The sequence below is a fragment of the Leuresthes tenuis genome, unplaced genomic scaffold, assembly GCF_036924035.1.
Source record: "Leuresthes tenuis unplaced genomic scaffold, fLeuTen1.0.hap1 SCAF_4, whole genome shotgun sequence".
NCBI lineage: Eukaryota > Metazoa > Chordata > Actinopteri > Atheriniformes > Atherinopsidae > Leuresthes > Leuresthes tenuis.
Genome location: NW_027325358.1, coordinates 32,367,106 through 32,439,194, shown reverse-complemented (window position 1 = coordinate 32,439,194; position 72,089 = coordinate 32,367,106). Strand labels below are relative to the sequence as shown.

The following is a 72,089-nucleotide window of genomic DNA, read 5'->3' as shown; positions in this document are numbered from 1 at the left end:
TTTCCTTTCTTTCTCTTAATACACTTTATTTCTTCCAAAATTCTATACCTTTCTTACTTCTTATTTAAACTTAATTTTCTTTTTTTTTGCTTCATCTCTTTCTCATATTTGCAAAACTTTTCTTCTAATTTTCTTATTTCTAACATACTAAAAGAACCTTCTGGTGGAAAACCTCTGGACCATATGTCTTTTTCATTTCATCATGCTTAGGTCCCCCGGTAGGGTCAAAAGTCTGAGACCTACTGTTTCCAATTCTCAGACTTGGAATGGGGAAATATATTCCTTCACTCAAAGGACGTCTCCAATGAGGACCTTAATCTGTACTCACACTTCTTCGGAGTACTTCACACTTCTTCGGACTGCTTCAAAAGTTTCACTTACCCATGAAATCTCTGTCTCACTAATGACACAACCGGGAAACCCTCTTTTATTCAAATAAAAACTAAAAAGCAGTCCTATCGTCTCAGACTATCATATTTCAAAAATGATCCCAGCGCTGGTATTCAAGAAAAGGACCTGCCAGTCCTCTCTGTCAGAAAAGGCCTTGGAGGTATGAGGCTGGAACAGCTACTTCAGTCCAGGCTGGCCATGCACTGCGATCCGGTCCAGAGACACCAGTCGAGGGATCCTGTTCGTGACGCCAAAATTGTGGTGGAAATTTAGTAACGCACAGAGTCAGTTATTTTCTTCTGAGGAGATAAGAGGCTTTAATAATAATATCTTGAAAGAGAGAACAACACAGTACAGAATACAGAGTTGCTCTGACCACTGAAGCAAAAACACACAGTTATATTGCCCGCTCATCACGTCATCTGTCTTTGGTTGATAGTTGATTGTTCTTCTAACTTTCCTCCCCAACCATCAGTTTAGGTTACCCAAAAGGAGTGTATTGCTCCATCACAAGTATGCTTCTTTCACATACAGGGTAATATGAAGAATTTTATGCCTGAAACCTATTTAGACATGCAAAAATATGAAGGACAAAGCAGTTTTAACTTGGTTTGAGTGAAGGAATTCATTTTATAACAAAATCTGAAATTGTGTAGAACTCGTGAAAATAAGCTTATTCTCGGATTCCTAAAGGTTTAGTGTTGTTCTTTCCTATCCTGCAAAGTACAACGTTCTTTTTTGTTGAAAGCTATTTAGACATGGATAAATATGAAGGACAAAGCAGTTTTAACTTGGTTTGAGTGAAGGAATTAATTTTATATCAAAATCCGGAATTGTGTAGAACTCGTGAAAAGAAGCTTATTCTTGGATTCCTGAAAAAATTTAGTGTTGTTGTTTCCTATCCTGAAAAGTACTACGTTCGTTTTTGTTTAAAGGTATTTAGACATGGATAAATATGAAGGACAAAGCAGTTTTAACTTGGTTTGAGTGAAGGAATTAATTTTATATCAAAATCCGATATTGTGTAGAACTCGTCAAACGACGCTTATTCTCGGATTCCTGAAAAGGTTTAGTGTTGTTGTTTCCTATCCTGCAAAGTACAACGTTCTTTTTTGTTTAAAGCTATTTGGACATGGATAAATATGAAGGAAAAAGCAGTTTTAACTTAGTTTGAGTGAAGGAATTCATTTTATATCAAAATCCGAAATTGTGTAGAACTCGTGAAAATAAGCTTATTCTCGGATTCCTAAAGGTTTAGTGTTGTTGTTTCCTATCCTGCAAAGTACAACGTTCTTTTTTGTTTAAAGCTATTTAGACATGGATAAATATGAAGGAAAAAGCAGTTTTAACTTGGTTTGAGTGAAGGAATTCATTTTATATCAAAATCCGGAATTGTGCATTATGGCAGCAGAATTGTAGTCTGAATACCTTTATGCCAAACAGATTTGCTTTGCCAAGGGAAGTTTTATAATTGTTTATTGTTTATGTTTACAATATATAAACTAGCAGAATAATTAATTCATCCTCCTGGTCCCTCCCACCCCGGAGAGGGCAGCCAGAGACTGGCTGCAATAGGCATCCCCGCTACTTGGGACCCAACACAGGGCAGGAGGGCCTGATGTCCACCAGGCTCGGGGCCTGCAGTCACCATATTCCGGGAGCTACTGTACCCCCAGAAGGAACCCATCCCGCCCCACCCCACTCAACCCAACCCCACCCCGGAGGACCTCTACAAAAACAAACAAACAACAACAAAAATCAAACAAACAAACAAACAAATCACCCGGTTACACCAGTCGCAGCAGCCCGGGCCTGAGACCCACCATCACCCAGGCCCCCCCAGGCCCCCCCCAACAGGGATAAAGCACACCCCCATACAGACCCCCTCCTCCTCACCGCACGCCCCAACACCCTAAAAAAAACAACCACCTGCGGACACCTTGGAGTTCCCAGAGCAACAAGGCCGGCACCAGGACCTGCACCAACCCACGCATGCTGTGGCATGTCCAGGGCAACCCAGACCCCCCAGGCACAGGCAGGGCCCCGCCCCGGGCACAAGGCAGCGGCAAGCCACCAGGTCCAGGCCCAGCTCCACCACCCACGCCAGAGCGGCCCCGTCACCTGGTACAGAGCCAGCAGCCACCACCCCAAGGCCCCTAAGGGACCCCGCCCCACACCGCAAGACAGCCCCACCCGCAAGCCCCCAAAACTGCCCTCCAAGCCCGACACACAGTCCCCCCCAGCAATGACCAACCCAGTCCCCACGACCCGAGAGACCACCAGACGCCCGAAGCCACACAGCCCCCCCCTCAGCACACACCCAACCGCCCAGAGCGACGGGACAGCAACCCACCACCAACACTATGTGATCAAGCTAATCAGAGGGGACCAGAGAGAATTAAATTCAGTTTTGAGGAAGCAGACATTGTTTCCATGCTAATATAATCTAAAAGAAAATTTCTAAACTGGTTAATACACAGATTGTTCTTCGCTTTCCAGTTCATGAGAATAGTTTTCTTTGCTATACATAACACTGTGAGGATCATGTGTGCTAAGCTAAATTCCACGTTGATGTTGTCTAAGTCACCCAGTATGCACAGTGTGGGGCATGCAGGAATGCTACACTTTAGCCATGTTGATAGGTCCGCACAGACTTCAAGCCAGAACTTCTGGACAGGCGCACAAAACCACAAAGCGTGTGCATAATCATCAGGTGTGTTATCTGTGCAATGTGAGCAGATGTTTGAGTGTGTTAGACCCATCCTGAACATCCTTTGTCCTGTATAGTGTGTTCTATGAAGAATTTTGTATTGTATGAGCTGTAAATTAGGATTTCGAGTCATTGTGAAGGTGTTCAAACATATTTGTGGCCAGAAGCTATGACTAGAACTGATGGATAAATCTGCCTCCCATTTTGAGGACGGTAGAGACATTGTGTCATCTATCTTAGACAATAATTTATATATTTTTGATAGTACTTTTGGGGTGCAGATGCTTAGAAATTCTGCTACCCTAATCGGGAGTTGTAAGTCTGGTTGGTGGAGGATATATTTCTTTGTTATTATAGACTTAAGTTGTTGATATTCTAGGAATTTATTGCTGCCTATCTCATGTTGTGATATGAGCTCATCAAATGAAATAAAATGTCCATTTTGGATTATATGTTCCAGATGTTTGATTCCTTTGATCTTCCACAGAGTAAAGTTTAGCATTTTTTTGTTTTGCAGGATGTCAGGATTGTTCCAGATGGGTGTAAGCTTACACGGGACAAGTGAAGACTTTGTTATTTTAAGAAATTCCCACCAGGCTGTCAGAGAGGTGCTGATGTTAATGCTTTTGAAACATTTGTGATTTTTTACGTTTTGACTAATAAGTGGCAGGTCAGAGATTTCCAGATTATCACACAATGCTTGTTCTATACTTATCCATGTTCATCTATTGGGCTAGGTTTAAACCATTTTGATATATACTGTAACCTATTGGCTAAGGAATAGTGCTGAAAATTAGGTAAATCTAATCCACCCTGTCCTTGGTCTTCTGTAGGGTTTTTAAACTAATACGTGGTGGTTTGTTTTTCCACAGAAATTTAGAGATGCATGAATCTAGTGACTTAAACCAAGTAGCAGGTGGTTTTATGGGGATCATTGAGAACAGATAGTTAACTTTTGGTAGTATCATCATTTTAATGGTTGTAACTCTCCCCATAAGTGATATAGGTAAGGACTTCCAACGAGAGAGATCGTCCTTTACTGTCTTTAATAATTGCACATTGAGGCGGCCTGTTGCCACTGCAGGTTCTTTCAGAGAGACTCAGAGACAGAGGACGGTTCAACGTATAGTTTATTTAACCCTTTTTCATGAATGTGGAGTCGTTCGCAGGCCTTCCCTCCCGGTTCGTGCTGCCGACTCCACTTCAATCCTCCTTACAGCTCTGAGTTTTTTAAAGAGGAGAGTGATTAGACAAGTGACTGCCGGTGTACTAATCACTCACCTAGTCCTGCTCCCCAGAGCTCTCTCCACAGCTCTCTCCTGCAGCTGATGCACCACGCCCCCTCCACATACCTCCACCGCCTGACCTTGGCCGGGGAGCGGTCCGGCCTAACCTACCCCCCCCCCCCACCTCGCCATGCGAGCTGTAAAGGAAGTCGGCCACCGCCATCTGTGCCCCCGGCCTATGGACCACTTTGAATTTAAAAGGCTGTAGTGCCAGATACCAGCGGGTGATCCGTGCATTGACATTTTTCATTCGGTGGAGCCACTGGAGGGGAGCAAGGTCCGAGCAAAGGGTGAATGGGCGCCCCAGCACCCACCGGATGGCCAGGCACTCCCTCTCCACCGTGTTGTATCTGGTCTCCCTCTCGGATAGTTTCTGGCTGATGTAAAGCACTGGGCGGTCAACGCCCCGCACCTGCTGGGACAGAACAGCCCCCAACCCCCTTCCTGATGCATCAGTCTGCAGGACAAATGGGAGAGAGGAGTTAGGTGTGTGGAGAAGAGGCTCCCCACAGAGTGTCTGCTTTACCCTCTCAAGTGACACCTGACACCGGATCAGAGGCACCTTTTCGGGTAAGGTTGGTCAAAGGGCTGGTCAGCTCCGCGAAGTTGGGAATAAATCGCCGGTAATATCCGGCCAGCCCCAAAAACCGCCTCACCTCTTTCTTGATCTTAGGTTTTGGGCAGGCTGCAATCGCTGCTGTCTTGTCTACCTGTGGACGCACCTGTCCGCCGCCCAAGTGGTATCCCAGATACCGTACCTCCCTCCATCCAACTGCACACTTCTTTGGGTTGGCCGTGAGCCCCGCCTGCCGCAGTGACTCCAGCACTGCCGCCATCTGCTGAACATGCTCCGCCCAGCTGTTGCTATGGATGATGACGTCACCCAGGTAAGCGGCAGCATACGCAGGAACTTACATCATGAAAAGCGAGATCAGAGGTGTTTGGCTGAGAGAAGGCCACAGTTTGCGATGCAATAATTAAAGGCCTCATGCCAGATGTCGCCACTGAAGTAAAGAACATTTACGTGGGATGGTGTGAGGGTCCTCGTTTGGCTGACGTTCGCCGATATGCTCGCCATGCTCATAACCAAGTTGAGACGCGTAAGACAACCAAAAGGGACAAGTGTGAAAAGGAGCTGCATTTGGCAGCCATGACCATGTATTACGCAGTGTGTGTAAACAGAGGACGAGGCCGAAGTCGAAGACGTGGACGTGTGGGAGAGGAGGTCGAAATGGGCCACGCCAGAGCTATGATCCGAATATTTGTTTTTACTGTGGCCAGACTGGACACTGGAAGAAGGATTGTCCACAGCTGAAAAGTGATGAAATTGGGCAAAAGGCTGACTGAGGGTGGGAGGCAGGTTCTGGACGTCACGCGGCAGCGGAGCCTCCACTAATGGGTGATAGCACAAACACACTCACACATTTTTCCTGCTCTGTGTAGTGAAGAAACGCTTGCCGACTGTGATTCACGTAGTAAAGTTTTGCATGCTATTTCCGTCCTAGAGCAAAGATATTTCTCTCAGAATATAGGAACTTATGTTCATCAGTAGTGACGTCAGGGGAGTTTGATTGTCCTCCAAAGTTAAGTGGAAACCACGTTTACTGTATGTCTGCATCAGGCCAGGTTGTGAAGGAGAAAATGACAATGCCCATTGCGTGTTGTCACTCCCGATGAGCTCTCCTTCAAACACTCATTTTTGTTATCAGAGTTGTGTCCCATTAACCTGATGGGCTGTGATCTCATGTGTAAATTAGGCATTATTTTAACTTCTACATCAGAGGGTGTTAAGGTTATGTTACAGCCTGACAAAGTTTTCACAGCAGTGCAGTTTGATTCATCGGCACTTACATATGCTTATGAGTGGAAACTTCCCAGCTCTCCTTTTTCACAACAACTAGTGGAAGAAGCAAAAGCGTTAGTTTCACCCCTTTCTGATTTCATGCAACCTACTGATTTGCACTGCACATCACACATTTCTTTGGGGCCTGACAATGACTATGAGAAGAAGTGAAAAAATATGTGCGCCTACTTTATTGGCTGTGTCGCTCACTCCAGAGCACTTCGATTTTTTTAATGTTTGTGGTACTCGCCCTCACATTTCCTTGGCCAAACGTACACACAGGCAGTGACAAGGTGTGGGAGAGTTTGTTGCTACATGTCAGAAAGAAATGGAGTGGACCGTTTCACCTGCTGATCCAAATTTGATGTTTTCTGAACGATTGTCAGCATACAAAAAAACATTTTTGAGTACAATGCATTGTCAAAGAACTGTGGACTTAATTCCTACCACAGAATCACATTTTGAAGCATGTTTTTTATCTGAAACAGATTTGTCTTCGATACCCATGTTGGCTGAAGTGCCCAATGATCTTTGGGCTAAGAGCAAATATGATGTGGGGTTGATAAAAGGCTGTGAACCAGTAATTGTCACCCCTAAATCAGACTTTTGTCCATGTAAAAAACAATACCCTTTTAAGCCTGAAGCAATTAAAGGGATTAAACCTGTTTTTCAATCTTTTCAGAAAACAGGCGTTATTGTTCCTTTTGAAAATTCACCTGTGCTTACTCCATTGTTTCCTGTTAAAAAGATTAAAGATGCTGGCCAGCCAGATGAATGGCGTTTTGTACAGGACCTCCAAGCGGTGAATGCTGCAGTTCAGCCACATGCTCCTACTGTGCCCAACCCACACACTATTTTGTCTCAAATTACATCAGATGCACAGTTTTTCTCAGTGGTTGACTTGTCGCCAGTGCACCCTGATAGCCCATTTTGGTTTGCTTTTTAGTTTGAAGGGAGATCTTGGACTTTTACCCGGTTATGCCAGGGGTACTGTGAAAGTCCCACTATTTACAATGCTGCCCTCAAAGCTAGTCTGGATTAACTTCAATCAACCACAGGCTCTGCTCTTTTGCAGTATGTGGATGACATCCTTTTATGTAGTCCATCTAAACAACAGTGTGAAAAAGACAGTGAATCTGTTGAAACATCTTCCTTCTTATGGCCATAAAGCCAGCCTTTCTAAGTTACAGTTTGTACAGGACGAATGTGTACAATGTGCACATGCTGGTTACAAATAAGAAAATACAAACAACAAACAGTTTCTGCCATGGTTCACAGCATGTGTATGATCACCTTCATCGCAGGTCTCAGTAAGGATGTTTCAATCTTCGGTGTCAGAGGTTACTAGCACTTAACACACCGGTGGAGTACAGCTTTTACTGCTGACTCTTATCTTTGTCCTTCCGGGCGTGTTGGTTAGGCTGATGTATGTCAGGGTGGAAGTCATCTACTGGTTCTGGTACCTTCTTACAGTGACTGACATGAATCCAGGTTGCTCTCTCTGCAACTTTAACAGCTGTATGAGTGACCAGTAGCACCTGGAACGGGCCTTGCCAACGTTTGGACTTCCAATGTTTCCTGCGAAGTTCCTTCACCACCTGTCATCTGGTTGGAGTGGTGTGTTTTCTGTGGCTGGAAGGGCTGCTTTTACTGTCTGTGAAACTTGAGATAGAACAGTGGAAAGGTTTCGACAGTAAGACAACATAGCATCATCACAAACAGTTGTGGAAGGGAGGGGTCTGGTTACAGGTCCCAATCCCAGGTTAGGAGGTCTGCCAAATAAAATTTCAAATGGGCTGAGATTCACTTGAGCTCTGATTCTCATTCTCATGTAGGTAAGCACAATAGGTAATGCTTTTGTCCATGGCAGACCTGTTTCTTCACAACATTTGGCTAACTTGGACTTTAATGTACCATTTTCTCTTTCCACAGCACCTCCACTCTGTGGATGATAAGCACAATGTGTGCGCAAGGTTATTCCCAGGAATTTACCAACCTCAGTCAATGCAGTGTTTACAAAATGTGTGCCATTATCACTGCTGATCTTCTCTGGAATGCCCCATCTAGGAATGATTTCTGTTTAGCAGTGCTTTAGTCACTGCATTACTGTTTGCATGTTTTGCAGGGAAAACTTCAACCCATTTACTAAACACGTCCACTATTACTAGTGCATATTTCTTTCCTTCAGCTGGTGTGAGTTCAACAAAATCCATCATCAAATGTTCAAAAGGTTTCTCTGGTGGAGGGTGTGCAACTTGCGATGTGTGTAATGCCTTTCCTACATTATGTGTGGCACAAACCATACATGACTGACAGTATTTTTGCGCATATGAACTGAACCCTTTTGTGAACCACTGAGCAGTGAGTGCATTCAGCATCCCCCCTTTTGACACATGGTCCAACCCATGTGTCAATTTTGAAAAATGAGGAAAAAAATGTTTAGGTAGACAGGGTTTACCATTAGGTCCCATCCAAACACCATCCATATGAGTTGCACCCACAGAGGACCAAATGCGTCCAGAGGACCAAATTTCATCTGCAGAGGCAAAAGTTTGCAAAGCATGGAGATCTGTGAGGGAGTCTTCTGCCTGCAAAGAGAGGGAAGAGAAAACAGGAAAAGATTTAGCTGCTTGCTTAGCTGCAGCATCAGCTCTGGCATTGCCACAAGCAACAGGATTGTCTGAGTTAGTGTGAGCCGCACACTTACAGACCGAGATTGCTGTAGGCAAAAGGATCGCATCAAGAAGATCAGAAACCTGCTTGGAGTTCAGAATAGTTTTACCATCTGATTTAAGGAAATGCCTGTGTTTCCACAGCGCACCAAAGTCATGAACAACACCAAAAGCATATCTGGAATCTGTGTAAATAGTGACAGACTTACCAGCTGCCAACTTACAAGCTTCAGTAAGTGCAATAAGCTCAGTAGTTTGAGCAGAGAAATGTTTAGGAAGAGAACCAGACAACAAAGTGTCATGTGAAGAACATACTGCAAACCAAACACAGTTAGTACCTGTGGCTGGATCACGCAAAGCTGATCCATCTACAAAAAGAATCATGTCAGAGTTTGGAAGAGGAGTCTCTAAAAGATCAGGTCGGGGTGTACAAACTTGTTCCAAAACAGCTTCACAGTCATGAGGCTCCCCATCCTCAGGAGTCGGAAGCAAAGTAGCAGGATTCAGAACAGTACAACGTTTAACAGTGACATTTGGCATATCACAGAGGTGTATCTGAGCCAACGAGTAGTTGAAAGATGTGAAGTTTTCTGCTCGAGAAGAATAATGGCAACAGCATGAGGAACCAAAACAGTCAAATTAGCGTAGCCCACAATATCTTGGGAGGCCAGGACAGCTTTCTCTGCAGCTGCAACAACACGAAGACAACCAGGCAGGCCTGCAGCCACAGAGTCCAGTTTTGCTGAGAAATGAGCCACTGGCCTTTGCCTGCCCCATGTTCCTGCATAAGAACAGATGTCATACAACCATGCTTCTCATCAACTGCCTGTATGAAAGGTTTATGAGGATCTGGAATGCCAAGTGTTGGTGCTGTTTGAAGAGCCAGCTTAAGCTGGCTAAAGGCTGATTCAGCCTCAGGAGTCCATGGAACACGATCAGCTGACTGGAGGCCTTTACCATGGATAAGAGCACCTAAGAGAGCTTCGAGAAAAGAGTAGTTAGGAATAAAGTTCCTGCAGTAAGATGTTATACCTAAGAATGACATAAGCTGTTTTTTAGTAACTGGTTTAGGAATGATCTGAACTGCAGCAACACGTTTAGGAGAAAGTGAGCGCCCATCCTTAGAAATCACATGACCCAAAAAGGTGACTTCGTCCTGTACAAACTGTAAATTAGAAAGGCTGGCTTTATGGCCATAAGAATGAAGATGTTTCAACAGATTCACTGTCTTTTTCACACTGTTGTTTAGATGGACTACATAAAAGGATGTCATCCACATACTGCAAAAGAGCAGAGCCTGTGGTTGATTGAAGTTAATCCAGACTAGCTTTGAGGGCAGCATTGTAAATAGTGGGACTTTCACAGTACCCCTGGCATAACCGGGTAAAAGTCCAAGATCTCCCTTCAAACTAAAAAGCAAACCAAAATGGGCTATCAGGGTGCACTGGCGACAAGTCAACCACTGAGAAAAACTGTGCATCTGATGTAATTTGAGACAAAATAGTGTGTGGGTTGGGCACAGTAGGAGCATGTGGCTGAACTGCAGCATTCACCGCTTGGAGGTCCTGTACAAAACGCCATTCATCTGGCTGGCCAGCATCTTTAATCTTTTTAACAGGAATCAATGGAGTAAGCACAGGTGAATTTTCAAAAGGAACAATAACGCCTGTTTTCTGAAAAGATTGAAAAACAGGTTTAATCCCTTTAATTGCTTCAGGCTTAAAAGGGTATTGTTTTTTACATGGACAAAAGTCTGATTTAGGGGTGACAATTACTGGTTCACAGCCTTTTATCAACCCCACATCATATTTGCTCTTAGCCCAAAGATCATTGGGCACTTCAGCCAACATGGGTATCGAAGACAAATCTGTTTCAGATAAAAAACATGCTTCAAAATGTGATTCTGTGGTAGGAATTAAGTCCACAGTTCTTTGACAATGCATTGTACTCAAAAATGTTTTTTTGTATGCTGACAATCGTTCAGAAAACATCAAATTTGGATCAGCAGGTGAAACGGTCCACTCCATTTATTTCTGACATGTAGCAACAAACTCTCCCACACCTTGTCACTGCCAGTGTGTACGTTTGGCCAAGGAAATGTGAGGGCGAGTGCCACAAACATTAAAAAAATCGAAGTGCTCTGGAGTGAGCGACACAGCCAATAAAGTAGGCGCACATATTTTTTCACTTCTTCTCATAGTCATTGTCAGGCTCCAAAGAAATGTGTTATGTGCAGTGCAAATCAGTAGGTTGCATGAAATCAGAAAGGGGTGAAACTAAGACTTTTGCTTCTTCCACTAGTTGTTGTGAAAAAGGAGAGCTGGGAAGTTTCCACTCATAAGCATATGTAAGTGCCGATGAATCAAACTGCACTGCTGTGAAAACTTTGTCAGGCTGTAACATAACCTTAACACCCTCTGGTGTAGAAGTTAAAATAATGCCTAATTTACACATGAGATCACAGCCCATCAGGTTAATGGGACACAACTCTGATAACAAAAATGAGTGTTTGAAGGAGAGCTCATCGGGAGTGACAACACGCAATGGGCATTGTCATTTTCTCCTTCACAACCTGGCCTGAGGCAGACATACAGTAAACGTGGTTTCCACTTAACTTTGGAGGACAATCAAACTCCCCTGACGTCACTACTGATGAACATAAGTTCCTATATTCTGAGAGAAATATCTTTGCTCTAGGACGGAAATAGCATGCAAAACTTTACTACGTGAATCACAGTCGGCAAGCGTTTCTTCACTACACAGAGCAGGAAAAATGTGTGAGTGTGTTTGTGCTATCACCCATTAGTTTGAGGCTCCGCTGCCGCGTGACGTCCAGAACCTGCCTCCCACCCTCAGTCAGCCTTTTGCCCAATTTCATCACTTTTCAACTGTGGACAGTCCTTCTTCCAGTGTCCAGTCTGGCCACAGTAAAAACAAATATTCGGATCATAGCTCTGGCGTGGCCCATTTCGACCTCCTCTCCCACACGTCCACGTCTTCGACTTCGGCCTCGTCCTCTGTTTACACCAACTGCGTAATACATGGTCATGGCTGCCAAATGCAGCTCCTTTTCACACTTGTCCCTTTTGGTTGTCTTACGCGTCTCAACTTGGTTCTGAGCATGGCGAGCATATCGGCGAACGTCAGCCAAACGAGGACCCTCACACCATCCCACGTAAATGTTCTTTACTTCAGTGGCGACATCTGGCATGAGGCCTTTAATTATTGCATCGCAAACTGTGGCCTTCTCTCAGCCAAACACCTCTGATCTCGCTTTTCATGATGTAAGGTTGGGCATTCAGACCTTGCTTCACCTGCTTTTCACCAAATATAGTCGGACATTCACACCTTCTTGCAGCCGAACATTTCCGCTCCACCTTTTAGTGTTCTATCACACCTTTTTTTTCACCGCATTTTATAGATTATGGTTGGAAATTCTCAACCACTCTCATCCGAAGACCTCTCCTCCCGCTTTTGTTAATATATTTGAACTTTAGTCGGACATTCACACCTTCTTGCAGCCGAACCACCTGTTAAAACCACCTGTTTTGATCATGTATGGTCTGGCAATACTACCTTTTCTTACCCGTTTGTGAGTAATTATGGCTGGACATTCACACCTACTTGCAGCCGAACACCACCTCTCCCGCTTTTGATGATGTATGGTCCGGCATTCTTACCTTTTCTAACACATTTTTCAGCAATTATGGTCGGAGATTCACACCTCCTTACAGCCGAACACCTCCGCTCCTGCATTTGATGGTGTATAGTCGGGCATTCTCACCCTTTCTCATCAGCTTTTTGCAAATTATGATCTAACATTCACACCTGCTTTTGATGATGTATGGTTGGGCATTCTTACCTTTTTTTTTACCCATTTTTCAGGAATTATGGGTGGACATTCAAACCTTCCTGCAGCTGAACACCTCCTCTCCCGCTTATGATCATGTGCGGTTTGATATTCGAAAATTTTCTTTCATGTTTTCTAGCAATTATTGATGGACATTCAGACCTTCTTGCAGCTGAACACCTCCGCTCCCGCTTTTGATGGTGTATAGTCGGGCTTTCGATTATTTTCTTCCCCGTTTTAAAAAAAATTATGGTTGGACATTCAGACCTTCTTGCAGCCGAAAACCTCCGCTCCCTCTTTTGATCATACATTGTCGGGCATTCGCACCTTTTCTTACCCGCTTTTTACAAACCATGGTCGGACTTTCACACCTTCTTGTAGCCGAACACATACGCTCCCACTATTGATTGTGTACAGTCGGGTATTTTAACCTTTTCTTACCCGCTTTTTACCAACTATGGTTGGACATTCCATTGCATGCAATACTCTCCCATGGTCCTGATTCATTACCCAAATCCCTTGGTCTCTGATGACCGCTGTGCTTGCTGACTTTCTCAAGGATGCGGTGTACAAAATCATCAGTCCCTTCACCAGGTTTCTGTTTGCAGGTGTAAATGTGGGACATATTGATTTTGGTTGGAAATTGAGTGGTGATGGCTTGACACAGTCTTTGGATGGCTGCTTCATATTGAGCGTTATCATTATGTCCTCGTTCACTGTTGGTAGGTCGCAAATCCAGTTGTAGCATACTGGCCTCTATTTTGCCGAGGTCGGTCGGTTTGAACTTTTTTGCCAATATGCGACGCAATTCAACCCCAGTCAGGCAGAATTGTGCGCAGAAATCTCGCAACTCGTCAGCAAAATGGGGTCCAGAAATCTCTGGATCTGGTAAGCATTGTTATGCTTCCATGATGTCAGTCTCAGTCCAGGGTCGATAAACCAGTAATGGTCCAGTGGGAACTGCAACTTTAACCATAGGCATGGTTTGAATCTGGTTTTGTTTTTTCTCACGTTTAGATCTCTGAAGTCCAGATTGTGGGTAAAGGATTTTTGTCACTTGCGTTAAAAGTTCTTGGGCAGGTATGCTGGAGAACCAAACGTCTTCCTTTTCCTCATCATCAGACCTATGTAACTGATGTTGTGAGAATGATGGAATTTCTTCCCGAGGGAGGATGGAAGAAGTCCCTTCTTCCCGAGAGCCAGAGGCTTGTGGCAGGGCTGGCTGTTGTTGTTGCAGGCGTCGTGGAGGGCAGGAGTCCAGGTCTGGATCCGGCACAGCTAATACTAAATTATTATCATCATTCCGTCATGGCATTTGTTTAACATTTTCCTTTCTTTCTCTTAATACACTTTATTTTTTCCAAAATTCTATACCTTTCTTACTTCTTATTTAAACTTAATTTTCTTTTTTTTGCTTCATCTCTTTCTCATATTTGCAAAACTTTTCTTCTAATTTTCTTATTTCTAACATACTAAAAGAACCTTCAGGTGGAAAACCTCTGGACCATATGTCTTTTTCATTTCATCATGCTCAGGTCCCCCGGTAGGGTCAAAAGTCTGAGACCTACTGTTTCCCATTCTCAGACTTGGAATGGGGAAATATATTCCTTCACTCAAAGGACGTCTCCAATGAGGACCTTAATCTGTACTCACACTTCTTCGGAGTACTTCACACTTCTTCGGACTGCTTCAAAAGTTTCACTTACCCATGAAATCTCTGTCTCACTAATGACACAACCGGGAAACCCTCTTTTATTCAAATAAAAACTAAAAAGCAGTCCTATCGTCTCAGACTATCATATTTCAAAAATGATCCCAGCGCTGGTATTCAGGAAAAGGACCTGCCAGTCCTCTCTCTCAGAAAAGGCCTTGGAGGTATGAGGCTGGAACAGCTACTTCAGTCCAGGCTGGCCATGCACTGCGATCCGGTCCAGAGACACCAGTCGAGGGATCCTGTTCGTGACGCCAAAATTGTGGTGGAAATTTAGTAACGCACAGAGTCAGTTATTTTCTTCTGAGGAGATAAGAGGCTTTAATAATAATATCTTGAAAGAGAGAACAACACAGTACAGAATACAGAGTTGCTCTGACCACTGAAGTAAAAACACACAGTTATATTGCCCGCTCATCACGTCATCTGTCTTTGGTTGATAGTTGATTGTTCTTCTAACTTTCCTCCCCAACCATCAGTTTAGGTTACCCCAAAGGAGTGTATTGCTCCATCACAAGTATGCTTCTTTCACATACAGGGTAATATGAAGAATTTTATGCCTGAAACCTATTTAGACATGCAAAAATATGAAGGACAAAGCAGTTTTAACTTGGTTTGAGTGAAGGAATTCATTTTATAACAAAATCTGAAATTGTGTAGAACTCGTGAAAATAAGTTTATTCTCGGATTCCTAAAGGTTTAGTGTTGTTCTTTCCTATCCTGCAAAGTACAACGTTCTTTTTTGTTTAAAGCTATTTAGACATGGATAAATATGAAGGACAAAGCAGTTTTAACTTGGTTTGAGTGAAGGAATTAATTTTATATCAAAATCCGGAATTGTGTAGAACTCGTGAAAAGAAGCTTATTCTTGGATTCCTGAAAAAATTTAGTGTTGTTGTTTCCTATCCTGGAAAGTACTACGTTTGTTTTTGTTTAAAGCTATTTAGACATGGATAAATATGAAGTACAAAGCAGTTTTAACTTGGTTTGAGTGAAGGATTTCATTTTATATCAAAATCCGATATTGTGTAGAACTCGTCAAACAACGCTTATTCTCGGATTCCTGAAAAGGTTTAGTGTTGTTCTTTCCTATCCTGCAAAGTACAACGTTCTTTTTTGTTTAAAGCTATTTAGACATGGATAAATATGAAGCACAAAGCAGTTTTAACTTGGTTTGAGTGAAGGAATTAATTTTATATCAAAATCCGAAATTGTGTAGAACTCGTGAAAATAAGCTTATTCTCGGATTCCTAAAGGTTTAGTGTTGTTGGCAGCAGAATTGTAGTCTGAATACCTTTATGCCAAACAGATTTGCTTTGCCAAGGGAAGTTTTGTAAATGTTTATTGTTTATGTTTACAGAGACTGGCTGCAATAGGCATCCCTGCTACCTGGGACCCAACACAGGGCAGGAGGGCCTGATGTCCATCAGGCTCGGGGCCTGCAGTCACCATATTCCGGGAGCTACTGTACCCCCAGAAGGAACCAATCCCGCCCCACACCACTCAACCCAACCCCACCCCGGAGGACCTCTACAAAAACAAACAAACAACAACAAAAATCAAACAAACAAACAAACAAATCACCCGGTCACACCAGTCGCAGCAGCCCGGGCCTGAGACCCACCATCACCCAGGCCCCCCCAGGCCCCTCCCAACAGGGGAAAAGCACACCCCCACACAGACCCCCTCCGCCTCACCGCACGCCCCAACACCCTAAAAAAACAACCACCTGCGGACACCTTGGAGTTCCCAGAGCAACGAGCCCGGCACCAGGACCTGCACCAACCCACGCATTCTGTGGCATGTCCAGGGCAACCCAGACCCCCCAGGCACAGGCAGGGCCCCGCCCCGGGCACAAGGCAGCGGCAAGCCACCAGGTCAAGGCCCAGCTCCACCACCCATGCCAGAGCGGCGCGGTCACCCGGTACAGAGCCAGCAGCCACCACCCCAAGGCCCCTAAGGGACCCCGCCCCACACCGCAAGACAGCCCAACCCGCAAGCCCCCAAAACTGCCCTCCAAGCCCGACACACAGTCCCCCCTAGCAATGACCAACCCGGTCCCCACGACCCGAGAGACCACCAGACGCCCGAAGCCACACAGCCCCCCCCAGCACACACCCAACCGCCCAGAGCGATTTCTAAACTGGTTAATATACAGATTGTTCTTTGCTTTCCAGTTCATGAGAATAGTTTTCTTTGCTATACATAACACTGTGAGGATCATGTGTGCTAAGCTAAATTCCATGTTGATGTTGTCTAAGTCACCCAGTATGCACAGTGTGGGGCATGCAGGAATGCTACACTTTAGCCATGTTGATAGGTCCGCACAGACTTCAAGCCAGAACTTCTGGACAGGCGCACAAAACCACAAAGCGTGTGCATAATCATCAGATGTGTTATCTGTGCAATGTGAGCAGATGTTTGAGTGTGTTAGACCCATCCTGAACATCCTTTGTCCTGTATAGTGTGTTTTATGAAGAATTTTGTATTGTATGAGCTGTAAATTAGGATTTTGAGTCATTCTGAAGGTGTTCAAACATATTTGTGGCCAGAAGCTATGACTAGAACTGATGGATAAATCTGCCTCCCATTTTGAGGACGGTAGAGACATTGTGTCATCTATCTTAGACAATAATTTATACATTTTTGATAGTAGTTTTGGGGTGCAGATGCTTAGAAATTCTGCTACCCTAATCGGGAGTTGTAAGTCTGGTTGGTGGAGGATATATTTCTTTGTTATTATAGACTTAAGTTGTTGATATTCTAGGAATTTATTGCTGCCTATCTCATGTTGTGATATGAGCTCATCAAATGAAATAAATTGTCCATTTTGGATTATATGTTCCAGATGTTTGATTCCTTTGATCTTCCACAGAGTAAAGTTTAGCATTTTTTTGTTTTGCAGGATGTCAGGATTGTTCCAGATGGGTGTAAGCTTACACGGGACAAGTGAAGACTTTGTTATTTTAAGAAATTCCCACCAGGCTGTCAGAGAGGTGCTGATGTTAATGCTTTTGAAACATTTGTGATTTTTTACGTTTTGACTAATAAGTGGCAGGTCAGAGATTTCCAGATTATCACACAATGCTTGTTCTATATTTATCCATGTTCATCTATTGGGCTAGGTTTAAACCATTTTGATATATACCGTAACCTATTGGCTAAGGAATAGTGCTGAAAATTAGGTAAATCTAATCCACCACTGTCCTTGGTCTTCTGTAGGGTTTTTAAACTAATACGTGGTGGTTTGTTTTTCCACAGAAATTTAGAGATGCATGAATCTAGTGACTTAAACCAAGTAGCAGGTTGGTTTTATGGGGATCATTGAGAACAAATAGTTAACTTTTGGTAGTGTCATCATTTTAATGGTTGTAACTCTCCCCATAAGTGATATAGGTAAGGACTTCCAACGAGAGAGATTGTCCTCTACTGTCTTTAATAATTGCACATAAATTAGCTTTGTTAGCTCTGAGAGCCTGGAGGAAATGTTTATGCCTAAATATCTAATATTTCCTGACTGTAAAGTGATCGCAGGTATATTCTGGACCCTACAGTTAATGGGCAGAACTGTGGTCTTAGACCAATTGATAGAGTAGTCAGAAAGTGCTGAGAATTTATTTATGAGTGTGATCGTGTGAGTGAGAGACGTCTGTGAGATCTGAAGGAAAAGTAATACATCATCAGCATAAAGACTTATTTTATGCTCAATATTTTGGGGTTGGATGTCTTTAATATTTCTATCTTGTCTGATAGCAGCTGCTAAAGGTTTGATGAAAATAGCAAAAAGTGAGGGAGAAAGTGAGCAACCCTGTCTTGTACTTCTCTGCAGACTGAAGCTTGGAGAAGTTTGATCATTTGTCCTGACACTTGCATTTGGGGAGTCAGTTATTTTCTTGTGAGGAGATAAGAGGCTTTAATAATAATATCTTGCAAGAGAGAACAACACAGTACAGAATACAGAGTTGCTCTGACCACTGAAGCAAAAACACACAGTTATATTGCCCGCTCATCACGTCATCTGTTTTTGGGTATAATTGATTGTTCTTCTAACTTTCCTCCCCAACCATCAGTTGAGGTTACCCAGACACCCTCGTAAATACCAGCCTAACCCTGTCCCCCCTAAAGTGCAGCTATCTCATTATAACAAGCCCACCATTGTAAAGAGGAATTTAAGAAAACAGGGCAGGTTGGTACCTTGCAGCTCGGTCATTTGCAGGTTATACACAGTAACACTCAATACAATGCATATAAGAATTATTTTCCATTACATTCCTCCCTTTTGATTATAATAATACCATTATATTAATCAACCCAAAAGAAACAAGGAAAATAATAACTTTATCTGTAAAACATCAGCCTGCATTTGCACACAACGTGAGTTTAAAATGCAGGCATCATAGTAATAAAGGGTCCAATGATAAACAATCAAAACATGAACAATTAAACATGATTATCTTCATCCCTCTCTAAGTCAGCGTCACTAGAGGAAAAATTTTGAAAGCAAGAAAGTTATTTGAGTCATTTGGTCTTTTTCACACTGTTGTTTAGATGGACTACATAAAAGGATGTCATCCACATACTGCAAAAGAGCAGAGCCTGTGGTTGATTGAAGTTAATCCAGACTAGCTTTGAGGGCAGCATTGTAAATAGTGGGACTTTCACAGTACCCCTGGCATAACTGGGTAAAAGTCCAAGATCTCCCTTCAAACTAAAAAGCAAACCAAAATGGGCTATCAGGGTGCACTGGCGACAAGTCAACCACTGAGAAAAACTGTGCATCTGATGTAATTTGAGACAAAATAGTGTGTGGGTTGGGCACAGTAGGAGCATGTGGCTGAACTGCAGCATTCACCGCTTGGAGGTCCTGTACAAAACGCCATTCATCTGGCTGGCCAGCATCTTCAATCTTTTTAACAGGAAACAATGGAGTAAGCACAGGTGAATTTTCAAAAGGAACAATAACGCCTGTTTTCTGAAAAGATTGAAAAACAGGTTTAATCCCTTTAATTGCTTCAGGCTTAAAAGGGTATTGTTTTTTACATGGACAAAAGTCTGATTTAGGGGTGACAATTACTGGTTCACAGCCTTTTATCAACCCCACATCATATTTGCTCTTAGCCCAAAGATCATTGGGCACTTCAGCCAACATGGGTATCGAAGACAAATCTGTTTCAGATAAAAAACATGCTTCAAAATGTGATTCTGTGGTAGGAATTAAGTCCACAGTTCTTTGACAATGCATTGTACTCAAAAATGTTTTTTTGTATGCTGACAATCGTTCAGAAAACATCAAATTTGGATCAGCAGGTGAAACAGTCCACTCCATTTCTTTCTGACATGTAGCAACAAACTCTCCCACAACTTGTCACTGCCAGTGTGTACGTTTGGCCAAGGAAATGTGAGGGCGAGTACCACAAACATTAAAAAAATCGAAGTGCTCTGGAGTCAATAAAGTAGGCGCACATATTTTTTCACTTCTTATAGTCATTGTCAGGCCCCAAAGAAATGTGTGATGTGCAGTGCAAATCAGTAGGTTGCATGAAATCAGAAAGGGGTGAAACTAACGCTTTTGCTTCTTCCACTAGTTGTTGTGAAAAAGGAGAGCTGGGAAGTTTCCACTCATAAGCATATGTAAGTGCCGATGAATCAAACTGCACTGCTGTGAAAACTTTGTCAGGCTGTAACATAACCTTAACACCCTCTGGTGTAGAAGTTAAAATAATGCCTAATTTACACATGAGATCACAGCCCATCAGGTTAATGGGACACAACTCTGATAACAAAAATGAGTGTTTGAAGGAGAGCTCATCGGGAGTGACAACACGCAATGGGCATTGTCATTTTCTCCTTCACAACCTGGCCTGATGCAGACATACATTAAACGTGGTTTCCACTTAACTTTGGAGGACAATCAAACTCCCCTGACGTCACTACTGATGAACATAAGTTCCTATATTCTGAGAGAAATATCTTTGCTCTAGGACGGAAATAGCATGCAAAACTTTACTACGTGAATCACAGTCGGCAAGCGTTGCTTCACTACACAGAGCAGGAAAAATGTGTGAGTGTGTTTGTGCTATCACCCATTAGTGGAGGCTCCGCTGCCGCGTGACGTCCAGAACCTGCCTCCCACCCTCAGTCAGCCTTTTGCCCAATTTCATCACTTTTTAGCTGTGGACAGTCCTTCTTCCAGTGTCCAGTCTGGCCACAGTAAAAACAAATATTCGGATCATAGCTCTGGCGTGGCCCATTTCGACCTCCTCTCCCACACGTCCACGTCTTCGACTTCGGCCTCGTCCTCTGTTTACACCAACTGCGTAATACATAGTCATGGTTGCCAAATGCAGCTCCTTTTCACACTTGTCCCTTTTGGTTGTCTTACGCGTCTCAACTTGGTTCTGAGCATGGCGAGCATATCGGCGAACGTCAGCCAAACGAGGACCCTCACACCATCCCACGTAAATGTTCTTTACTTCAGTGGCGACATCTATATAATATTGTCTGGGTCCCGTTAAAACATGTATTTTTCCCATCTAATTCCTTGTTTGCTTTAAAACAAGTATTCCCCATTTTCTATCCCTTCAGTAGCCAACCAGTTTGTATGGAGTACACTGGAGCAACTTGACTCATCAGTAAAACACTGCTTTTGTTGTCACCGCAAGGCTTCCCCCGTCGGTTGTTTCACTGAGACACTACTGAGTAACTACAACTCAACACAGTTTATACACATAACATTCATATACATACTAACAAACAAACAAACAATCATTTATCGCAATTTTCTCATCTCTGTTTGAACGTACACCCAGGTAAATATTCCTGTAGTCTTCTCATACCGACTATGGACCCATTCATTGTTTAACTTCACTGTTTTGCAAATCCTAATTGAATATTACACATTGACATTGAACTTTACTGGATAAGCAGGTCTTCATTGCATTCAGCAGCCTATATGTGAGCATCTATGTGTAAGCTGTTCTTCTTTGCATTTATCAGCAGCAAGCAATTCTTCACTGCACATGCATATGTAAATAGTAAAACAATTCCAATGTGTTAGCGAAACCTTCTATATCACAGTGGTTTCTAAGGTCTATTTTAAGTTCTTTGCCATCAGTGAGATGACATTGTTTACAAAGTGTGTCTAAGTATCACTGAAGATCTTTTCAGGAATTTCAAATCTAGAAATGAGTTATTTTACGCGTGATTTTGCTACTGAGAGTGCATCTGCTTGTGCACATGGAAATATTTCAGACCATTTGGTAAAAACCTCTGTTGTCACTGAGCAGAATCGTTTCCCTTAACATTAATTTAGTTCAATGAAATCTACACAATAATGAAATAATGAAATCCAAACAAATATGTTGAAAAAGATACACTGGCTTAGGGAATTATCTTCGTTTTGGTCTTAGATTGCCCTGTGGAATGTATTTTGCACATATTTGACCTGCTAGACAAAACTTTATTCATTTATTTATTCTAAAAAAAAAAATTCAATAATTAGTAAAACCATATGCTGTAAAAACCTTGTTCATTATTGCTTCCATCCCTCCTGTTAAGACATGACATGGTGCGTGGCTCAATACTGCAGCATATTTAAACAAATTCTTTGGCAGTATGGTTTTCCTTCCGGTCATTCATACGAGTCTATTGTAGATGGCAATTGAATAACATCTAATAATGCTAAAATATTTGTAGTTTATACATTTAGCTGTGGATGTCAACATACCTGTTTTTCCAATGCTGTGTTAACACATGTACAGTTGAGAAGGCATACTGACTGTCAGTGTAAACGTTAACAACCTTTTTGTTATTTAATTTACAAGCTTCAGTTAAAGCTACCAATTCGACTGCTTGAACAGAGTAATTTTTTGGTAGTGGTTGTTTTAAGAAAACTTCAGTTTCTGTTACTACTGCAAATCCTGTAGCATTTGTGCCATCAGGGTTTTTTGCTTGACCTGTTGAATAAATATAGTTATTTCTGCATTTTCATAACGTATATCAGTTAAGTCTGGCCTGGGTAAAACACTGATGGTTATTTCTGACATGCAATCATGAGGCTTTCCATCTGTGGGGTAGGTAGCAGTGTGGATGGATTAAGTGTAGCACATCTCTCGACAACAAGGTGTGGCTGTGAAAGAAGAACTGTTATGTAGGAGAGATGTCTGGTAAAGATATTTTGTTAAGTAACCATATCACAGCCACTGCATGAGGTACCTTAAGTGTTAATGGGTGAAATAACACCATTATTGTTGATGCCTGCACTGCCAATGGCTTCTGGCCATTGATTCAAAAGTACGATCTCGTCCCTTTTTCCCCCTTTCAGTGGACACTGGCCCCTAATTACCGCAATTCAGCAGGGGGTCTTTCATTAGGAGTACTGGACTCCCCCGTGCACGGTTTCAGCTCCGACCCTGGAAAGCGGAAAAAACGTTGAGATCTGGTTTGAGGACCCAATTGTTGAGAAAAGTCTCTCAATGAGACTCAGAGTTGCTGGAGTCAGTTAATGCAAATGTTTAATCTTGCAGCAAGTTCAAGAATGTGTGTGTGTATGGGTGTATGTGTGCGAACGTGTGTGAGTTTGTGTGTGTGAGAGTTTAAAGAACCTGTTATCAACAGGCAGGTCTTAACTAGTATGGCACAGGTCCAGCCTGTCTCATCTTTTTTGGAAGGTCCAGCGCTCGGCCGTAACCCTTCTGTCTGTTTGGACTCTCACATACATTCGGTTAATCATAGAAAAACGAGAACAAAACTTTTTAGCCCCTTAAATTCATAAAACAGACATGGTGCAGTTATTTCCATTCTAGAAAATAAGAGTAATCACCACCATTCCTATAAATTCTGGATATTCTAACAATCTGAATCTTTTTTAAATGTTCGATGAAGCCCTTTGCTGTTCTGTTTAGAGACTCAGCTGATCATAAACCAAGTTTTGCTCTTGAACCAAGCTTCTAAACTCTTCACCTTTTTCATTTCTCAGTTAGTATTCACTTTAAAACTGATTAAAAGAAAAATTAAATGAATGCCTATCAACAAATGTGGGATCTAAACTCTAGTGCTTTCTCTAAAATAATTTCCTTTCTCAATTCAGAAATGTGTGTGTGTAAGTCACAACACCCGTGACACCAAAACGGCTTTCTTTTCTCTCTTTTCTCTACACTCTGCACTGTGAGCACACACACCAAATCAGAAAGGCTTTTTTCTCTCTTTTCTACATTATGGACTGTGGGGACACAAAACCGCTCTCTCTCTTTTTTTTTTGATTGTGTGCCAGGGCGTTGTCTCACGTATTAGATTATGCTTAAGATACGAATAGGTTTATCAGTCACATCAGAATCCATACATACTGATCCTCCCGTAATAAAATGGTCGGATCTTATCAAACACACTTTGTTTCTTGTGACAAGTCAGCGAAACAGCGTATACACGTCAAGACACTGAATCAAGTTTGCCACAAGAACTCATAAGTTTGGCAGTATTGCTCTGCCGTCAGCAATCATACACCCATTTTATTTTCATGAGACATGTGCAGGCACCTGTTCATCTACTGTTCTATCACTATGAATTAGTTTATCTATTATCAATAAGGATACTTCTACAACTACTATCAAAGTATGTCCGGACTTCTTATGTTGTCAGTTGCTATATATGAATAAGTGGGTTGCTACTGAAAAGCATTAAGCATGTCACACAGCCCAAACATATAACATTTCAGGACACACCACACAGTTAACAACCACAGTGAAGCGTGTCAAAGCCCAAACATGTAACATTCAACAGGACACTTACACAACACATTCAAATCAAACAGTCAGACAACATACAAGAACATATACCCCAGCCGGCATTGCTCCCTGCCTATTTTCCTACAACTCACTATGTGTGCGCACACCTTTATTCACAAACTCTTCAACTTATACTCTTTTACCGAAGCTGCTACAGCTCGATTGGCCAAATACCCTTAGATCCTATTTCGGTGAATTTGACATCTGCCTTGTATGTAACAGATTAGCGGTTTAGCAGTTTTAATTTAGTTTGAGTGAAGGAATTCATTTTATAGCAAAATCCGAAATCGTGAAGAACTCATGAAAGTAAGCTTATTCTCGGATTCCTGAAACTTTAGATTTGCTCTTTCTTTTACTGCAAAGTACAACGTTGAGCAGCACTAATGAGTTGTTTCTATTTTTGGCAGGCTTTACCTTTGCGGATGAAGCCCTTTCTGTCTGTGCAAAAGAAATCTTGTTACTGTGCAGAGTGACTTCTCTGAGTAGAGTCGCCTTACTTGTTGCGACTGTGCCGATGTTCGAAGCTGGAGTGCAAAGTTGTTGCTTGAATGGTGCTCGCTGGAGCGTGTGGTAGTGTAAAGTTATACCATTTAAAAGGGCTGAAGAGTGCTCAGTGCAGCGGGTGGGCGGAGGTGCAAAGTGACACTATGGCCATAAAAAGAACACCGCTACAAGTGCGCATTGTGCCAGGAAGGGCCCTCGGACGGGAACCAGTGGACAGTTATTGCTTCTCGGCCTTTTGGCTAAGATCAAGTGTAGTATCTGTTATTATCAGTTTAATGTCTGATATGTCCTCTATGCGAGGACTACATATTAAATGGATTTTTATCAATAGGAGTTGAAAAAGGAGCTTACTCCGTTCACTCCAAGCATCGACCCGGTACTGCAGTGCCGCTGGGAACAGTGCGCTCTCCTCTGCTCTTGTGAAAAAGCAAACAGCGGTGCAGGATGGAAGTTTCTTTTAATCTGCTGAGAAAAGAGAGTGAATGCGAAGCAGACTTTAACACGGCTCTGGGAGCGAGCCGAGTGCGGGCTAACCGGGAGAATTGCTTGAAAGAAACGCGACACCGAATGAGCAGTCAGAACAAAGCCTCAATACGGTGTTCCCGTGTTGTTTGTGGCTGCCTTGTCTTTTGCACAGAGTAAAAGACAAGGCAGCCATCGAATAGGGCCCGATTGTTCCTACTTGGTCAGCCGAGGAGCAAGGGGGGGGAGCAAGCGTCTCAACCAAGCAAAGCTCACCATGGGGAAGGTGGCTATGCCAACTAGCCTGATGCCCTGCTCCCGCAGTGATGGATAATCGTACACTGGTTTCTCTTCATAATGTACAAGTCTTTCGCCTTTTACTAAAGACTCCCGTGGAGAGCAGCACTAATGAATTGTTCCTATTTTTGGCAGGCTTTACCTTTGCGGGTGAAGCCCTTTCTGTCTGTGCAAAAGAAATCTTGTTACTGTGCAGAGTGACTTCTCTGAGTAGAGTCGCCTTACTTGTTGCGACTGTGCCGATGTTGCTTGAATGGTGCTCGCTGGAGCGTGCGGTAGTGTAAAGTTATACCATTTAAAAGGGTTGAAGAGTGCTCAGTGCAGCGGGTGGGCGGAGGTGCAAAGTGACACTATGGCCATAAAAAGAACACCGCTACAAGTGCGCATTGTGCCAGGAAGGGCCCTCGGACGTGAACCAGTGGACAGTTATCGCTTCTCGGCCTTTTGGCTAAGATCAAGTGTAGTATCTGTTCTTATCAGTTTAATGTCTGATATGTCCTCTATGCGAGGACTACATATTAAATGGACTTTTATCAATAGGAGTTGAAAAAGGAGCTTGCTCCGTTCACTCCAAGCATCGACCCGGTACTGCAGTGCCGCTGGGAACGGTGCGCTCTCCTCTGCTCTTGTGAAAAAGCAAGCAGCGGTGCAGGATGGAAGTTTCAGGGAGCCTAAGATGAAACTTTCTTTTAATCTGCTGAGAAAAGAGAGTGAATGCGAAGCAGACTTTAACACGGCTCTGGGAGCGAGCCGAGTGCGGGCTAACCGGGAGAATTGCTTGAAAGAAACGCGACACCGAATGAGCAGTCAGAACAAAGCCTCAATACGGTGTTCCCGTGTTGTTTGTGGCTGCCTTGTCTTTGGCACAGAGTAAAAGACAAGGCAGCCATCGAATAGGGCCCGATTGTTCCTACTTGGTCAGCCGAGGAGCAAGGGGGGGGAGCAAGCGTCTCAACCAAGCAAAGCTCACCATGGGGAAGGTGGCTATGCCAACTAGCCTGATGCCCTGCTCCCGCAGTGATGGATAATCGTACTCTGGTTTCTCTTCATAACGTACAAGTCCTTCGCCTTTTACTAAAGACTTCTGTGGAGAGCAGCACTAATGAATTGTTTCTATTTTTGGCAGGCTTTACCTTTGGGGGTGAAGCCCTTTCTGTCTGTGCAAAAGAAATCTTGTTACTGTGCAGAGTGACTTCTCTGAGGAGAGTCGCCTTACTTGTTGCGACTGTGCCGATGTTGCTTGAATGGTGCTCGCTGGAGCGTGCGGTAGTGTAAAGTTATACCATTTAAAAGGGTTGAAGAGTGCTCAGTGCAGCGGGTGGGCGGAGGTGCAAAGTGACACTATGGCCATAAAACGAACACCGCTACAAGTGCGCATTGTGCCAGGAAGGGCCCTCGGACGTGAACCAGTGGACAGATATTGCTTCTCGGCCTTTTGGCTAAGATCAAGTGTAGTATCTGTTCTTATCAGTTTAATATGTGATATGTCTATGCAAGGACTACATATTAAATGGATTTTTATCAATAGGAGTTGAAAAAGGAGCTTACTCCGTTCACTCCAAGCATCGACCCGGTACTGCAGTTCCGCTGGGAACGGTGTGCTCTCCTCTGCTCTTGTGAAAAAGCAAACAGCGGTGCAGGATGGAAGTTTCTTTTAATCTGCTGAGAAAAGAGAGTGAATGCGAAGCAGACTTTAACACGGCTCTGGGAGCGAGCCGAGTGCGGGCTAACCAGGAGAATTGCTTGAAAGAAACGCGACACCGAATGAGCGGTCAGAACAAAGCCTCAATACGGTGTTCCTGTGGTGTTTTTATAAAATGCGGTGTAAAAAAAGGTGTGAATGCCCCATAGAAAACTAAAAGGTGGAGCGGAAGTGTTCGGCTGCAAGAAGGTGTGAATGTCCGACTATATTTGGTGAAAAGCAGGTGAAGCAAGGTCTGAATGCCCAACCTTACATCATCAAAAGCGAGATCAGAGGTTTTTGGCTGCAAGAAGGCCATAGTTTGCCAAAAGCGGGTAAGGTGCGAATGATCGGCTAAATATCAACAAAAGTGGGGGCGGAGGTCTTCGGATGCAAGTGGGTGTGAATATCCCACCATACAAGTATGGTGGAGAGGAAGCTGTGAATGGCCGACCATAGTTTGCAAAAAGCGGGTGAGAAAAGGTGCGAATGTCCAACCATACATGATCAAAACAGGGAGCGGAGGTGTTTGGCTGCGACAAGGTGTGAATAATTATTATTATTAATAATAATTAATGAAAAGCGGGCAACAAGTAGGTTCGAATGCCCAACCATACATCATCAAAAGCAGGAGTGGATGTGTTCGGCTACAAGAAGGTTTGAATGTCCGAGCATAGTTTGTAAAAAGCGGGTAAGAAAAGGTTCGAATGCCCGAACATACACCATCAAAAGAGGGAGCGGAGGTGTTCCGCTGTAAGACGGTGTGAATGTCCGACCATAGTTGGTAAAAAGTGGGTATGAAAAGGTTCGAATGCCCAAATTCGGCTGCAAAAAACTGTGTTCGGCTGCAAAAAGGTGTGAATGTTCGACTAAATTTTGTAAAAAGCGGGTAAGACAAGGTGCGAATGCCTGACAATGTATGATCAAAAGCGGGAGCGGAGGTGTTCAGCTGCAAGAAGGTCTAAATGTCCATTTTTAATTGCTAGAAAACATGAAAGAAAATTTTCGAAAATCAATCCGCACATGATCATAAGTGGGAGAGGAGGTGTTCAGCTGCAAGAAGGTGTGAATGTCCTACCATAATTGCTGAAAAATGTGTTAGAAACGGTAAGAATGCCGGACCATACATCATCAAAAGCTAGAGAGGTGGTGTTCGGCTGCAAGTAGGTGTGAATGTCTGACTAAAGTTCAAATATATTAACAAAAGCGGGAGGAGAGGTCTTCGGATGAGTGGTTGAGAATTTCCAACCATAATCTATAAAATGCGGTGAAAAAAAAGGTGTGATAGATACCTAAAAGGTGGAGCGGAAGTGTTCGGCTGCAAGAAGGTGTGAATGTTATATATATAGTTGGTGAAAAGCAGGAAAAGCAAGGTCTGAATGCCCAATCTTACATCATCAAAAGCGAGATCAGAGGTGTTTGGCGGCAAGAAAACGGGTAAGGTGTGAATGACCGACTAAATATCAACAAAAGTGGGGGCGGAGGTCTTCGGATGCAAGTGGGTGTGAATATCCCACCATACAAGTATGGTGGAGAGGAAGCTGTGAATGGCCGACCATAGTTTGCAAAAAGCGGGTGAGAAAAGGTGCGAATGTCCAACCATACATGATCAAAACAGGGAGCGGAGGTGTTTGGCTGCGACAAGGTGTGAATGTCCACCCATAATTAATGAAAAGCGGGCAACAAGTAGGTTCGAATGCCCAACCATACATCAACAAAATCAGGAGTGGATGTGTTTGGCTACAAGAAGGTTTGAATGTCCGAGCATAGTTTGTAAAAAGCGGGTAAGAAAAGGTGCGAATGCCCGACAAAGTATGATCAAAAGAGGGTGGAGGTTTCCGGCTACAAGAAGGTTTGAATGTACGACCATAGTTTGTAAAAAGCGGGTAAGAAAAGGTGCGAATGCCCGAACATACACCATCAAAAGAGGGAGCGGAGGTGTTCCACTGAAAGACGGTGTGAATGTCCGACCATAGTTGGTAAAAAGCGGGTAAGAAAAGGTTCGAATGCCCGAATATATACCATCAAAAGCGGAAGCGGAGGTGTTCGGTTGTAAGAAGTTGTGAACGTCCGAATTTAGTCGAACACCTTTTTGCAGCCGAACACAGTTTTTTGCAGCCGAATTTGGGCATTCGAACCTTTTCATACCCACTTTTTACCAACTATGGTCGGACATTCACACCGTCTTACAGCGGAACACCTCCGCTCCCTCTTTTGATGGTGTATGTTCGGGCATTCGAACCTTTTCTTACCCGCTTTTTACAAACTATGCTCGGACATTCAAACCTTCTTGTAGCCGAACACATCCACTCCTGATTTTGTTGATGTATGGTTGGGCATTCGAACCTACTTGTTGCCCGCTTTTCATTAATTATGGGTGGACATTCACACCTTGTCGCAGCCAAACACCTCCGCTCCCTGTTTTGATCATGTATGGTTGGACATTCGCACCTTTTCTCACCCGCTTTTTACAAACTATGGTCGGCCATTCACAGCTTCCTCTCCACCATACTTGTATGGTGGGATATTCACACCCACTTGCATCCGAAGACCTCCGCCCCCACTTTTGTTGATATTTAGTCGGTCATTCACACCTTACCCGTTTTCTTGCCGCCAAACACCTCTGATCTCGCTTTTGATGATGTAAGATTGGGCATTCAGACCTTGCTTTTCCTGCTTTTCACCAACTATATATATAACATTCACACCTTCTTGCAGCCGAACACTTCCGCTCCACCTTTTAGGTATCTATCACACCTTTTTTTTCACCGCATTTTATAGATTATGGTTGGAAATTCTCAACCACTCATCCGAAGACCTCTCCTCCCGCTTTTGTTAATATATTTGAACTTTAGTCAGACATTCACACCTACTTGCAGCCGAACACCACCTCTCTAGCTTTTGATGATGTATGGTCCGGCATTCTTACCGTTTCTAACACATTTTTCAGCAATTATGGTAGGACATTCACACCTTCTTGCAGCTGAACACCTCCTCTCCCACTTATGATCATGTGCGGATTGATTTTCGAAAATTTTCTTTCATGTTTTCTAGCAATTAAAAATGGACATTTAGACCTTCTTGCAGCTGAACACCTCCGCTCCCGCTTTTGATCATACATTGTCAGGCATTCGCACCTTGTCTTACCCGCTTTTTACAAAATTTAGTCGAACATTCACACCTTTTTGCAGCCGAACACAGTTTTTTGCAGCCGAATTTGGGCATTCGAACCTTTTCATACCCACTTTTTACCAACTATGGTCGGACATTCACACCGTCTTACAGCGGAACACCTCCGCTCCCTCTTTTGATGGTGTATGTTCGGGCATTCGAACCTTTTCTTACCCGCTTTTTACAAACTATGCTCGGACATTCAAACCTTCTTGTAGCCGAACACATCCACTCCTGCTTTTGATGATGTATGGTTGGGCATTCGAACCTACTTGTTGCCCGCTTTTCATTAATTATGGGTGGACATTCACACCTTGTCGCAGCCAAACACCTCCGCTCCCTGTTTTGATCATGTATGGTTGGACATTTGCACCTTTTCTCACCCGCATTTTGCAAACTATGGTCGGCCATTCACAGCTTCCTCTCCACCATACTTGTATGGTGGGATATTCACACCCACTTGCATCCGAAGACCTCCGCCCCCACTTTTGTTGATATTTAGCCGATCATTCGCACCTTAACCGCTTTTGGCAAACTATGGCCTTCTTGCAGCCAAAAACCTCTGATCTCGCTTTTGATGATGTAAGGTTGGGCATTCAGACCTTGCTTCACCTGCTTTTCATCAAATATAGTCGGACATTCACACCTTCTTGCAGCCGAACACTTCCGCTCCACCTTTTAGTTTTCTATGGGGCATTCACACCTTTTTTTACACCGCATTTTATAAAAACACCAAAGGAACACCGTATTGAGGCTTTGTTCTGACCGCTCATTCGGTGTCGCGTTTCTTTCAAGCAATTCTCCTGGTTAGCCCGCACTCGGCTCGCTCCCAGAGCCGTGTTAAAGTCTGCTTCGCATTCACTCTCTTTTCTCAGCAGATTAAAAGAAACTTCCATCCTGCACCGCTGTTTGCTTTTTCACAAGAGCAGAGGAGAGCGCACCGTTCCCAGCAGCACTGCAGTACCGGGTCGATGCTTGGAGTGAACGGAGCAAGCTCCTTTTTCAACTCCTATTGATAAAAATCCATTTAATATGTAGTCCTTGCATAGACATATCACATATTAAACTGATAAGTACAGATACTACACTTGATCTTAGCCAAAAGGCCGAGAAGCGATATCTGTCCACTGGTTCACGTCCGAGGGCCCTTCCTGGCACAATGCGCACTTGTAGCGGTGTTCGTTTTATGGCCATAGTGTCACTTTGCACCTCCGCCCACCCGCTGCACTGAGCACTCTTCAACCCTTTTAAATGGTATAACTTTACACTACCGCACGCTCCAGCAAGCACCATTCAAGCAACAACTTTGCACTCCAGCTTCGAACATCGGCACAGTCGCAACAAGTAAGGCGACTCTACTCAGAGAAGTCACTCTGCACAGTAACAAGATTTCTTTTGCACAGACAGAAAGGGCTTCACCCGCAAAGGTAAAGCCTGCAGAAAATAGAAACAATTCATTAGTGCTGCTCTCCACGGAAGTCTTTAGTAAAAGGCGAAAGACTTGTACATTATGAAGAGAAACCAGTGTACGATTATCCATCACTGCGGGAGCAGGGCATCAGGCTAGTTGGCATAGCCACCTTCCCCATGGTGAGCTTTGCTTGGTTGAGACGCTTGCTCCCCCCCCTTGCTCCTCGGCTGACCAAGTAGGAACAATCGGGCCCTATTCGATGGCTGCCTTGTCTTTTACTCTGTGCAAAAGACAAGGCAGCCACAAACAACACGGGAACACCGTATTGAGGCTTTGTTCTGACTGCTCATTCGGTGTCGCGTTTCTTTCAAGCAATTCTCCCGGTTAGCCCGCACTCGGCTCGCTCCCAGAGCCGTGTTAAAGTCTGCTTCGCATTCACTCTCTTTTCTCAGCAGATTAAAAGAAAGTTTCATCTTAGGCTCCCTGAAACTTCCATCCTGCACCGCTGTTTGCTTTTTCACAAGAGCAGAGGAGAGCACACCGTTCCCAGCGGCACTGCAGTACCGGGTCGATGCTTGGAGTGAACGGAGCAAGCTCCTTTTTCAACTCCTATTGATAAAAATCCATTTAATATGTAGTCCTCGCATAGAGGACATATCAGACATTAAACTGATAAGAACAGATACTACACTTGATCTTAGCCAAAAGGCCGAGAAGCGATAACAGTCCACTGGTTCACGTCCGAGGGCCCTTCCTGGCACAATGCGCACTTGTAGCGGTGTTCTTTTTATGGCCATAGTGTCACTTTGCACCTCCGCCCACCCGCTGCACTGAGCACTCTTCAGCCCTTTTAAATGGTATAACTTTACACTACCACACGCTCCAGCGAGCACCATTCAAGCAACAACTTTGCACTCCAGCTTCGAACATCGGCACAGTCGCAACAAGTAAGGCGACTCTACTCAGAGAAGTCACTCTGCACAGTAACAAGATTTCTTTTGCACAGACAGAAAGGGCTTCATCCGCAAAGGTAAAGCCTGCCAAAAATAGAAACAACTCATTAGTGCTGCTCAACGTTGTACTTTGCAGTAAAAGAAAGAGCAAATCTAAAGTTTCAGGAATCCGAGAATAAGCTTACTTTCATGAGTTCTTCACGATTTCGGATTTTGCTATAAAATGAATTCCTTCACTCAAACTAAATTAAAACTGCTAAACCGCTAATCTGTTACATACAAGGCAGATGTCAAATTCACCGAAATAGGATCTAAGGGTATTTGGCCAATCGAGCTGTAGCAGCTTCGGTAAAAGAGTATAAGTTGAAGAGTTTGTGAATAAAGGTGTGCGCACACATAGTGAGTTGTAGGAAAATAGGCAGGGAGCAATGCCGGCTGGGGTATATGTTCTTGTATGTTGTCTGACTGTTTGATTGGAATGTGTTGTGTAAGTGTCCTGTTGAATGTTACATGTTTGGGCTTTGACACGCTTCACTGTGGTTGTTAACTGTGTGGTGTGTCCTGAAATGTTATATGTTTGGGCTGTGTGACATGCTTAATGCTTTTCAGTAGCAACCCACTTATTCATATATAGCAACTGACAACATAAGAAGTCCGGACATACTTTGATAGTAGTTGTAGAAGTATCCTTATTGATAATAGATAAACTAATTCATAGTGATAGAACAGTAGATGAACAGGTGCCTGCACATGTCTCATGAAAATAAAATGGGTGTATGATTGCTGACGGCAGAGCAATACTGCCAAACTTATGAGTTCTTGTGGCAAACTTGATTCAGTGTCTTGACGTGTATACGCTGTTTCGCTGACTTGTCACAAGAAACAAAGTGTGTTTGATAAGATCCGACCATTTTATTACGGGAGGATCAGTATGTATGGATTCTGATGTGACTGATAAACCCATTCGTATCTTAAGCATAATCTAATACGTGAGACAACGCCCTGGCACACAATCAAAAAAAAAAAAGAGAGAGAGCGGTTTTGTGTCCCCACAGTCCATAATGTAGAAAAGAGAGAAAAAAAGCCTTTCTGATTTGGTGTGTGTGCTCACAGTGCAGAGTGTAGAGAAAAGAGAGAAAAGAAAGCCGTTTTGGTGTCACGGGTGTTGTGACTTACACACACACATTTCTGAATTGAGAAAGGAAATTATTTTAGAGAAAGCACTAGAGTTTAGATCCCACATTTGTTGATAGGCATTCATTTAATTTTTCTTTTAATCAGTTTTAAAGTGAATACTAACTGAGAAATGAAAAAGGTGAAGAGTTTAGAAGCTTGGTTCAAGAGCAAAACTTGGTTTATGATCAGCTGAGTCTCTAAACAGAACAGCAAAGGGCTTCATCGAACATTTAAAAAAGATTCAGATTGTTAGAATATCCAGAATTTATAGGAATGGTGGTGATTACTCTTATTTTCTAGAATGGAAATAACTGCACCATGTCTGTTTTATGAATTTAAGGGGCTAAAAAGTTTTGTTCTCGTTTTTCTATGATTAACCGAATGTATGTGAGAGTCCAAACAGACAGAAGGGTTACGGCCGAGCGCTGGACCTTCCAAAAAAGATGAGACAGGCTGGACCTGTGCCATACTAGTTAAGACCTGCCTGTGGATAACAGGTTCTTTAAACTCTCACACCCACAAACTCACACACGTTTGCACACATACACCCATACACACACACATTCTTGAACTTGCTGCAAGATTAAACATTTGCATTAACTGACTCCAGCAACTCTGAGTCTCATTGAGAGACTTTTCTCAACAATTGGGTCCTCAAACCAGATCTCAACGTTTTTTCCGCTTTCCAGGGTCGGAGCTGAAACCGTGCACGGGGGAGTCCAGTACTCCTAATGAAAGACCCCCTGCTGAATTGCGGTAATTAGGGGCCAGTGTCCACTGAAAGGGGGAAAAAGGGACGAGATCGTACTTTTGAATCAATGGCCAGAAGCCATTGGCAGTGCAGGCATCAACAATAATGGTGTTATTTCACCCATTAACACTTAAGGTACCTCATGCAGTGGCTGTGATATGGTTACTTAACAAAATATCTTTACCAGACATCTCTCCTACATAACAGTTCTTCTTTCACAGCCACACCTTGTTGTCGAGAGATGTGCTACACTTAATCCATCCACACCGCTACCTACCCCACAGATGGAAAGCCTCATGATTGCATGTCAGAAATAACCATCAGTGTTTTACCCAGGCCAGACTTAACTGATATACGTTATGAAAATGCAGAAATAACTATATTTATTCAACAGGTCAAGCAAAAAACCCTGATGGCACAAATGCTACAGGATTTGCAGTAGTAACACTCCACCTGTCATCTGGTTGGAGTGGTGTGTTTTCTGTGGCTGGAAGGGCTGCTTTTACTTTCTGTGAAACTTGAGATAGAACAGTGGAAAGGTTTCGACAGTAAGACAACATAGCATCATCACAAACAGTTGTGGAAGGGAGGGGTCTGGTTACAGGTCCCAATCCCAGGTTAGGAGGTCTGCCAAATAAAATTTCAAATGCGCTGAGATTCACTTGAGCTCTGATAACTTGACTGATCAGTAAAACACTGCTTTTGTTGTCACCGCAAGGCTTCCCCCGTTGGTTGTTTCACTGAGACACTACTGAGTAACTACAACGCGCAGAAATCTCGCAACTCGTCAGCAAAATGGGGTCCAGAAATCTCTGGATCTGGTAAGCATTGTTATGCTTCCATGATGTCAGTCTCAGTCCAGGGTTGATAAACCAGTAATGGTCCAGTGGGAACTGCAACTTTAACCATAGGCATGGTTTGAATCTGGTTTTGTTTTTTCTCACGTTTAGATCTCTGAAGTCCAGATTGTGGGTAAAGGATTTTTGTCACTTGCGTTAAGAGTTCTTGGGCAGGTACGCTGGAGAACCAAACGTCTTCCTTTTCCTCATCATCAGACCTCAATTTCTTCCCGAGGGAGGATGGAAGAAGTCCCTTCTTCCCGAGAGCCAGAGGCTTGTGGCAGGGCTGGCTGTTGTTGTTGCAGGCGTCGTGGAGGGCAGGAGTCCAGGTCTGGATCCGGCACAGCTAATACTAAATTATTATCATCATTCCGTCATGGCATTTGTTTAACATTTTCCTTTCTTTCTCTTAATACACTTTATTTTTTCCAAAATTCTATACCTTTCTTACTTCTTATTTAAACTTAATTTTCTTTTTTTTGCTTCATCTCTTTCTCATATTTGCAAAACTTTTCTTCTAATTTTCTTATTTCTAACATACTAAAAGAACCTTCAGGTGGAAAACCTCTGGACCATATGTCTTTTTCATTTCATCATGCTCAGGTCCCCCGGTAGGGTCAAAAGTCTGAGACCTACTGTTTCCCATTCTCAGACTTGGAATGGGGAAATATATTCCTTCACTCAAAGGACGTCTCCAATGAGGACCTTAATCTGTACTCACACTTCTTCGGAGTACTTCACACTTCTTCGGACTGCTTCAAAAGTTTCACTTACCCGTGAAATCTCTGTCTCACTAATGACACAACCGGGAAACCCTCTTTTATTCAAATAAAAACTAAAAAGCAGTCCTATCGTCTCAGACTATCATATTTCAAAAATGATCCTAGCGCTGGTATTCAGGAAAAGGACCTGCCAGTCCTCTCTCTCAGAAAAGGCCTTGGAGGTATGAGGCTGGAACAGCTACTTCAGTCCAGGCTGGCCATGCACTGCGATCCGGTCCAGAGACACCAGTCGAGGGATCCTGTTCGTGACGCCAAAATTGTGGTGGAAATTTAGTAACGCACAGAGTCAGTTATTTTCTTCTGAGGAGATAAGAGGCTTTAATAATAATATCTTGAAAGAGAGAACAACACAGTACAGAATACAGAGTTGCTCTGACCACTGAAGTAAAAACACACAGTTATATTGCCCACTCATCACGTCATCTGTCTTTGGTTGATAGTTGATTGTTCTTCTAACTTTCCTCCCCAACCATCAGTTTAGGTTACCCAAAAGGAGTGTATTGCTCCATCACAAGTATGCTTCTTTCACATACAGGGTAATATGAAGAATTTTATGCCTGAAACCTATTTAGACATGCAAAAATATGAAGGACAAAGCAGTTTTAACTTGGTTTGAGTGAAGGAATTCATTTTATAACAAAATCTGAAATTGTGTAGAACTCGTGAAAATAAGCTTATTCTCGGATTCCTAAAGGTTTAGTGTTGTTCTTTCCTATCCTGCAAAGTACAACGTTCTTTTTTGTTTAAAGCTATTTAGACATGGATAAATATGAAGGACAAAGCAGTTTTAACTTGGTTTGAGTGAAGGAATTAATTTTATATCAAAATCCGGAATTGTGTAGAACTCGTGAAAAGAAGCTTATTCTTGAATTCCTGAAAAAATTTAGTGTTGTTGTTTCCTATCCTGAAAAGTACTACGTTTGTTTTTGTTTAAAGCTATTTAGACATGGATAAATATGAAGTACAAAGCAGTTTTAACTTGGTTTGAGTGAAGGAATTCATTTTATATCAAAATCCGATATTGTGTAGAACTCGTCAAACGACGCTTATTCTCGGATTCCTGAAAAGGTTTAGTGTTGTTCTTTCCTATCCTGCAAAGTACAACGTTCTTTTTTGTTTAAAGCTATTTAGACATGGATAAATATGAAGGACAAAGCAGTTTTAACTTGGTTTGAGTGAAGGAATTCATTTTATATCAAAATCCGAAATTGTGTAGAACTCGTGAAAATAAGCTTATTCTCGGATTCCTAAAGGTTTAGTGTTGTTGGCAGCAGAATTGTAGTCTGAATACCTTTATGCCAAACAGATTTGCTTTGCCAAGGGAAGTTTTTTAAATGTTTATTGTTTATGTTTACAGAGACTGGCTGCAATAGGCATCCCCGCTACCTGGGACCCAACACAGGGCAGGAGGGCCTGATGTCCATCAGGCTCGGGGCCTGCAGTCACCATATTCCGGGAGCTACTGTACCCCCAGAAGGAACCAATCCCGCCCCACACCACTCAACCCAACCCCACCCCGGAGGACCTCTACAAAAACAAACAAACAACAACAAAAATCAAACAAACAAACAAACAAATCACCCGGTCACACCAGTCGCAGCAGCCCGGGCCTGAGACCCACCATCACCCAGGCCCCCCCAGGCCCCTCCCAACAGGGGAAAAGCACACCCCCACACAGACCCCCTCCCCCTCACCGCACGCCCCAACACCCTAAAAAAAACAACCACCTGCGGACACCTTGGAGTTCCCAGAGCAACAAGCCCGGCACCAGGACCTGCACCAACCCACGCATACTGTGGCATGTCCAGGGCAACCCAGACCCCCCAGGCACAAGTCACCCAGTATGCACAGTGTGGGGCATGCAGGAATGCTACACTTTAGCCATGTTGATAGGTCCGCACAGACTTCAAGCCAGAACTTCTGGACAGGCGCACAAAACCACAAAGCGTGTGCATAATCATCAGATGTGTTATCTGTGCAATGTGAGCAGATGTTTGAGTGTGTTAGACCCATCCTGAACATCCTTTAAGCTGTATAGTGTGTTCTATGAAGAATTTTGTATTGTATGAGCTGTAAATTAGGATTTTGAGTCATTCTGAAGGTGTTCAAACATATTTGTGGCCAGAAGCTATGACTAGAACTGATGGATAAATCTGCCTCCCATTTTGAGGACGGTAGAGACATTGTGTCATCTATCTTAGACAATAATTTATATATTTTTGATAGTAGTTTTGGGGTGCAGATGCTTAGAAATTCTGCTACCCTAATCGGGAGTTGTAAGTCTGGTTGGTGGAGGATATATTTCTTTGTTATTATAGACTTAAGTTGTTGATATTCTAGGAATTTATTGCTTCCTATCTCATGTTGTGATATGAGCTCATCAAATGAAATAAAATGTCCATTTTGGATTATATGTTCCAGATGTTTGATTCCTTTGATCTTCCACAGAGTAAAGTTTAGCATTTTTTTGTTTTGCAGGATGTCAGGATTGTTCCAGATGGGTGTAAGCTTACACGGGACAAGTGAAGACTTTGTTATTTTAAGAAATTCCCACCAGGCTGTCAGAGAGGTGCTGATGTTAATGCTTTTGAAACATTTGTGATTTTTTACGTTTTGACTAATAAGTGGCAGGTCAGAGATTTCCAGATTATCACACAATGCTTGTTCTATATTTATCCATGTTCATCTATTGGGCTAGGTTTAAACCATTTTGATATATACCGTAACCTATTGGCTAAGGAATAGTGCTGAAAATTAGGTAAATCTAATCCACCACTGTCCTTGGTCTTCTGTAGGGTTTTTAAACTAATACGTGGTGGTTTGTTTTTCCACAGAAATTTGGAGATGCATGAATCTAGTGACTTAAACCAAGTAGCAGGTTGGTTTTATGGGGATCATTGAGAACAAATAGTTAACTTTTGGTAGTATCATCATTTTAATGGTTGTAACTCTCCCCATAAGTGATATAGGTAAGGACTTCCAACGAGAGAGATTGTCCTCTACTGTCTTTAATAATTGCACATAAATTAGCTTTGTTAGCTCTGAGAGCCTGGAGGAAATGTTTATGCCTAAATATCTAATATTTCCTGACTGTAAAGTGATCGCAGGTATATTCTGGACCCTACAGTCAGAAAGTGCTGAGAATTTATTTATGAGTGTGATCGTGTGAGTGAGAGACGTCTGTGAGTTCTGAAGGAAAAGTAATACATCATCAGCATAAAGACTTATTTTATGCTCAATATTTTGGGGTTGGTTGTCTTTAATATTTCTATCTTGTCTGATAGCAGCTGCTTAAGGTTTGATGAAAATAGCAAAAAGTGAGGGAGAAAGTGAGCAACCCTGTCTTGTACTTCTCTGCAGACTGAAGCTTGGAGAAGTTTGATCATTTGTCCTGACACTTGCATTTGGGGAGTCAGTTATTTTCTTGTGAGGAGATAAGAGGCTTTAATAATAATATCTTGCAAGAGAGAACAACACAGTACAGAATACAGAGTTGCTCTGACCACTGAAGCAAAAACACACAGTTATATTGCCCGCTCATCACGTCATCTGTTTTTGGGTATAATTGATTGTTCTTCTAACTTTCCTCCCCAACCATCAGTTGAGGTTACCCAGACACACTCGTAAATACCAGCCTAACCCTGTCCCCCCTAAAGTGCAGCTATCTCATTATAACAAGCCCACCATTGTAAAGAGGAATTTAAGAAAACAGGGCAGGGTGGTACCTTGCAGCTCGGTCATTTGCAGGTTATACACAGTAACACTCAATACAATGCATATAAGAATTATTTTCCATTACATTCCTCCCTTTTGATTATAATAATACCATTATATTAATCAACCCAAAAGAAACAAGGAAAATAATAACTTTATCTGTAAAACATCAGCCTGCATTTGCACACAACGTGAGTTTAAAATGCAGGCATCATAGTAATAAAGGGTCCAATGATAAACAATCAAAACATGAACAATTAAACATGATTATCTTCATCCCTCTCTAAGTCAGCGTCACTAGAGGAAAAATTTTGAAAGCAAGAAAGTTATTTGAGTCATTTGGTCTTTTTCACACTGTTGTTTAGATGGACTACAATAAAGGATGTCATCCACATACTGCAAAAGAGCAGAGCCTGTGGTTGATTGAAGTTAATCCAGACTAGCTTTGAGGGCAGCATTGTAAATAGTGGGACTTTCACAGTACCCCTGGCATAACTGGGTAAAAGTCCAAGATCTCCCTTCAAACTAAAAAGCAAACCAAAATGGGCTATCAGGGTGCACTGGCGACAAGTCAACCACTGAGAAAAACTGTGCATCTGATGTAATTTGAGACAAAATAGTGTGTGGGTTGGGCACAGTAGGAGCATGTGGCTGAACTGCAGCATTCACCGCTTGGAGGTCCTGTACAAAACGCCATTCATCTGGCTGGCCAGCATCTTTAATCTTTTTAACAGGAAACAATGGAGTAAGCACAGGTGAATTTTCAAAAGGAACAATAACGCCTGTTTTCTGAAAAGATTGAAAAACAGGTTTAATCCCTTTAATTGCTTCAGGCTTAAAAAGGTATTGTTTTTTACATGGACAAAAGTCTGATTTAGGGGTGACAATTACTGGTTCACAGCCTTTTATCAACCCCACATCATATTTGCTCTTAGCCCAAATATCATTGGGCACTTCAGCCAACATGGGTATCGAAGACAAATCTGTTTCAGATAAAAAACATGCTTCAAAATGTGATTCTGTGGTAGGAATTAAGTCCACAGTTCTTTGACAATGCATTGTACTCAAAAATGTTTTTTTGTATGCTGACAATCGTTCAGAAAACATCAAATTTGGATCAGCAGGTGAAACAGTCCACTCCATTTCTTTCTGACATGTAGCAACAAACTCTCCCACACCTTGTCACTGCCAGTGTGTACGTTTGGCCAAGGAAATGTGAGGGCGAGTACCACAAACATTAAAAAAATCGAAGTGCTCTGGAGTCAATAAAGTAGGCGCACATATTTTTTCACTTCTTCTCATAGTCATTGTCAGGCCCCAAAGAAATGTGTGATGTGCAGTGCAAATCAGTAGGTTGCATGAAATCAGAAAGGGGTGAAACTAACGCTTTTGCTTCTTCCACTAGTTGTTGTGAAAAAGGAGAGCTGGGAAGTTTCCACTCATAAGCATATGTAAGTGCCGATGAATCAAACTGCACTGCTGTGAAAACTTTGTCAGGCTGTAACATAACCTTAACACCCTCTGGTGTAGAAGTTGAAATAATGCCTAATTTACACATGAGATCACAGCCCATCAGGTTAATGGGACACAACTCTGATAACAAAAATGAGTGTTTGAAGGAGAGCTCATCGGGAGTGACAACACGCAATGGGCATTGTCATTTTCTCCTTCACAACCTGGCCTGATGCAGACATACAGTAAACGTGGTTTCCACTTAACTTTGGATGGCAATCAAACTCCCCTGACGTCACTACTGATGAACATAAGTTCCTATATTCTGAGAGAAATATCTTTGCTCTAGGACGGAAATAGCATGCAAAACTTTACTACGTGAATCACAGTCGGCAAGCGTTGCTTCACTACACAGAGCAGGAAAAATGTGTGAGTGTGTTTGTGCTATCACCCATTAGTGGAGGCTCCGCTGCCGCGTGACGTCCAGAACCTGCCTCCCACCCTCAGTCAGCCTTTTGCCCAATTTCATCACTTTTTAGCTGTGGACAGTCCTTCTTCCAGTGTCCAGTCTGGCCACAGTAAAAACAAATATTCGGATCATAGCTCTGGCGTGGCCCATTTCGACCTCCTCTCCCACACGTCCACGTCTTCGACTTCGGCCTCGTCCTCTGTTTACACCAACTGCGTAATACATGGTCATGGCTGCCAAATGCAGCTCCTTTTCACACTTGTCCCTTTTGGTTGTCTTACGCGTCTCAACTTGGTTCTGAGCATGGCGAGCATATCGGCGAACGTCAGCCAAACGAGGACCCTCACACCATCCCACGTAAATGTTCTTTACTTCAGTGGCGACATCTATATAATATTGTCTGGGTCCCGTTAAAACATGTATTTTTCCCATCTCATTCCTTGTTTGCTTTAAAACAAGTATTCCCCATTTTCTATCCCTTCAGTAGCCAACCAGTTTGTATGGAGTACACTGGAGCAACTTGACTGATCAGTAAAACACTGCTTTTGTTGTCACTGCAAGGCTTCCCCCGTCGGTTGTTTCACTGAGACACTACTGAGTAACTACAACTCAACACAGTTTATACACATAACATTCATATACATACTAACAAACAAACAAACAATAATTTATCGCAATTTTCTCATCTCTGTTTGAACGTACACCCAGGTAAATATTCCTGTAGTCTTCTCATACCGACTATGGACCCATTCATTGTTTAACTTCACTGTTTTGCAAATCCTAATTGAATATTACACATTGACATTGAACTTTACTGGATAAGCAGGTCTTCATTGCATTCAGCAGCCTATATGTGAGCATCTATGTGTAAGCTGTTCTTCTTTGCATTTATCAGCAGCAAGCAATTCTTCACTGCACATGCATATGTAAATAGTAAAACAATTCCAATGTGTTAGCGAAACCTTCTATATCACAGTGGTTTCTAAGATCTATTTTAAGTTCTTTGCCATCAGTGAGATGACATAGTTTACAAAGTGTGTCAAATTATCACTGAAGATCTTTTCAGGAATTTCAAATCTAGAAATGAGTTATTTTACGCGTGATTTTGCTACTGAGAGTGCATCTGCTTGTGCACATGGAAATATTTCAGACCATTTGGTAAAAACCTCTGTTGTCACTGAGCAGAATCGTTTCCCTTAACATTAATTTAGTTCAATGAAATCTACACAATAATGAAATAATGAAATCCAAACAAATATGTTGAAAAAGATACACTGGCTTAGGGAATTATCTTCGTTTTGGTCTTAGATTGCCCTGTGGAATGTATTTTGCACATATTTGACCTGCTAGACAAAACTTTATTCATTTATTTATTCTAAAAAAAAAAATTCAATAATTAGTAAAACCATATGCTGTAAAAACCTTGTTCATTATTGCTTCCATCCCTCCTGTTGAGACATGACATGGTGCGTGGCTCAATACTGCAGCATATTTAAACAAATTCTTTGGCAGTATGGTTTTCCTTCCGGTCATTCATACGAGTCTATTGTAGATGGCAATTGAATAACATCTAATAATGCTAAAATATTTGTAGTTTATACATTTAGCTGTGGATGTCAACATACCTGTTTTTCCAATGCTGTGTTAACACATGTACAGTTGAGAAGGCATACTGACTGTCAGTGTAAACGTTAACAACCTTTTTGTTATTTAATTTACAAGCTTCAGTTAAAGCTACCAATTCGACTGCTTGAACAGAGTAATTTTTTGGTAGTGGTTGTTTTAAGAAAACTTCAGTTTCTGTTACTACTGCAAATCCTGTAGCATTTGTGCCATCAGGGTTTTTTGCTTGACCTGTTGAATAAATATAGTTATTTCTGCATTTTCATAACGTATATCAGTTAAGTCTGGCCTGGGTAAAACACTGATGGTTATTTCTGACATGCAATCATGAGGCTTTCCATCTGTGGGGTAGGTAGCAGTGTGTATGGATTAAGTGTAGCACATCTATCGACAACAAGGTGTGGCTGTGAAAGAAGAACTGTTATGTAGGAGAGATGTCTGATAAAGATATTTTGTTAAGTAACCATATCACAGCCACTGCATGAGGTACCTTAAGTGTTAATGGGTGAAATAACACCATTATTGTTGATGCCTGCACTGCCAATGGCTTCTGGCCATTGATTCAAAAGTACGATCTCGTCCCTTTTTCCCCCTTTCAGTGGACACTGGCCCCTAATTACCGCAATTCAGCAGGGGGTCTTTCATTAGGAGTACTGGACTCCCCCGTGCACGGTTTCAGCTCCGACCCTGGAAAGCGGAAAAAACGTTGAGATCTGGTTTGAGGACCCAATTGTTGAGAAAAGTCTCTCAATGAGACTCAGAGTTGCTGGAGTCAGTTAATGCAAATGTTTAATCTTGCAGCAAGTTCAAGAATGTGTGTGTGTATGGGTGTATGTGTGCAAACGTGTGTGAGTTTGTGTGTGTGAGAGTTTAAAGAACCTGTTATCCACAGGCAGGTCTTAACTAGTATGGCACAGGTCCAGCCTGTCTCATCTTTTTTGGAAGGTCCAGCGCTCGGCCATAACCCTTCTGTCTGTTTGGACTCTCACATACATTCGGTTAATCATAGAAAAACGAGAACAAAACTTTTTAGCCCCTTAAATTCATAAAACAGACATGGTGCAGTTATTTCCATTCTAGAAAATAAGAGTAATCACCACCATTCCTATAAATTCTGGATATTCTAACAATCTGAATCTTTTTTAAATGTTCGATGAAGCCCTTTGCTGTTCTGTTTAGAGACTCAGCTGATCATAAACCAAGTTTTGCTCTTGAACCAAGCTTCTAAACTCTTCACCTTTTTCATTTCTCAGTTAGTATTCACTTTAAAACTGATTAAAAGAAAAATTAAATGAATGCCTATCAACAAATGTGGGATCTAAACTCTAGTGCTTTCTCTAAAATAATTTCCTTTCTCAATTCAGAAATGTGTGTGTGTAAGTCACAACACCCGTGACACCAAAACGGCTTTCTTTTCTCTCTTTTCTCTACACTGTGAGCACACACACCAAATCAGAAAGGCTTTTTTCTCTCTTTTCTACATTATGGACTGTGGGGACACAAAACCGCTCTCTCTCTTTTTTTTTTTGATTGTGTGCCAGGGCGTTGTCTCGCGTATTAGATTATGCTTAAGATACGAATGGGTTTATCAGTCACATCAGAATCCATACATACTGATCCTCCCGTAATAAAATGGTCGGATCTTATCAAACACACTTTGTTTCTTGTGACAAGTCAGCGAAACAGCGTATACACGTCAAGACACTGAATCAAGTTTGCCACAAGAACTCATAAGTTTGGCAGTATTGCTCTGCCGTCAGCAATCATACACCCATTTTATTTTCATGAGACATGTGCAGGCACCTGTTCATCTACTGTTCTATCACTATGAATTAGTTTATCTATTATCAATAAGGATACTTCTACAACTACTATCAAAGTATGTCCGGACTTCTTATGTTGTCAGTTGCTATATATGAATAAGTGGGTTGCTACTGAAAAGCATTAAGCATGTCACACAGCCCAAACATATAACATTTCAGGACACACCACACAGTTAACAACCACAGTGAAGCGTGTCAAAGCCCAAACATGTAACATTCAACAGGACACTTACACAACACATTCAAATCAAACAGTCAGACAACATACAAGAACATATACCCCAGCCGGCATTGCTCCCTGCCTATTTTCCTACAACTCACTATGTGTGCGCACACCTTTATTCACAAACTCTTCAACTTATACTCTTTTACCGAAGCTGCTACAGCTCGATTGGCCAAATACCCTTAGATCCTATTTCGGTGAATTTGACATCTGCCTTGTATGTAACAGATTAGCGGTTTAGCAGTTTTAATTTAGTTTGAGTGAAGGAATTCATTTTATAGCAAAATCCGAAATCGTGAAGAACTCATGAAAGTAAGCTTATTCTCGGATTCCTGAAACTTTAGATTTGCTCTTTCTTTTACTGCAAAGTACAACGTTGAGCAGCACTAATGAGTTGTTTCTATTTTTGGCAGGCTTTACCTTTGCGGATGAAGCCCTTTCTGTCTGTGCAAAAGAAATCTTGTTACTGTGCAGAGTGACTTCTCTGAGTAGAGTCGCCTTACTTGTTGCGACTGTGCCGATGTTCGAAGCTGGAGTGCAAAGTTGTTGCTTTAATGGTGCTCGCTGGAGCGTGTGGTAGTGTAAAGTTATACCATTTAAAAGGGCTGAAGAGTGCTCAGTGCAGCGGGTGGGCGGAGGTGCAAAGTGACACTATGGCCATAAAAAGAACACCGCTACAAGTGCGCATTGTGCCAGGAAGGGCCCTCGGACGTGAACCAGTGGACAGATATCGCTTCTCGGCCTTTTGGCTAAGATCAAGTGTAGTATCTGTACTTATCAGTTTAATATGTGATATGTCTATGCAAGGACTACATATTAAATGGATTTTTATCAATAGGAGTTGAAAAAGGAGCTTGCTCCGTTCACTCCAAGCATCGACCCGGTACTGCAGTGCTGCTGGGAACGGTGCGCTCTCCTCTGCTCTTGTGAAAAAGCAAACAGCGGTGCAGGATGGAAGTTTCTTTTAATCTGCTGAGAAAAGAGAGTGAATGCGAAGCAGACTTTAACACGGCTCTGGGAGCGAGCCGAGTGCGGGCTAACCAGGAGAATTGCTTGAAAGAAACGCGACACCGAATGAGCGGTCAGAACAAAGCCTCAATACGGTGTTCCTGTGGTGTTTTTATAAAATGCGGTGTAAAAAAAGGTGTGAATGCCCCATAGAAAACTAAAAGGTGGAGCGGAAGTGTTCGGCTGCAAGAAGGTGTGAATGTCCGACTATATTTGGTGAAAAGCAGGTGAAGCAAGGTCTGAATGCCCAACCTTACATCATCAAAAGCGAGATCAGAGGTTTTTGGCTGCAAGAAGGCCATAGTTGGCCAAAAGCGGGTAAGGTGCGAATGATCGGCTAAATATCAACAAAAGTGGGGGCGGAGGTCTTCGGATGCAAGTTGGTGTGAATATCCCACCATACAAGTATGGTGGAGAGGAAGCTGTGAATGGCCGACCATAGTTTGCAAAAAGCGGGTGAGAAAAGGTGCGAATGTCCAACCATACATGATCAAAACAGGGAGCGGAGGTGTTTGGCTGCGACAAGGTGTGAATGTCCACCCATAATTAATGAAAAGCGGGCAACAAGTAGGTTCGAATGCCCAACCATACATCATCAAAAGCAGGAGTGGATGTGTTCGGCTACAAGAAGGTTTGAATGTCCGAGCATAGTTTGTAAAAAGCGGGTAAGAAAAGGTTCGAATGCCCGAACATACACCATCAAAAGAGGGAGCGGAGGTGTTCCGCTGTAAGACGGTGTGAATGTCCGACCATAGTTGGTAAAAAGTGGGTATGAAAAGGTTCGAATGCCCAAATTCGGCTGCAAAAAATTGTGTTCGGCTGCAAAAAGGTGTGAATGTTCGACTAAATTTTGTAAAAAGCGGGTAAGACAAGGTGCGAATGCCTGACAATGTATGATCAAAAGCGGGAGCGGAGGTGTTCAGCTGCAAGAAGGTCTAAATGTCCATTTTTAATTGCTAGAAAACATGAAAGAAAATTTTCGAAAATCAATCCGCACATGATCATAAGTGGGAGAGGAGGTGTTCAGCTGCAAGAAGGTGTGAATGTCCTACCATAATTGCTGAAAAATGTGTTAGAAACGGTAAGAATGCCGGACCATACATCATCAAAAGCTAGAGAGGTGGTGTTCGGCTGCAAGTAGGTGTGAATGTCTGACTAAAGTTCAAATATATTAACAAAAGCGGGAGGAGAGGTCTTCGGATGAGTGGTTGAGAATTTCCAACCATAATCTATAAAATGCGGTGAAAAAAAAGGTGTGATAGATACCTAAAAGGTGGAGCGGAAGTGTTCGGCTGCAAGAAGGTGTGAATGTTATATATATAGTTGGTGAAAAGCAGGAAAAGCAAGGTCTGAATGCCCAATCTTACATCATCAAAAGCGAGATCAGAGGTGTTTGGCGGCAAGAAAACGGGTAAGGTGTGAATGACCGACTAAATATCAACAAAAGTGGGGGCGGAGGTCTTCGGATGCAAGTGGGTGTGAATATCCCACCATACAAGTATGGTGGAGAGGAAGCTGTGAATGGCCGACCATAGTTTGCAAAAAGCGGGTAAGAAAAGGTTCGAATGCCCAAATTCGGCTGCAAAAAACTGTGTTCGGCTGCAAAAAGGTGTTCGACTAAATTCGGACGTTCACAACTTCTTACAACCGAACACCTCCGCTTCCGCTTTTGATGGTATATATTCGGGCATTCGAACCTTTTCTTACCCGCTTTTTACCAACTATGGTCGGACATTCACACCGTCTTTCAGTGGAACACCTCCGCTCCCTCTTTTGATGGTGTATGTTCGGGCATTCGCACCTTTTCTTACCCGCTTTTTACAAACTATGGTCGTACATTCAAACCTTCTTGTAGCCGAAAACCTCCACTCCCTCTTTTGATCATACTTTGTCGGGCATTCGCACCTTTTCTTACCCGCTTTTTACAAACTATGCTCGGACATTCAAACCTTCTTGTAGCCAAACACATCCACTCCTGATTTTGTTGATGTATGGTTGGGCATTCGAACCTACTTGTTGCCCGCTTTTCATTAATTATGGGTGGACATTCACACCTTGTCGCAGCCAAACACCTCCGCTCCCTGTTTTGATCATGTATGGTTGGACATTCGCACCTTTTCTCACCCGCTTTTTGCAAACTATGGTCGGCCATTCACAGCTTCCTCTCCACCATACTTGTATGGTGGGATATTCACACCCACTTGCATCCGAAGACCTCCGCCCCCACTTTTGTTGATATTTATTCGGTCATTCACACCTTACCCGTTTTCTTGCCGCCAAACACCTCTGATCTCGCTTTTGATGATGTAAGATTGGGCATTCAGACCTTGCTTTTCCTGCTTTTCACCAACTATATATATAACATTCACACCTTCTTGCAGCCGAACACTTCCGCTCCACCTTTTAGGTATCTATCACACCTTTTTTTTCACCGCATTTTATAGATTATGGTTGGAAATTCTCAACCACTCATCCGAAGACCTCTCCTCCCGCTTTTGTTAATATATTTGAACTTTAGTCAGACATTCACACCTACTTGCAGCCGAACACCACCTCTCTAGCTTTTGATGATGTATGGTCCGGCATTCTTACCGTTTCTAACACATTTTTCAGCAATTATGGTAGGACATTCACACCTTCTTGCAGCTGAACACCTCCGCTCCCGCTTTTGATCATACATTGTCAGGCATTCGCACCTTGTCTTACCCGCTTTTTACAAAATTTAGTCGAACATTCACACCTTTTTGCAGCCGAACAGTTTTTTGCAGCCGAATTTGGGCATTCGAACCTTTTCATACCCACTTTTTACCAACTATGGTCGGACATTCACACCGTCTTACAGCCGAACACCTCTTCTCCCGCTTTTGATGATGAATGGTCCGGCATTCTTACCTTTTCTAACACATTTTTCAGCAATTATTGTCGGTCATTCACACCTTTCTCATCAGCTTTTTGCAAATTATGATCTGACATTCACACCTACTTGCAGCCGAACACCTCGGCTTCCGCTTTTGATGGTGTATATTTTGGCATTCGAACCTTTTCTTACCCGCTTTTTACCAACTATGGTCGGACATTCACACCTTCTTACAGCGGAACACCTCCGCTCCCTCTTTTGATGGTGTATGTTCTGGCATTCGAACCTTTTCTTACCCACTTTCTACAAACTATGCTCGGACATTCACACCTTCTTGCAGCGAAACACCTCCGCTCCCTCTTTTGATGGTGTATGTTCGGGCATTCGAACCTTTTCTTACCCGCTTTTTACAAACTATGCTCCGACATTCAAACCTTCTTGTAGCCGAACACATCCACTCCTGCTTTTGATGATGTATGGTTGGGCATTCGAACCTACTTGTTGCCCGCTTTTCATTAATTATGGGTGGACATTCACACCTTGTCGCAGCCAAACACCTCCGCTCCCTGTTTTGATCATGTATGGTTGGACATTCGCACCTTTTCTCACCCGCTTTTTGCAAACTATGGTCGGCCATTCACAGCTTCCTCTCCACCATACTTGTATGGTGGGATATTCACACCCACTTGCATCCGAAGACCTCCGCCCCCACTTTTGTTGATATTTAGCCGATCATTCGCACCTTACCCGCTTTTGGCCAACTATGGCCTTCTTGCAGCCAAAAACCTCTGATCTCGCTTTTGATGATGTAAGGTTGGGCATTCAGACCTTGCTTCACCTGCTTTTCACCAAATATAGTCGGACATTCACACCTTCTTGCAGCCGAACACTTCCGCTCCACCTTTTAGTTTTCTATGGGGCATTCACACCTTTTTTTACACCGCATTTTATAAAAACACCACGGGAACACCGTATTGAGGCTTTGTTCTGACCGCTCATTCGGTGTCGCGTATCTTTCAAGCAATTCTCCTGGTTAGCCCGCACTCGGCTCGCTCCCAGAGCCGTGTTAAAGTCTGCTTCGCATTCACTCTCTTTTCTCAGCAGATTAAAAGAAACTTCCTTCCTGCACCGCTGTTTGCTTTTTCACAAGAGCAGAGGAGACCGCACCGTTCCCAGCGGCACTGCAATACCGGGTCGATGCTTGGAGTGAACGGAGCAAGCTCCTTTTTCAACTCCTATTGATAAAAATCCATTTAATATGTAGTCCTTGCATAGACATATCACATATTAAACTGATAAGTACAGATACTACACTTGATCTTAGCCAAAAGGCCGAGAAGCGATATCTGTCCACTGGTTCACGTCCGAGGGCCCTTCCTGGCACAATGCGCACTTGTAGCGGTGTTCTTTTTATGGCCATAGTGTCACTTTGCACCTCCGCCCACCCGCTGCACTGAGCACTCTTCAGCCCTTTTAAATGGTATAACTTTACACTACCACACGCTCCAGCGAGCACCATTAAAGCAACAACTTTGCACTCCAGCTTCGAACATCGGCACAGTCGCAACAAGTAAGGCGACTCTACTCAGAGAAGTCACTCTGCACAGTAACAAGATTTCTTTTGCACAGACAGAAAGGGCTTCATCCGCAAAGGTAAAGCCTGCCAAAAATAGAAACAACTCATTAGTGCTGCTCAACGTTGTACTTTGCAGTAAAAGAAAGAGCAAATCTAAAGTTTCAGGAATCCGAGAATAAGCTTACTTTCATGAGTTCTTCACGATTTCGGATTTTGCTATAAAATGAATTCCTTCACTCAAACTAAATTAAAACTGCTAAACCGCTAATCTGTTACATACAAGGCAGATGTCAAATTCACCGAAATAGGATCTAAGGGTTGAGAAGACTACAGGAATATTTACCTGGGTGTACGTTCAAACAGAGATGAGAAAATTGCGATAAATTATTGTTTGTTTGTTTGTTAGTATGTATATGAATGTTATGTGTATAAACTGTGTTGAGTTGTAGTTACTCAGTAGTGTCTCAGTGAAACAACCGACGGGGGAAGCCTTGCAGTGACAACAAAAGCAGTGTTTTACTGATCAGTCAAGTTGCTCCAGTGTACTCCATACAAACTGGTTGGTTACTGAAGGGATAGAAAATGGGGAATACTTGTTTTAAAGCAAACAAGGAATTAGATGGGAAAAATACATGTTTTAACGGGACCCAGACAATATTATATAGATGTCGCCACTGAAGTAAAGAACATTTACGTGGGATGGTGTGAGGGTCCTCGTTTGGCTGACGTTCGCCGATATGCTCGCCATGCTCAGAACCAAGTTGAGACGCGTAAGACAACCAAAAGGGACAAGTGTGAAAAGGAGCTGCATTTGGCAACCATGACCATGTATTACGTAGTTTGTGTAAACAGAGGACGAGGCCGAAGTCGAAGACGTGGACGTGTGGGAGAGGAGGTCGAAATGGGCCACGCCAGAGCTATGATCCGAATATTTGTTTTTACTGTGGCCAGACTGGACACTGGAAGAAGGACTGTCCACAGCTAAAAAGTGATGAAATTGGGCAAAAGGCTGACTGAGGGTGGGAGGCAGGTTCTGGACGTCACGCGGCAGCGGAGCCTCCACTAATGGGTGATAGCACAAACACACTCACACATTTTTCCTGCTCTGTGTAGTGAAGCAACGCTTGCCGACTGTGATTCACGTAGTAAAGTTTTGCATGCTATTTCCGTCCTAGAGCAAAGATATTTCTCTCAGAATATAGGAACTTATGTTCATCAGTAGTGACGTCAGGGGAGTTTGATTGCCCTCCAAAGTTAAGTGGAAACCACGTTTACTGTATGTCTGCATCAGGCCAGGTTGTGAAGGAGAAAATGACAATGCCCATTGCGTGTTGTCACTCCCGATGAGCTCTCCTTCAAACACTCATTTTTGTTATCAGAGTTGTGTCCCATTAACCTGATGGGCTGTGATCTCATGTGTAAATTAGGCATTATTTTAACTTCTACACCAGAGGGTGTTAAGGTTATGTTACAGCCTGACAAAGTTTTCACAGCAGTGCAGTTTGATTCATCGGCACTTACATATGCTTATGAGTGGAAACTTCCCAGCTCTCCTTTTTCACAACAACTAGTGGAAGAAGCAAAAGCGTTAGTTTCACCCCTTTCTGATTTCATGCAACCTACTGATTTGCACTGCACATCACACATTTCTTTGGGGCCTGACAATGACTATGAGAAGAAGTGAAAAAATATGTGCGCCTACTTTATTGGCTGTGTCGCTCACTCCAGAGCACTTCGATTTTTTTAATGTTTGTGGTACTCGCCCTCACATTTCCTTGGCCAAACGTACACACTGGCAGTGACAAGGTGTGGGAGAGTTTGTTGCTACATGTCAGAAAGAAATGGAGTGGACTGTTTCACCTGCTGATCCAAATTTGATGTTTTCTGAACGATTGTCAGCATACAAAAAAACATTTTTGAGTACAATGCATTGTCAAAGAACTGTGGACTTAATTCCTACCACAGAATCACATTTTGAAGCATGTTTTTTATCTGAAACAGATTTGTCTTCGATACCCATGTTGGCTGAAGTGCCCAATGATCTTTGGGCTAAGAGCAAATATGATGTGGGGTTGATAAAAGGCTGTGAACCAGTAATTGTCACCCCTAAATCAGACTTTTGTCCATGTAAAAAACAATACCTTTTTAAGCCTGAAGCAATTAAAGGGATTAAACCTGTTTTTCAATCTTTTCAGAAAACAGGCGTTATTGTTCCTTTTGAAAATTCACCTGTGCTTACTCCATTGTTTCCTGTTAAAAAGATTAAAGATGCTGGCCAGCCAGATGAATGGCGTTTTGTACAGGACCTCCAAGCGGTGAATGCTGCAGTTCAGCCACATGCTCCTACTGTGCCCAACCCACACACTATTTTGTCTCAAATTACATCAGATGCACAGTTTTTCTCAGTGGTTGACTTGTCGCCAGTGCACCCTGATAGCCCATTTTGGTTTGCTTTTTAGTTTGAAGGGAGATCTTGGACTTTTACCCGGTTATGCCAGGGGTACTGTGAAAGTCCCACTATTTACAATGCTGCCCTCAAAGCTAGTCTGGATTAACTTCAATCAACCACAGGCTCTGCTCTTTTGCAGTATGTGGATGACATCCTTTTATGTAGTCCATCTAAACAACAGTGTGAAAAAGACCAAATGACTCAAATAACTTTCTTGCTTTCAAAATTTTTCCTCTAGTGACGCTGACTTAGAGAGGGATGAAGATAATCATGTTTAATTGTTCATGTTTTGATTGTTTATCATTGGACCCTTTATTAATATGATGCCTCCATTTTAAACTCACGTTGTGTGCAAATGCAGGCTGATGTTTTACAGATAAAGTTATTATTTTCCTTGTTTCTTTTGGGTTGATTAATATAATGGTATTATTATAATCAAAAGGGAGGAATGTAATGGAAAATAATTCTTATATGCATTGTATTGAGTGTTACTGTGTATAACCTGCAAATGACCGAGCTGCAAGGTACCACCCTGCCCTGTTTTCTTAAATTCCTCTTTACAATGGTGGGCTTGTTATAATGAGATAGCTGCACTTTAGGGGGGACAGGGTTAGGCTGGTATTTACGAGTGTGTCTGGGTAACCTCAACTGATGGTTGGGGAGGAAAGTTAGAAGAACAATCAATTATACCCAAAAACAGATGACGTGATGAGCGGGCAATATAACTGTGTGTTTTTGCTTCAGTGGTCAGAGCAACTCTGTATTCTGTACTGTGTTGTTCTCTCTTGCAAGATATTATTATTAAAGCCTCTTATCTCCTCACAAGAAAATAACTGACTCCCCAAATGCAAGTGTCAGGACAAATGATCAAACTTCTCCAAGCTTCAGTCTGCAGAGAAGTACAAGACAGGGTTGCTCACTTTCTCCCTCACTTTTTGCTATTTTCATCAAACCTTAAGCAGCTGCTATCAGACAAGATAGAAATATTAAAGACAACCAACCCCAAAATATTGAGAATAAAATAAGTCTTTATGCTGATGATGTATTACTTTTCCTTCAGAACTCACAGACGTCTCTCACTCACACGATCACACTCATAAATAAATTCTCAGCACTTTCTGACTGTAGGGTCCAGAATATACCTGCGATCACTTTACAGTCAGGAAATATTAGATATTTAGGCATAAACATTTCCTCCAGGCTCTCAGAGCTAACAAAGCTAATTTATGTGCAATTATTAAAGACAGTAGAGGACAATCTCTCTCGTTGGAAGTCCTTACCTATATCACTTATGGGGAGAGTTACAACCATTAAAATGATGATACTACCAAAAGTTAACTATTTGTTCTCAATGATCCCCATAAAACCAACCTGCTACTTGGTTTAAGTCACTAGATTCATGCATCTCCAAATTTCTGTGGAAAAACAAACCACCACGTATTAGTTTAAAAACCCTACAGAAGACCAAGGACAGTGGTGGATTAGATTTACCTAATTTTCAGCACTATTCCTTAGCCAATAGGTTACGGTATATATCAAAATGGTTTAAACCTAGCCCAATAGATGAACATGGATAAATATAGAACAAGCATTGTGTGATAATCTGGAAATCTCTGACCTGCCACTTATTAGTCAAAACGTAAAACATCAGAAATGTTTCAAAAGCATTAACATCAGCACCTCTCTGACAGCCTGGTGGGAATTTCTTAAAATAACAAAGTCTTCACTTGTCCCGTGTAAGCTTACACCCATCTGGAACAATCCTGACATCCTGCAAAACAAAAAAATGCTAAACTTTACTCTGTGGAAGATCAAAGGAATCAAACATCTGGAACATATAATCCAAAATGGACATTTTATTTCATTTGATGAGCTCATATCACAACATGAGATAGGCAGCAATAAATTCCTAGAATATCAACAACTTAAGTCTATAATAACAAAGAAATATATCCTCCACCAACCAGACTTACAACTCCCGATTAGGGTAGCAGAATTTCTAAGCATCTGCACCCCAAAACTACTATCAAAAATATATAAATTATTGTCTAAGATAGATGACACAATGTCTCTACCGTCCTCAAAATGGGAGGCAGATTTATCCATCAGTTCTAGTCATAGCTTCTGGCCACAAATATGTTTGAACACCTTCAGAATGACTCAAAATCCTAATTTACAGCTCATACAATACAAAATTCTTCATAGAACACACTATACAGCTTAAAGGATGTTCAGGATGGGTCTAACACACTCAAACATCTGCTCACATTGCACAGATAACACATCTGATGATTATGCACACGCTTTGTGGTTTTGTGCGCCTGTCCAGAAGTTCTGGCTTGAAGTCTGTGCGGACCTATCAACATGGCTAAAGTGTAGCATTCCTGCATGCCCCACACTGTGCATACTGGGTGACTTAGACAACATCAACGTGGAATTTAGCTTAGCACACATGATCCTCACAGTGTTATGTATAGCAAAGAAAACTATTCTCATGAACTGGAAAGCGAAGAACAATCTGTGTATTAACCAGTTTAGAAATCGCTCTGGGCGGTTGAGTGTGTGCTGGGGGGGGCTGTGTGGCTTCGGGCGTCTGGTGGTCTCTCGGATCGTGGGGACCGGTTTGGTCATTGCTAGGGGGCACTGTGTGTCAGGCTTGGAGGGCAGTTTTGGGGGCTTGCGGGTTGGGCTGTCTTGCGGTGTGGGGCGGGGTCCCTTAGGGGCCTTGGGGTGGTGGCTGCTGGCTCTGTACCGGGTGACCGGGCCGCTCTGGCGTGGGTGGTGGAGCTGGGCCTTGACCTGGTGGCTTGCCGCTGCCTTGTGCCCGGGGCGGGGCCCTGCCTGTGCCTGGGGGGTCTGGGTTGCCCTGGACATGCCACAGTATGCGTGGGTTGGTGCAGGTCCTGGTGCCGGGCTTGTTGCTCTGGGAACTCCAAGGTGTCCGCAGGTGGTTGTTTTTTTTAGGGTGTTGGGGCGTGCGGTGAGGGGGAGGGGGTCTGTGTGGGGGTGTGCTTTTCCCCTGTTGGGAGGGGCCTGGGGGGGCCTGGGTGATGGTGGGTCTCAGGCCCGGGCTGCTGCGACTGGTGTGACCGGGTGATTTGTTTGTTTGTTTGTTTGATTTTTGTTGTTGTTTGTTTGTTTTTGTAGAGGTCCTCCGGGGTGGGGTTGGGTTGAGTGGTGTGGGGCGGGATTGGTTCCTTCTGGGGGTACAGTAGCTCCCGGAATATGGTGACTGCAGGCCCCGAGCCTGATGGACATCAGGCCCTCCTGCCCTGTGTTGGGTCCCAGGTAGCGGGGATGCCTATTGCAGCCAGTCTCTGTAAACATAAACAATAAACATTTAAAAAACTTCCCTTGGCAAAGCAAATCTGTTTGGCATAAAGGTATTCAGACTACAATTCTGCTGCCAACAACACTAAACCTTTAGGAATCCGAGAATAAGCTTATTTTCACGAGTTCTACACAATTTCGGATTTTGATATAAAATGAATTCCTTCACTCAAACCAAGTTAAAACTGCTTTGTCCTTCATATTTATCCATGTCTAAATAGCTTTAAACAAAAAAGAACGTTGTACTTTGCAGGATAGGAAAGAACAACACTAAACCTTTTCAGGAATCCGAGAATAAGCGTCGTTTGACGAGTTCTACACAATATTGGATTTTGATATAAAATGAATTCCTTCACTCAAACCAAGTTAAAACTGCTTTGTACTTCATATTTATCCATGTCTAAATAGCTTTAAACAAAAACAAACGTAGTACTTTTCAGGATAGGAAACAACAACACTAAATTTTTTCAGGAATTCAAGAATAAGCTTCTTTTCACGAGTTCTACACAATTCCGGATTTTGATATAAAATTAATTCCTTCACTCAAACCAAGTTAAAACTGCTTTGTCCTTCATATTTATCCAAGGTGGACTCGGGCTGCACACAGTATAGTTCACCAGAATCTGATTCAACCTGGGGCTTTGATAGAGGCAGAATGGGTGGATATTAGGTGTGTGCATGGAGATATTCACAGATACCCCGTGGTCCCGGTTGAAATTCGCTGTAAGGGGAAAAAGCATAGTGTGAAGGCCGCGGTTAGCTCCTGCCTGGCGCACCCCCTGATTTTGGGAACCCATTGGCCCGGGTTTGATAGATTAGTGTGGCAGTGTGTGGGGGTGCACTCACGACCGTCAGGGTCATGGGATATGTGTGCTGTCCTCAGCGGTGACGCGAGGTTGTCCGACACTGCAGACGGGGAGGGGGAGCCGACGGTACCTTCACAGGAGGCTCCGTTGGTTCCCGTGTTCGACTCCATGGAAGATTGTCCACTCGAGCAGTCTCGTGATGATACTCTACGCTATGCCTTGGATCAGGTGATAAAAATTGATGGTCATATGGTGCGCCCTGACGCAGTGCTAACATATCCGCATTTTTCATTGTGCAGGGACAGAGTGTACAGAGTGAGTCGTGACACTCAGACAGAGGAAATCATAACACAGCTGTTGGTGCCGAAAAGCTGTCGGGAAATCGTTTTCCAGGCGGCTCATTATAACCCGATGGCGGGGCATATGGGGTATGAAAAAACAATGAATCGTATAATGGCCCGGTTCTATTGGCCAGGCATTCGGGCAGACGTGCGCCGCTGGTGCGCGTCCTGCTCCGAATGCCAGTTGGTTAACCAACAGGCCGTCCCGAAAGCACTTTGCGCCCATTGCAGCTGATTGAGGTTCCATTTGAGCGTATTGGGATGGACCTCATCGGGCCCTTTCATCGGAGCGCACGTGGATATCGCTTTGTGTTAGTTCTGGAGGATTATGCAACACGATATCCAGAAGCAGTGCCGTTGCGCACCATCTCTGCAAAGAGTGTAGCGCAGGCACTGTTTCAAGTTATCTCCCGAGTCGGGATCCCGAAAGAGATCCTGACTGATCAAGGCACCTCTCACCGTCCCAGAGAGCAGACATAGCCCAATTGCAGCAGCATTACGCTGATGTGTTCTCCCCCCTGCCAGGACGCACAAGCCTTATTCAACACCATGTTGAGACACACCCGGGCGTGACAGTGCGTTCACGTTCCTATGGGTTACCTGAGCACAAGAGAAAAGTGGTTCAGGCAGAATTGGAAGCTATGCTGGAGATGGGTGTAATTGAGGAGTCTAACAGCGCCTGGGGTAGTCCCATCGTTCTTGTAGTCAAGACGGATGGGTCTATCCGGTTCTGTGTGGACTATCGCAAGGTGAATGATGTGTCACGATTTGATGCCTATCCTATGCCCCGGGTCGACGAGCTCCTGGATCGCCTGGGCACTGCTCGTTTTTTTACAACACTGGATTTGACCAAGGGCTACTGGCAGATTCCCTTGTCTCCAGAGTCTAAGGAAAAAATGGCTTTCTCCACTCCGTACGGGTTGTACCAATTTGTCACACATCCGTTCGGGTTGTTCGGGGCCCAAGCCACATTTCAACGCCTTATGGATCGGGTCCTGTGGCCGCATGCTGCGTATGCTGCCGCTTACCTGGATGACGTCATCATCCATAGCAACAGCACCTGAAATGAAAAGGTGCCTCTGATCCGGTCCGGTGGACGAAGCAGTGCCAGGTGTCACTTGAGAGGGTAAAGCAGACCCTCTGTGGGGAGCCTCTTCTCCACACACCTAACTCCTCTCTCCCATTTGTCCTGCAGACTGATGCATCGGGAAGGGGGTTGGGGGCTGTTCTGTCCCAGCAGGTGCGGGGCGTTGACCGCCCAGTGCTTTACATCAGCCGGAAACTATCCGAGAGGGAGACCAGATACAACACGGTGGAGAGGGAGTGCCTGGCCATCCAGTGGGTGGTCGGCGCTCTGCGATATTACTTGCTGGGGCGCCCATTCACCCTTTGCTCGGACCTTGCTCCCCTCCAGTGGCTCCACCGAATGAAAAATGTTAATGCACGGATCACCCGCTGGTACGTGGCACTACAGCCTTTTAAATTCAAAGTGGTCCATAGGCCGGGGGCACAGATGGCGGTGGCCGACTTCCTTTCCAGCTCGCATGGCGAGGTGGGGGGGGGGAGTAGGTTAGGCCGGACCGCTCCCCGGCCAAGGTCAGGCGATGGAGGTATGTGGAGGGGGCGTGGTGCATCAGCTGCAGGAGAGAGCTGTGGAGAGAGCTCTGGGGAGCAGGACTAGGTGAGTGATTAGTACACCGGCAGTCACTTGTCTAATCACTCTCCTCTTTTAAAAACTCAGAGCTGGAAGGAGGATTGAAGTGGAGTCGGCAGCGCGAACCGGGAGGGAAGGCCTGCGAACGACTCCACATTCATGAAAAAGGGTTAAATAAACTATACGTTGAACCGTCCTCTGTCTCTGAGTCTCTCTGAAAGAACCCGCAGTGGCAACAGGCCGCCTCAATGTGCAATTATTAAAGACAGTAAAAACCACAAAGCGTGTGCATAATCATCAGGTGTGTTATCTGTGCAATGTGAGCAGATGTTTGAGTGTGTTAGACCCATCCTGAACATCCTTTGTCCTGTATAGTGTGTTCTATGAAGAATTTTTCTATTGTATGAGCTGTAAATTAGGATTTTGAGTCATTGTGAAGGTGTTCAAACATATTTGTGGCCAGAAGCTATGACTAGAACTGATGGATAAATCTGCCTCCCATTTTGAGGACGGTAGAGACATTGTGTCATCTATCTTAGACAATAATTTATATATTTTTGATAGTACTTTTGGGGTGCAGATGCTTAGAAATTCTGCTACCCTAATCGGGAGTTGTAAGTCTGGTTGGTGGAGGATATATTTCTTTGTTATTAAAGACTTAAGTTGTTGATATTCTAGAAATTTATTGCTGCCTATCTCATGTTGTGATATGAGCTCATCATGAAATAAAATGTCCATTTTGGATTATATGTTCCAGATGTTTTATTCCTTTGATCTTCCACAGAGTAAAGTTTAGCATTTTTTTGTTTTGCAGGATGTCAGGATTGTTCCAGATGGGTGTAAGCTTACACGGGACAAGTGAAGAATTAGTTATTTTAAGAATGTCCCACCAGGCTGTCAGAGAGGTGCTGATGTTAATGCTTTTGAAACATTTGTGATTTTTCACGTTTTGACTAATAAGTGGCAGGTCAGAGATTTCCAGATTATCACACAATGCTTGTTCTATACTTATCCATGTTCATCTATTGGGCTAGGTTTAAACCATTTTGATATATACTGTAACCTATTGGCTAAGGAATAGTGCTGAAAATTAGGTAAATCTAATCCACCCTGTCCTTGGTCTTCTGTAGGGTTTTTAAACTAATACGTGGGGGTTTGTTTTTCCACAGAAATTTAGAGATGCATGAATCTAGTGACTTAAACCAAGTAGCAGGTGGTTTTATGGGGATCATTGAGAACAAATAGTTAACTTTTGGTAGTATCATCATTTTAATGGTTGTAACTCTCCCCATAAGTGATATAGGTAAGGACTTCCAACGAGAGAGATCGTCCTTTACTGTCTTTAATAATTGCACATTGAGGCGGCCTGTTGCCACTGCGGGTTCTTTCAGAGAGACTCAGAGACAGAGGACGGTTCAACGTATAGTTTATTTAACCCTTTTTCATGAATGTGGAGTCGTTCGCAGGCCTTCCCTCCCGGTTCGCGCTGCCGACTCCACTTCAATCCTCCTTCCAGCTCTGAGTTTTTAAAAGAGGAGAGTGATTAGACAAGTGACTGCCGGTGTACTAATCACTCACCTAGTCCTGCTCCCCAGAGCTCTCTCCACAGCTCTCTCCTGCAGCTGATGCACCACGCCCCCTCCACATACCTCCATCGCCTGACCTTGGCCGGGGAGCGGTCCGGCCTAACCTACTCCCCCCCCCCACCTCGCCATGCGAGCTGGAAAGGAAGTCGGCCACCGCCATCTGTGCCCCCGGCCTATGGACCACTTTGAATTTAAAAGGCTGTAGTGCCACGTACCAGCGGGTGATCCGTGCATTAACATTTTTCATTCGGTGGAGCCACTGGAGGGGAGCAAGGTCCGAGCAAAGGGTGAATGGGCGCCCCAGCAAGTAATATCGCAGAGCGCCGACCACCCACTGGATGGCCAGGCACTCCCTCTCCACCGTGTTGTATCTGGTCTCCCTCTCGGATAGTTTCCGGCTGATGTAAAGCACTGGGCGGTCAACGCCCCGCACCTGCTGGGACAGAACAGCCCCCAACCCCCTTCCCGATGCATCAGTCTGCAGGACAAATGGGAGAGAGGAGTTAGGTGTGTGGAGAAGAGGCTCCCCACAGAGGGTCTGCTTTACCCTCTCAAGTGACACCTGGCACTGCTTCGTCCACCGGACCGGATCAGAGGCACCTTTTCATTTCAGGTGCTGTTGCTATGGATGATGACGTCATCCAGGTAAGCGGCAGCATACGCAGCATGCGGCCACAGGACCCGATCCATAAGGCGTTGAAATGTGGCTTGGGCCCCGAACAACCCGAACGGATGTGTGACAAATTGGTACAACCCGTACGGAGTGGAGAAAGCCATTTTTTCCTTAGACTCTGGAGACAAGGGAATCTGCCAGTAGCCCTTGGTCAAATCCAGTGTTGTAAAAAAACGAGCAGTGCCCAGGCGATCCAGGAGCTCGTCGACCCGGGGCATAGGATAGGCATCAAATCGTGACACATCATTCACCTTGCGATAGTCCACACAGAACCGGATAGACCCATCCGTCTTGACTACAAGAACGATGGGACTACCCCAGGCGCTGTTAGACTCCTCAATTACACCCATCTCCAGCATAGCTTCCAATTCTGCCTGAACCACTTTTCTCTTGTGCTCAGGTAACCCATAGGAACGTGAACGCACTGTCACGCCCGGGTGTGTCTCAACATGGTGTTGAATAAGGCTTGTGCGTCCTGGCAGGGGGGAGAACACATCAGCGTAATGCTGCTGCAATTGGGCTATGTCTGCTCTCTGGGACGGTGAGAGGTGCCTTGATCAGTCAGGATCTCTTTCGGGATCCCGACTCGGGAGATAACTTGAAACAGTGCCTGCGCTACACTCTTTGCAGAGATGGTGCGCAACGGCACTGCTTCTGGATATCGTGTTGCATAATCCTCCAGAACTAACACAAAGCGATATCCACGTGCGCTCCGATGAAAGGGCCCGATGAGGTCCATCCCAATACGCTCAAATGGAACCTCAATCAGCTGCAATGGGCGCAAAGTGCTTTCGGGACGGCCTGTTGGTTAACCAACTGGCATTCGGAGCAGGACGCGCACCAGCGGCGCACGTCTGCCCGAATGCCTGGCCAATAGAACCGGGCCATTATACGATTCATTGTTTTTTCATACCCCATATGCCCCGCCATCGGGTTATAATGAGCCGCCTGGAAAATGATTTCCCGACAGCTTTTCGGCACCAACAGCTGTGTTATGATTTCCTCTGTCTGAGTGTCACGACTCACTCTGTACACTCTGTCCCTGCACAATGAAAAATGCGGATATGTTAGCACTGCGTCAGGGCGCACCATATGACCATCAATTTTTATCACCTGATCCAAGGCATAGCGTAGAGTATCATCACGAGACTGCTCGAGTGGACAATCTTCCATGGAGTCGAACACGGGAACCAACGGAGCCTCCTGTGAAGGTACCGTCGGCTCCCCCTCCCCGTCTGCAGTGTCGGACAACCTCGCGTCACCGCTGAGGACAGCACACATATCCCATGACCCTGACGGTCGTGAGTGCACCCCCACACACTGCCACACTAATCTATCAAACCCGGGCCAATGGGTTCCCAAAATCAGGGGGTGCGCCAGGCAGGAGCTAACCGCGGCCTTCACACTATGCTTTTTCCCCTTACAGCGAATTTCAACCGGGACCACGGGGTATCTGTGAATATCTCCATGCACACACCTAATATCCACCCATTCTGCCTCTATCAAAGCCCCAGGTTGAATCAGATTCTGGTGAACTATACTGTGTGCAGCCCGAGTCCACCATTGCCTGATGTGTACCCCTCTGAATCCTTACCGGAACGCTGTACGTCCCTCCTGGACCGGGGGAGGGCGCTGGAGGGCCAACAACCCGAATCACCTGTCCGACCTCCATGAGCGGGCACTCGCGGCGAAAATGACGGGGCTGCCCGCACCTCCAACACTCCTGAACTGCCACCTGAGGGACCCTCTGTGGGTCGGGAGCAGGACTTGTAGCGGCTGGAACATGGGGTGGAAAGAGAGGGCAGGAAAGGTTAGTGCGGGGGAGAGGAGACGGTCGTGCTGTTGCCAGCTGAGAGCCAGCTGTTGACAGCCTCCTCCGGGGCGCTGGTGTTGGCCGGCCCAGCGATGCTGGCCAAGCCTCCGGTGTCCGGCCCTGGAAAAAAACGGCCAGATGGTCCTCCGCAAGGGTGATCGCGGCCTCCAGGTCAGTGGGTCGGTGGCAGCGTACCCACTCCGCCGTACCACTTGGCAGCCCCTCCACGAACTGTTCCAGGACGATTTGTCCCAGCATCCTCCGCTCTCCATTCGAGTCCCCTGGCAGCAGCCACCGTGTCGCTGCGTCGGTCAACTGCTGCGCATAGGTGAACGGTCTGTGGGGCCCAGATTGGTCCTTCTGAACCGGCGGCGATGGTCCTCCGCCGAGTACCCCAGGCGATCCAGGACTGCCCTCTTGACGTCCGCGTACTGGCTTCGAGAGCGAGCAGGAAGGCTCAGCGCCGCCGTTTGGGCGTCCCCAGACAGGAGGGGAAGCAACCGCACGGCCCACTCCGCCTCCGGCCATCTGGACGCTACCGCCGTTGCCTCGAACATCCCCAGAAATGACTGAGGGTCGTCTTCAGGCGTCATCTTATACAGGCTGACCCCAGCGAGCGAGGGGGCCGGTGCCGCTGCCCCGGCTCGAGCCACCAGTGCTTCCAGCAGCTCCGTCTGCCGTTCCGCCTGGCCCTGCAGTGTGGCCAGCTGCTGCCTGCCAAGAGCCGCCTGGTCCTGATTCATCGCCGCGACCTCCGCCAGCATTTGGGCCAGAGCTGTTATGGGCTATTGCGGTTCCGTCATGTCTCCTCTGCTGAATACCAGTTGGGTGCCAATGTGGCGGCCTGTTGCCACTGCGGGTTCTCTCAGAGAGACTCAGAGACAGCGGACGGTTCAACGTATAATTTATTTAATCTTTTTTCACGAATGTGGAGTCGTTCGCAGGCCTTACCTCCCGGTTCGTGCTGCCGACTCCACTTCAATCCTCCTTCCAGCTCCAGCACGCTACTGAGTTTTTAAAAGAGGACAGTGATTAGACAAGTGACTGCCGGTGTACTAATCACTCACCTAGTCCTGCTCCCTAGAGCTCTCTCCACAGCTCTCTCCTGCAGCTGATGCACCACGCCACCTCCACAGCCATGTTGATAGGTCCGCACAGACTTCAAGCCAGAACTTCTGGACAAAACCACAAAGCGTGTGCATAATCATCAGGTGTGTTATCTGTGCAATGTGAGCAGATGTTTGAGTGTGTTAGACCCATCCTGAACATCCTTTGTCCTGTATAGTGTGTTCTATGAAGAATTTTGTATTGTATGAGCTGTAAATTAGGATTTTGAGTCATTGTGAAGGTGTTCAAACATATTTGTGGCCAGAAGCTATGACTAGAACTGATGGATAAATCTGCCTCCCATTTTGAGGACGGTAGAGACATTGTGTCATCTATCTTAGACAATAATTTATATATTTTTGATAGTACTTTTGGGGTGCAGATGCTTAGAAATTGTGCTACCCTAATCGGGAGTTGTAAGTCTGGTTGGTGGAGGATATATTTCTTTGTTATTATAGACTTAAATTGTTGATATTCTAGGAATTTATTGCTTCCTATCTCATGTTGTGATATGAGCTCATCAAATTAAATAAAATGTCCATTTTGGATTATATGTTCCAGATGTTTGATTCCTTTGATCTTCCACAGAGTAAAGTTTAGCATTTTTTTGTTTTGCAGGATGTCAGGATTGTTCCAGATGGGTGTAAGCTTACACGGGACAAGTGAAGACTTTGTTATTTTAAGAATGTCCCACCAGGCTGTCAGAGAGGTGCTGATGTTAATGCTTTTGAAACATTTGTGATTTTTTACGTTTTGACTAATAAGTGGCAGGTCAGAGATTTCCAGATTATCACACAATGCTTGTTCTATATTTATCCATGGTTCATCTATTGGGCTAGGTTTAAACCATTTTGATATATACCGTAACCTATTGGCTAAGGAATAGTGCTGAAAATTAGGTAAATCTAATCCACCACTGTCCTTGATCTTCTGTAGGGTTTTTAAACTAATACGTGGTGGTTTGTTTTTCCACAGAAATTTGGAGATGCATGAATCTAGTGACTTAAACCAAGTAGCAGGTGGTTTTATGGGGATCATTGAGAACAAATAGTTAACTTTTGGTAGTATCATCATTTTAATGGTTGTAACTCTCCCCATAAGTGATATAGGTAAGGACTTCCAACGAGAGAGATCGTCCTCTACTGTCTTTAATAATTGCACATTGAGGCGGCCTGTTGCCACTGCGGGTTCTTTCAGAGAGACTCAGAGAAAGCGGACGGTTCAACGTATAGTTTATTTAACCCTTTATCACGAATTTGGAGTCGTTCGCAGGCCTTCCCTCCCGGTTCGTGCTGCCCACTCCACTTCAATCCTCCTTCCAGCTCTGAGTTTTTAAAAGAGGAGAGTGATTAGACAAGTGACTGCCGGTGTACTAATCACTCACCTAGTCATGCTCCCCAGAGCTCTCTCCACAGCTCTCTCCTGCAGCTGATGCACCACGCCCCCTCAACATACCTCCACCGCCTGACCTTGGCCGGGGAGCGGTCCGGCCTAACAGACTTTTGACCCTACCGGGGGACCTAAGCATGATGAAATGAAAAAGAAATATGGTCCAGAGGTTTTCCACCTGAAGGTTCTTTTAGTATGTTAGAAATAAGAAAATTAGAAGAAATGTTTTGCAAATATGAGAAAGAGATGAAGCAAAAAAAAGAAAATTAAGTTTAAATAAGAAGTAAGAAAGGTATAGAATGTTGGAAAAAATAAAGTGTATTAAGAGAAAGAAAGGAAAATGTTAAACAAATGCCATGACGGAATGATGATAATAATTTAGTATGTGGACGAAAAGATAATTCAGCTCTGATTAAGACTGAATCTTCTTTTAAACCACCACCATATTCCACTGATAACACTTTTTCTCCTTCTGCACCTCTTTACCCCACCCTGAGCGCTCTCGCTGTGCCGGATCCAGACCTGGACTCCTGCCCTCCACGACGCCTGCAACAACAACAGCCAGCCCTGCCACAAGCCTCTGGCTCTCGGGAAGAAGGGACTTCTTCTATCCTCCCTCGGGAAGAAATTCCATCATCCTCACAACATCAGTTACATAGGTCTGATGATGAGGAAAAGGAAGACGTTTGGTTCTCCAGCGTACCTGCCCAAGAACTTTTAACGCAAGTGACAAAAATCCTTTACCCACAATCTGGACTTCAGAGATCTAAACGTGAGAAAAAACAAAACCAGATTCAAACCATGCCTATGGTTAAAGTTGCAGTTCCCACTGGACCATTACTGGTTTATCGACCCTGGACTGATACTGACATCATGGAAGCATAACAATGCTTACCAGATCCAGAGATTTCTGGACCCCATTTTGCTGACGAGTTGCGAGATTTCTGCGCACAATTCTGCCCGACTGGGGTTGAATTGCGTCGCATATTGGCAAAAAAGTTCAAACTGACCGACCTCTGCAAAATAGAGGCCAGTATGCTACAACTGGATTTGCGACCTACCAACAGTGAACGAGGACATAATGATAACGCTCAATATGAAGCAGCCATCCAAAGACTGTGTCAAGCCATCACCACTCAATTTCCAACCAAAATCAATATGTCCCACATTTACACCTGCAAACAGAAACCCGGTGAAGGGACTGATGATTTTGTACACCGCATCCTTGAGGAAGTCAGCAAGCACAGCGGTCATCAGAGACCAAGGGATTTGGGTAATGAATCAGGACCATGAGTATTGCATGCAAAGCAATAATTAAAGGCCTCATGCCAGATGTCGCCACTGAAGTAAAGAACATTTACGTGGGATGGTGTGAGGGTCCTCGTTTGGCTGACGTTCGCCGATATGCTCGCCATGCTCATAACCAAGTTGAGACGCGTAAGACAACCAAAAGGGACAAGTGTGAAAAGGAGCTGCATTTGGCATACACCATCAAAAGAGGGAGCCGAGGTGTTCGGTTGTGAGGAGGTGTGAATCTCCGAACACAATTGCTGAAAAATGTGTTAGAAAAGGTAAGAATGCCGGTCCATACATCATCAAAAGCGAGAGAGGTGGTGTTCGGCTGCAAGTAGGTGTGAATGTCCAGCCATAATTACTCACAAACGGGTAAGAAAAGGTAGTATTGCCGGACCATACATGATCAAAACAGGGAGCGGAGGTGGTTCAGCTGCAAGAAGGTGTGAATGTCCGACTAAAGTTCAAATATATTAACAAAAGCGGGAGGAGAGGTCTTCGGATGAGAGTGGTTTAGAATTTCCAACCATAAACTATAAAATGCGGTGAAAAAAAAGGTGTGATAGAACAATAAAAGGTGGAGCGGAAGTGTTCGGCTGCAAGAAGGTTTGAATCTCCGACCATAATTGCTGAAAAATGTGTTAGAAAAGGTAAGAATGCCGGACCATACATCATCAAAAGCGGGAGAGGTGTTGTTTTCAGCTGCAAAAAGGTGTGAATGTTCGACTTAAGTTTGTAAAAAGCGGGTAAGACAAAGTGCGAATGCCCGACAATGTATGTTCAAAAGTGGGAGCGGAGGTGTTCAGCTGCAAGAAGGTCTGAATGTCCATCAATAATTTCTAGAAAACATGAAAGAAAATTTTCGAAAATCAAACCGCACATGATCATAAATGGGAGAGGAGGTGTTCAGCTGCAAGAAGTTGTGAATGTCCACCCATAATTCCTGAAAAACGGAAAAAAAAGGTGCGAATTCCCAACCATACATCATCAAAGGCAGGAGCGGAGGTGTTCCGCTGTAAGAAGGTGTGAATGTCCGACCATAGTTGGTAAAAAGCGGGTAAGAAAAGGTTAAAATACCCGACTGTACACAATCAATAGCGGGAGCGTATGTGTTCGGCTACAAGAAGGTGTGAAAGTCCGACCATGGTTTGTAAAAAGCGGGTAAGAAAAGGTGCGAATGCCCGACAATGTATGATCAATAGAGGGAGCGGAGGTTTTCGGCTGCAAGAAGGTCTGAATGTCCAACCATAATTTTTTTAAAAACGGGGAAGAAAAGAATCGAAAGCCCGACTCTACACCATCAAAAGCGGGAGCAGAGGTGTTCAGCTGCAAGAAGGTCTGAATGTCCATCAATAATTGCTAGAAAACATGAAAGAAAATTTTCGAATATCAAACCGCACATGATCATAAGCGGGAGAGGAGGTGTTCAGCTGCAGGAAGGTTTGAATCTCCACCCATAATTCCTGAAAAATGGGTAAAAAAAAAGGTAAGAATGCCCAACCATACATCATCAAAAGCAGGTGTGAATGTTAGATCATAATTTGCAAAAAGCTGATGAGGAAGGGTGCCCGACTATACACCATCAAATGCGGGAGCGGAGGTGTTCGGCTGTGAGGAGGTGTGAATCTCCGACCATAATTGCTGAAAAATGTGTTAGAAAAGGTAAGAATGCCGGACCATACATCATCAAAAGCGGGAGAGGTGGTGTTCGGCTGCAAGTAGGTGTGAATGTCCAGCCATAATTACTCACAAACGGGTAAGAAAAGGTAGTATTGCCAGACCATACATGATCAAAACAGGGAGCGGAGGTGGTTCGGCTGCAAGAAGGTGTGAATGTCCGACTATATTTGGTGAAAAGTAGGTGAAGCAAGGTCTGAATGCCCAACCTTACATCATGAAAAGCGAGATCAGAGGTGTTTGGCTGAGAGAAGGCCACAGTTTGCGATGCAATAATTAAAGGCCTCATGCCAGATGTCGCCACTGAAGTAAAGAACATTTACGTGGGATGGTATGAGGGTCCTCGTTTGGCTGACGTTCGCCGATATGCTCGCCATGCTCAGAACCAAGTTGAGACGCGTAAGACAACCAAAAGGGACAAGTGTGAAAAGGAGCTGCATTTGGCAGCCATGACCATGTATTACGCAGTTGGTGTAACCAGAGGACGAGGCCGAAGTCGAAGACGTGGACGTGTGAGAGAGGAGGTCGAAATGGGCCACGCCAGAGCTATGATCCGAATATTTGTTTTTACTGTGGCCAGACTGGACACTGGAAGAAGGACTGTCCACAGCTGAAAAGTGATGAAATTTGGCCAAAGGCTGACTGAGGGTGGGAGGCAGGTTCTGGACGTCACGCGGCAGCGGAGCCTCCACTAATGGGTGATAGCACAAACACACTCACACAATTTTCCTGCTCTGTGAAGTGAAGAAACGCTTGCCGACTGTGATTCACGTAGTAAAGTTTTGCATGCTATTTCCGTCCTAGAGCAAAGATATTTCTCTCAGAATATAGGAACTTATGTTCATCAGTAGTGACGTCAGGGGAGTTTGATTGTCCTCCAAAGTTAAGTGGAAACCACGTTTACTGTATGTCTGCATCAGGCCAGGTTGTGAAGGAGAAAATGACAATGCCCATTGCGTGTTGTCACTCCCGATGAGCTCTCCTTCAAACACTCATTTTTGTTATCAGAGTTGTGTCCCATTAACCTGATGGGCTGTGATCTCATGTGTAAATTAGGCATTATTTTAACTTCTACACCAGAGGGTGTTACGGTTATGTTACAGCCTGACAAAGTTTTCACAGCAGTGCAGTTTGATTCATCGGCACTTACATATGCTTATGAGTGGAAACTTCCCAGCTCTCCTTTTTCACAACAACTAGTGGAAGAAGCAAAAGCGTTAGTTTCACCCCTTTCTGATGTCATGCAACCTACTGATTTGCACTGCACATCACACATTTCTTTGGGGCCTGACAATGACTATGAGAAGAAGTGAAAAAATATGTGCGCCTACTTTATTGGCTGTGTCGCTCACTCCAGAGCACTTCGATTTTTTTAATGTTTGTGGTACTCGCCCTCACATTTCCTTGGCCAAACATACACACTGGCAGTGACAAGGTGTGGGAGAGTTTGTTGCTACATGTCAGAAAGAAATGGAGTGGACCGTTTCACCTGCTGATCCAAATTTGATGTTTTCTGAACGATTGTCAGCATACAAAAAAACATTTTTGAGTACAATGCATTGTCAAAGAACTGTGGATTTAATTCCTACCACAGAATCACATTTTGAAGCATGTTTTTTTATCTGAAACAGATTTGTCTTCGATACCCATGTTGGCTGAAGTGCCCAATGATCTTTGAGCTAAGAGCAAATATGATGTGGGGTTGATAAAAGGCTGTGAACCAGTAATTGTCACCCCTAAATCAGACTTTTGTCCATGTAAAAAACAATACCCTTTTAAGCCTGAAGCAATTAAAGGGATTAAACCTGTTTTTCAATCTTTTCAGAAAACAGGCGTTATTGTTCCTTTCGAAAATTCACCTGTATTTACTCCATTGTTTCCTGTTAAAAAGATTAAAGATGCTGGCTAGCCAGATGAATGGCGTTTTGTACAGGACCTCCAAGCGGTGAATGCTGCAGTTCAGCCACATGCTCCTACTGTGCCCAACCCACACACTATTTTGTCTCAAATTACATCAGATGCACAGTTTTTCTCAGTGGTTGACTTGTCGCCAGTGCACCCTGATAGCCCATTTTGGTTTGCTTTTTAGTTTGAAGGGAGATCTTGGACTTTTACCCGGTTATGCCAGGGGTACTGTGAAAGTCCCACTATTTACAATGCTGCCCTCAAAGCTAGTCTGGATTAACTTCAATCAACCACAGGCTTTGCTCTTTTGCAGTATGTGGATGACATCCTTTTATGTAGTCCATCTAAACAACAGTGTGAAAAAGACAGTGAATCTGTTGAAACATCTTCATTCTTATGGCCATAAAGCCAGCCTTTCTAAGTTACAGTTTGTACAGGACGAAGTCACCTTTTTGGGTCATGTGATTTCTAAGGATGGGCGCTCACTTTCTCCTAAACGTGTTGCTGCAGTTCAGATCATTCCTAAACCGGTTACTAAAAAACAGCTTATGTCATTCTTAGGTATAACATCTTACTGCAGGAACTTTATTCCTAACTACTCTTTTCTCGAAGCTCTCTTAGGTGCTCTTATCCATGGTAAAGGCCTCCAGTCAGCTGATCGTGTTCCATGGACTCCTGAGGCTGAATCAGCCTTTAGTCAGCTTAAGCTGGCTCTTCAAACAGCACCAACACTTGGCATTCCAGATCCTCATAAACCTTTCATACAGGCAGTTGATGAGAAGCATGGTTGTATGACATCTGTTCTTATGCAGGAACATGGGGCAGGCAAAGGCCAGTGGCTCATTTCTCAGCAAAACTGGACTCTGTGGCTGCAGGCCTGCCTGGTTGTCTTCGTGTTGTTGCAGCTGCAGAGAAAGCTGTCCTGGCCTCCCAAGATATTGTGGGCTACGCTAATTTGACTGTTTTGGTTCCTCATGCTGTTGCCATTATTCTTCTCGAGCAGAAAACTTCACATCTTTCAACTGCTCGTTGGCTCAGATACACCTCTGT

The 72,089-nt window shown here is 43.8% G+C and overlaps 10 non-coding genes across 10 annotated transcripts; 6 read left to right on the top strand and 4 right to left on the bottom strand.

Moving 5' to 3' along the window:
* The first annotated feature begins 24,967 nt into the window (after positions 1–24,967).
* LOC140306110 (U2 spliceosomal RNA) lies at positions 24,968–25,158 on the top strand. Its single transcript, XR_011915470.1, has one exon. It is a non-coding gene; the product is annotated as a U2 spliceosomal RNA (small nuclear RNA).
* A 388-nt stretch (positions 25,159–25,546) lies between these two features.
* On the top strand, positions 25,547–25,660 carry LOC140306370 (U5 spliceosomal RNA). Its single transcript, XR_011915685.1, has one exon. It is a non-coding gene; the product is annotated as a U5 spliceosomal RNA (small nuclear RNA).
* A 275-nt stretch (positions 25,661–25,935) lies between these two features.
* On the top strand, positions 25,936–26,126 carry LOC140306042 (U2 spliceosomal RNA). The gene has a single exon (XR_011915407.1). It is a non-coding gene; the product is annotated as a U2 spliceosomal RNA (small nuclear RNA).
* Positions 26,127–26,537: 411 nt separating this feature from the next.
* Positions 26,538–26,651, top strand: LOC140306336 (U5 spliceosomal RNA). Its single transcript, XR_011915653.1, has one exon. It is a non-coding gene; the product is annotated as a U5 spliceosomal RNA (small nuclear RNA).
* Positions 26,652–26,926: 275 nt separating this feature from the next.
* Positions 26,927–27,114, top strand: LOC140306185 (U2 spliceosomal RNA). Its single transcript, XR_011915537.1, has one exon. It is a non-coding gene; the product is annotated as a U2 spliceosomal RNA (small nuclear RNA).
* A 4,175-nt stretch (positions 27,115–31,289) lies between these two features.
* LOC140306164 (U2 spliceosomal RNA) lies at positions 31,290–31,477 on the bottom strand. Its single transcript, XR_011915518.1, has one exon. It is a non-coding gene; the product is annotated as a U2 spliceosomal RNA (small nuclear RNA).
* Positions 31,478–31,776: 299 nt separating this feature from the next.
* Positions 31,777–31,889, bottom strand: LOC140306300 (U5 spliceosomal RNA). Its single transcript, XR_011915621.1, has one exon. It is a non-coding gene; the product is annotated as a U5 spliceosomal RNA (small nuclear RNA).
* Positions 31,890–32,300: 411 nt separating this feature from the next.
* On the bottom strand, positions 32,301–32,491 carry LOC140306038 (U2 spliceosomal RNA). Its single transcript, XR_011915403.1, has one exon. It is a non-coding gene; the product is annotated as a U2 spliceosomal RNA (small nuclear RNA).
* Positions 32,492–46,304: 13,813 nt separating this feature from the next.
* On the top strand, positions 46,305–46,492 carry LOC140306163 (U2 spliceosomal RNA). The gene has a single exon (XR_011915517.1). It is a non-coding gene; the product is annotated as a U2 spliceosomal RNA (small nuclear RNA).
* Positions 46,493–50,596: 4,104 nt separating this feature from the next.
* Positions 50,597–50,784, bottom strand: LOC140306130 (U2 spliceosomal RNA). The gene has a single exon (XR_011915488.1). It is a non-coding gene; the product is annotated as a U2 spliceosomal RNA (small nuclear RNA).
* Positions 50,785–72,089: the final 21,305 nt, after the last annotated feature.